Source organism: Nicotiana sylvestris, chromosome 4, assembly GCF_000393655.2.
Source record: "Nicotiana sylvestris chromosome 4, ASM39365v2, whole genome shotgun sequence".
Classification (NCBI taxonomy): domain Eukaryota; kingdom Viridiplantae; phylum Streptophyta; class Magnoliopsida; order Solanales; family Solanaceae; genus Nicotiana; species Nicotiana sylvestris.
Window position 1 is genome coordinate 75,261,510 of NC_091060.1, and position 61,729 is coordinate 75,323,238.

General features: G+C 39.7%; 2 protein-coding genes across 7 annotated transcripts in view; one reads left to right on the top strand and one right to left on the bottom strand.

Annotated features, from left to right (window-relative positions):
- The window catches only part of LOC104210837 (probable metal-nicotianamine transporter YSL7), a 3,326-nt gene extending 1,853 nt beyond the window's left edge, over window positions 1–1,473 (bottom strand). Inside the window, exons 1-2 of the mRNA XM_009759809.2 lie at window positions 911–1,473; window positions 1–362 (exon numbers count right to left, since the gene is read on the bottom strand). The exon at window positions 1–362 is cut by the window's left edge and continues 225 nt beyond it. Coding sequence (XP_009758111.1) covers window positions 1–362; window positions 911–1,241 — 693 coding nt within the window. The 5' untranslated portion in view covers window positions 1,242–1,473. The remainder of the gene's footprint in view (window positions 363–910) is intronic.
- Window positions 1,474–53,358: 51,885 nt separating this feature from the next.
- Window positions 53,359–58,775, top strand: LOC104233031 (pentatricopeptide repeat-containing protein At4g14850). Of its 6 annotated transcripts, XR_011406785.1 has the most exons (4): window positions 53,359–54,967; window positions 55,635–56,366; window positions 56,467–56,524; window positions 57,556–57,695. XR_011406785.1 is itself a non-coding variant. In XM_009786342.2 (2 exons), the coding sequence occupies exons 1-2, from the start codon at window positions 53,370–53,372 to the stop codon at window positions 56,098–56,100; spliced, it is 2,064 nt and encodes a 687-aa protein (XP_009784644.1). In that variant the 5' UTR covers window positions 53,359–53,369; the 3' UTR covers window positions 56,101–57,144. The 6 variants fall into 6 exon arrangements, 1 of the variants encoding a protein (XP_009784644.1); XR_011406782.1 differs by lacking the exon at window positions 57,556–57,695 and adding an exon at window positions 57,924–58,775 and having other exon boundaries at window positions 55,635–56,524; XR_011406784.1 differs by lacking the exon at window positions 57,556–57,695 and adding an exon at window positions 57,972–58,775 and having other exon boundaries at window positions 55,635–56,524.
- The last annotated feature ends 2,954 nt before the right edge of the window (window positions 58,776–61,729 follow it).

Sequence of the window (61,729 nt, forward strand, 5' to 3'; positions counted from 1 at the left end):
GCTACCAAATCCGCAACCATCTTCACGTGCAAATATCCACTGAACAGCCCCAAATATAAAGCTGAAGCTAAAGGATTTGAATAAGGAACCAACTTGTTTCTTGGCCAACTTAGCTCCTTTAGGAGTGTGGAAACAGTTGATAAGGTATGCAGTAGCAGTTCCACTTGGATATGTCAACTTGTACTTCATTATCATCATCTTCCTTAGCGCGACAATTGAGAAGAGACCAGCAAAGCTGACAACAAGAAGATAAGAAAGCATCCAACTAATAGCAAGCTTCTTAGTATTATTTGGGGTATTTCCTGCATCTGCCTGAGCTGCTATTAATGGACTCATTCCTAACATATAACTTGCTGTCCCACCTGAAATTCACCAAATAATATAACGCTATTGTCAAAATATTTAAAAACAAATACTCCCTAGTACATATGATCCAAAACAGAGTTCATTTGACTTCAATAAATATTGGAAATGATGGACCAACAGTGTTACATAGCATAGCTGCAGGGGTAACAGTTTTCTAACTCCATGCACAGAGGAATATTACATGTTTGAAATTTTTATAAACTTGGAAATGACGCTTCGTTAATTACAGATTTCCTTCTTTTTCCCTGATTATAATAGGAACATACTATTACTATCAGAAATGAAAGACAAAGACACGAATATATGAAGGTGACTCACATCATAGACTTAATTCTTATTTTCTTTAATTTTTCCCCTTTAGATTATGAATATATATACTGTTGCTATGTTTATTTAACTTTTCATGCAGATCTCATTCATGTCTCATCAAGACTGAAGCATATACTAATACAGGTCTTCAATGAATAAAACATTAGAATATAACTAATGAGAGAAAATAAAAAGCGAAAAAAAAATAAGAGAGAGAGAGGGAAATTAAACATACTGCTAAAAGCAATGCCAGAAGAAGCAACAACGCAGGTCTGAATGACGGTATTCTCTTGCCTAGTAAAAGGCTGCTTCAATTTCCCAAACTTCTCAATAACAGCAGTCCACGACCTAATCATGGCGAATCCCAAGAGCCCCGCCGCCACGTTAAGAGAAGGGATAACACCTGTCGTGAGATTCAGTTTGCAAACAATGAAGTTGAACACGACGCTCAGAATCAGGCCAGTCACCATTGCCCTCAACGTTATTTGCTTCTTCCATGGCGGTACCTCTTTGTCCTTAAACGCATATTCTGTTGAAAGAAGCTCGTTATCTGCAGCCTCCACCATTCTATTGTATATTCACACACACACACACAGAGACTACTCTGTTTTTCTTCCTTTCAAATACTCTAATTGAATTGAAAGGAAGAAATGAAAGATCCCAAAGAAAGAAACTGATCAAGGATCGTGGGTTTGTACGTGGGGGGCTGTTGATTATATTTATAAGTAGTGGTGTAGAGAGGAGAGGAAGAGAGAATCACGGAAGAATTTGAAGTCTTCCTAGGATTCAGCTAATCCCACTCAAAACTAAACTATAATTAGAAAACGGTTTTAAGGTTTTGTTTACTCCTTTCTACTAGTCTTTTTGTTTGCTCAAAATATTATGTAAACTTAACACTTTGTTTGGATCATTGTTACCCGTTTTATGGATTGTATCGTTTGAGACCCCATGGACACACATTAATATTATGTAAACTTACCGATTACTATTATTATTCATCGTTTTTTATTGTATTGTATTGTATTGTATTGTATTGTACCGTTTTATGAATATAATGTTATAGATTGTACCGTTTGCTGTTGTTAAATAATATTTTTGTTGTTTTATTTGATTGTATCATACTATACTGTATAAGTTCACTAAAACGTCCGCAATTGTTTTAAATAAAATTTATCAAGAATTACACATAAAAATAATTTAAGAAAATCTTTTTCTACTAATTTACCATTAATTACGTTGCTTGGAAATAAGAGCAAAAACCTGGAAAAAAAAGGTTAACTAATATTAGCAACAACAAAAAAAAAAAAATTAAAACGATGGAAAGAGACGAAGAATCGAACAGAGACTTGGATAAAAAGAACGGGGCAAACCGACTCTAGAAAAGATGGAAGAAGACAACGTAGATCAATGGGTTCGAGATTTGGAGTTAAAATAAAAAAAATGATAATAGAATTATGGAGTAATAAGTAAAGATATAATTGTAAAAGAAAATAGGAAACGATCGCACGACACCAATCGGTTGTTTCATAAAATGGGGCTTTTAGTTATTCCGGAATAATATATTTAACAATACGATACAATCAATTTTAAATAAACAATCAAAGCAAACATTATTTTAGGATAACAATACAACACGATACAATGAGTAACAACCATCCAAACAAGCCGTAACTTAACTTGAGGACAAATGGGAAAAAGAACATGTGTAACTTTATAAAGATCGTGTTAGGTGATAATTGTTAGGAAATATTGGTTTTATCTTATTAATTAATAATATTTTGAATTGTACAAAATCACTATATAGAACTATGTGTAACCTTGTCAATGCTCTCGAGTTTGCCTGATCGTTTGGAAATTTTTGTTCAAGGTAATTAGCTTCATTGAAGAAGTAATGTTAATTATCAGCTGTAAAAACAATAGCATAACATGCATTGTGATTTGTCATTATTTAGTTAGAAACTAATTTAGTAAAAAATATTAATTCAATAATTCAACTGATATTCATACTGTTAAGGTAATTTATTTTTGTCGTTCATTATTTTATTTTTTTTCACCATTTTGTCGTCTATTATCCGCAACTTTTTAATACCATAATCAAATCAAATTATGATTAGCAAAATGATTTTTTTTAACAAAAAAGATTTAGTTCAAATTTCCATACACAACCAACTATAATTATGATTAGGACAGTGATTCAATCTAAAAAATTAATACAAAACCAAACAAAGCCTTCCTAACCAGGAAAGGGTTTTAATTTGGATCTGGACAGATTTTGAAATTACATTCTGATCTTTTGCACAACTATTTTCCTAATTGAATTCGTGCATCTTATTTATTTCTATTCCATTTAGGACAAGGAAATAAATTAATGAGGGACTTTAAGATTTTTGGTGAATGTATTACCATGTATGAAACAAAAGACAACTATTATTACACTGTCACTGCATTTATAAACAGCATTAGCAACATTACATTTTTTCGATGTGAAAGCAATTAAGCAGCTGTATTTCACAAAATAAAGATGGAAAAATTAAAAGTGCTTAGCTTGCCTTTTCTTAAAATTAAAACACTTTCTTTAACCAGTCAGATTCGGTATGAATGTAACTTTGACCTACAAATTTAGAGTATGAATGTGCAACAGCCAACTAATTACTGCTCCCTCTGCTCCAAAATAAGTGATTTTTTGGATGTTTTCACACAGATTAAGAAATTCACCTTTTAGCATTAATTAGCAATGGAATTGATAATATTAACCTTTATTATCTCACATAAATACTCCTAACACATATTCCAACACTATTTACTCAAGGACAATATAGGAAAAAATAATTAATTCATTCTTGAAATTTGGAAAAATCACGTATTTTGGACCACAAGAAAAAGACCAAAAAATCATTTATTTTGGACCGAAGAGAGTAATTTACTGTTTGTATCTCTATTTATTGTGAGAGATGTATAATATTCCATATTGGTAATAAAAGTACGCATTGGCAGATGGATTTATAATGATCCTAATTCCTAAGTACACCTCAACTTATGATTTTAGTTTGATACTGAAATAGCTAGAAATATTATGTCTCCCTGGCGTTGTATAGCATCAAAATTTATTGGATTTAAGTCATATAAATTGGGATCTTTACATAAATAACCGGCTGAATATTTGAATAATTTTTTCTAGCTGGTATATCTAAATTATTGTTACGATCCCAATTTTCCTTCGTAAGATGTCTTAATGTCATCTTGTCTCTACGACTAGGTAAGCCTAATATTTGATAACAATTGAACAAATATAATTAACAAAATACTTAAAACCAGTCTGATAAACTCATATAACTTCTAAAAAGCAAAACAACAACCATACAATCCCCAGAACTATGGAACGGAGTTATAAGCTTTATTGAATAAACTAAAATATCTAATACATCACTGTTTGAAAGAAAATACGACAGTAAATGAGAGTAAGGGAAGGTGACTCCGAGGCATGCGAACGCTGAGCAGCCATACCTTGAAGTCTCTGATAAAGGCAGCTAGCAGGTAATCTCTAACGACTAACACGAGCAGACGTACCTGGATCTGCACAAAAATATGCAGAAGTGTAGTATGAGTACATCATAATGGTACCCAGTAAGTATCAAGCTTAACCAGCAGAGTAGTGATGAGGCCAGGTTATGACACATACTAGGATATAAATAAATAAAAAGTATGATAATGTAATACAGATATATAATGGAAAGTGAAGAAACAATTGATACGAAACAAGATAATAGCATGAACCAGTATTGAAAATCAACAATGGAAATAGCCTAAAAGAAGCAACTAAAAGGGCTACAATGATCAAGTACGGACAGCAACAGCTAGAACAATAAAGAATGAAACAACAAGAAATATTTTCACCAAAACACTTTGCAACATGAAATAAGCAGAAAGAATCACAACGAGGTACCGCCTCGTGTATAATGAAATCAAAACTGAGATACCGCCTCGTATAATCAAGAATCATAACCGAGGTACCGCCTTGTATTCACATTTCTCAATTTCAATTACAATCTTTTCTTATACCGCCGCGTGAGCCTTACATTTGAAATAGGTTTTAAAAACAGTTTTTTCGAAATAGCTACACGCACTTTAGCATGCCTTATGATGTTGCGTGGCTTCACGTAGTTTCCCTACAAGCAACACACACACACATAAGTCCCACCTTATACCGCCGCATGCATATTAACCCCAAGCCTTATATCGCCACATGTGCGTCAATATCATATCACAATAACAATTTGCATCACAAGTGCCCATATATCACAACTGGCCAACAACAATAACAATACCAATATTTTCACAACATTAGCCCATGGCTCTACAACAACAACAACAACAACAACAACAACAACAACAACAACAACAACAACAAATGTAAAATACTCAATAAGATAGAAATCTCAATAATAACTAACTTCACCTCAGCGTGTTAACGACTTTTACAACTTCAATACCAATTAACTCAACAATGAGAGAAATAATATATAACCACGATATTAGATAAAACTAACTCGCAATAAAAGAAATAACATTTAACAACGAGTTTCAAATAATAAAAATCAACAAAGAAAGGGATAGCATGAACAATTACTTCAAGTAAATGATAATCAATAAGGAAAGAGATAATACGATCAACAACTTCAAATAATGATAATTAACAATGAAAAGATAGCATGTAAAAAGAGGCAACAAGTTCAACTAAAGTATGAGCGCAAATGATCAATTAGGAGGTAGAACAAGTATTAACGAAATCATTTAAGGCATGTAAGGATAGACTAACACAATTATGAATATATTGACTAAGAGAATTAGAACATGATATGGCATTCAATTAAAGCATGGAAATAGTCTAAGTAGCCTAAAGTGGTAAAATACCACATACAACCGATGTACCCACTCATCACCTTGCGTATACAAATTTCACTTAGCACAATGGAATCAAACGAAACCAATCCCAAGGGGTAGTTCCCCCACACTAAGTTATGCAAGACACTTACCTCAATTAAGCAAATTCAACACTTGAAAATAGCTTTTCCATTTAAATACACCCCCACATCGCTCAAATCTAACCAAAATTGACTCAATATTATCAAACAACACTAGGGAATTCAATTACAACAGATAAAGCTAAGATCTTTACACTTTTCCCAAAAGGTCAATAAAATTCAATCTAGAGCCCGTCCGGTCAAAACTTGGGTCCAATGGTAGATTCCATCTACCCATGACTCCATGAGTTTATATATGTGATTAGTTTCAAAATTCGAGTCCAAATCGACTCTCAAAACTCAATTTCTTATCAAAAATTTGACAAAGTTTTACAAATTTTCACTTTGATTCACCTGGTTTTGATGTTAAAATCTAAGATATATGTGATTAGAAATATATTAGAATCCCTTACTTAAGGATTGTAGGTGAAAATCCTCTAAGCATCCGAAACTCACCTAAGCCCTCGGGGAACCAAAACAAACATCCACACAAGTTTAAAAATATCATATGAACTCGCTCGCGCGATCAAAACACAAAAATAACATCTAAAACTACGAATTGAACTCTAAAATGCATGAAATTCAAGGAAATTTTCAAGAACTTCTAGAATTACAATTAAGCGTCTAAATCCTATCAAATCAACTCCAAACGACACCAATTTTATAGACAAGTTCTAAATACCATAACAGACCTATTCCAAGTCCCAAAATTAAATTCCGAGCTCGATAGCTAAAAGTCAACCTACAGTCAAACTTTTCAACTTCAAATTGCCACATTTTGATAAATCAACCTACGGACTTCCAAAATTAACTCCGTACATACACCCAAGTCCAAAATCACGATACGAAGTTATCGGAGTCATAAAAATACAGTTCCGGAGTCGTTTTCACAAAAGTCATGGTTTGGTCAACATTTTCACATTTAAACTTCTAAGTCAAAATCAAGGGTCCAAATCAACCCGAAAGCTTCCCAGAACGAAACTAACCAGCCCTACAAGTTATAAAATGGTAAACATACAAGTGTGAAGCAATAAAAAGGAATAACATGGCGTAATCACACAAACGACTGATCGGGTCATTACATTCTCCCCCTCTTAAAACAAACGTTCACCCTCGAGCGTGCATAAGGACATACTTGAAGTGGTGAATAGATGAGGATAACGACTCCGCATGTCATGCTCGGTCTCCCAGATCGCCTCCTCGACCGGATGACCCCTCCATTGAACCTTCACTGAAGAAATATCCTTTGATCTCAACTTTCGGATCTTTCGGTTCAAAATACCCACAGGCTCCTCAATATAGGTCAAATCCTTGTCCAATTGGACTGTGCTGAAGTCTAGAACATGACATGGATCACCATAATACTTTCAGAGCATAGAGACATGGAACACTGGATGAACCGCAGATAAACCAGGTGGCAAGATAAGCTTGTAGGTCATCTCTCCAATCCTCTCAAGGATCTCAAATGGTCTGATATACCTAGGGATAAACTTTCCCTTCTTTATAAACCTTATCACACCCTTCATGGATGAAACCCGGAGCAAGACACGCTCTCCTAACATGAATGCAACATCGCAAACCTTCCGAACCACATAACTCTTCTGTCTAGATTAAGTTGTACGAATCCGATCCTGGATCATCTTGACCTTCTCCAAAGCATCTCGAACTAGATCCATGCCTAATAGCTTAGCTTCTCTTGGCTCGACTTGTCCATAATCACCCATACCGTATCAAATTTCTTCTAGTCTATGGGCGCCCGACAACGAAATCCATGGTGACACACTCCTATTTTCACTCAGGAATCTCAAGTCACTGAAGCAAACCACTCGGTCGTTGATGCTCATATTTCACCTGCTGAAAATTTAGGCACCGAGCTACATACTCCACTATGTCCTTCTTCATCTTTCTCTACCAATAGTACTGCCTCAAGTTTTGATACATTTTAGCGACACCCGAATGAATGGAGTACCTCGAACTATGGGCCTCTTGAAGAATCAACTCGCACAAACCATCCACATTGGGCACACATAATCGGCCATGCATCAGTAACACACCGTCATCCCGAATAGTAACCTCCTTGGCATCGCCGTGTTGAACCATGTCCTTGAGGGCAAGAAAATGGGGGCCATCATACTGACGCTCTCTGATACGGTCATATAGAGAAGACCGAGAAACCATGCTGGCAAGAACTCGACTGGGCTCCGAGATATCCAATCTAACAAACTGGTTGGCTAAGGCTTGAACATCCAATGTTAATGGCCTCTCTGTTGCTGGTAGAACAACTATGCCTTATAAAAGGACAATGCGGACGTTGCAAATATAACCTGAGTATTTATGCCCAGAGTCGAATCCACATAGAATTAACCTATCAATTACTTTCGTTGGACTTACTAAATTCTTTAGAATCAACTTCCCCAATGTTGTGAATAACAGTTGATGGTATATTTAATAACTAAGATTGAAAGTCAATAAACAGTTGTAAACTAAATATGCTTAAGTTATGAACAATAATGAGAAAGTTTTAAGGTAGTAATTTTCCCTATTGATGGAATCCCTTCTGTTTATATTTTATATAGATTTATACATCTCTATCAACCATGAACACTCTTTTTACAGTGAATCTCTCCCGAGTAATCACGATAATTTACTAGACGCACTCTCCCGAGATACGCTAGCTGGCTTTGTTTATTACAGTTCACTTTAGATTGCACCCAAGACTTCGTTATCCCTAATCCCGCCTTTAAACCCGCAGTTATAGATCTCTCTTATACTTTGGGAGTGATGTTGTTCAACAATTACCTAAATATGCACTCTCTCCCGATTACGCTGGGACCGCGATAGACTTCTTTCAGAGAAGGTCCTTGACCGCGGTCCGACTGCGGTTATGTTGGGACCGCGTTCTGGGCGTGTTCTTGCTACTTTTTTTATGCATTACACTTACAACACATTCGTGGGTTGCCTCCCACGCAGCGCCTGATTTAACGTCGCGGCACGACAATGATGAGAGCATTTAAGGCTTGCTCGACCTCTGTGGTTCAGTCAGCTGTAGCTCAGACACTTCCTTTCATTCGTTCATGCCCACATATAGTTTCAATCTCTGCCCATTGACTCTAAATGTACGAGAGTTTTTCTCTGTGGCAATCTCGATAGCACCTAAAGGGATAACTTCGACCACTCTAAATGGTCCAGACCATCGTGACCTGAGTTTACCCGGAAATAGCCTTAATCGTGAGTTATAAAGCAACACCATATCTCCAGGATTGAAATTTTGCTCCACAATGTTCTTGTCGTGCAACCTCTTCATTCTTTCCTTGTACAACCTTGTGCTCTCAAAAGCAAGATGTCTGAACTCATCGAGCTCATGCAATTCTGTGATTCTCGTTGTGCTTGCAGCCTCGATGTCTAGATTCAGCTGTTTCAGTGCCCACCACGCTCTATGCTCAAGTTCCACTGGCATATGGCAGGCCTTCCCGAACACCAACTTATATGGTGACATACCAATCGGTGTTTTAAAAGCAGTTCTATAGGCCCAGAGTGCATCATCTAACTTTTTCGCCCAATCAGTTCTTGTGGTGTTCATAGTCTTGGTTAGCACACTCTTTATCTCTCTATTGGACACTTCAACCTGCCCACTAGTTTGCGGGTGATAAGGGGTAGCCACCTTGTGGCGTACATCATACTTTGCAAGCAACTTCTCGAAAGCTCTATTACAGAAGTGAGTACCTCCGTCACTGATAATCGCTCTTGGTGTCCCAAATCTGGTGAATATGTTCTTCTTCAAAAACCCCACCACCACTCTTGTATCATTAGTGGGCAACGCTGCAGCTTCTACCCATTTGGACACGTAATCCACAACAACTAATATGTACTTATTGCCATAGGAGCTGACGAAGGGACCCATGAAGTCAATCCCCCGGACATCAAATACTTCCACCTCTTGAATTGGGTTCATGGGCATCTCATGGCGACGGGAAATGTTCTCGGGCCGCTGATATTCATTGCAGCCCTTCACCCATTGGTGCGCATCTTTAAGCACTGTTGGCCAAAAGAATCCGACCTCAAGCACTTTCGCAGCTGTCCTGACCCCTCCAAAATGTCCTTCATAAGCCGATGCGTGACAAGCCTGCAAAACAGAAGATTGTTCTATCTCGGGGACACACCTCCGGATCATATTGTCAACACAAATTCTAAACAGGTAAGGCTCATCCCAATAATACATGCGGTAGTCACGATAAAACTTTTTCTTTTGTACAGATGAAAGGTCATAGGAAATTATACCGTAGGCCAGATAATTTGCAAAGTCTGCATACATGGCGCTTCCTCAAGATTAGTAGCGAGCAGCTGCTCGTCTGGAAAGGTTTTCAAAATATCTTCAACCTCAACTGCATTTTCAGCTCCCTCAAGTCGTGATAGATGATCAGCGACTTGGTTCTCTGTGCCCTTACGGTCACGAATTTCAAGGTCGAATTCTTGCAACAGCAACATCCAACGAATCAGGCGCGGCTTAGACTCCTTCTTCTCAATCAAGTACCTGAGAGTTGCATGATCAGTGTATACAATTACCTTAGAACCAATCAGATATGATCTGAACTTGTCGAAAGCAAACACCATAGCCAACATCTCCTTTTCAGTCACAGTATAGTTCAGTTTGCTCCACTTAGTGTTCTACTAGCATAGTAGATTGGATGCATCAGCTTGTCCTTCCGCTGTCCCAGCACTGCCCCCACTGCGTAGTCACTGGCATCACACATGAGTTCGAATGGTTGCTCCCAGTTGGGGGCAACAATGATAGGTGATGTGACTAGTCTCTTTTTCAGCTCCTCGAATGCTACCCTGCAATCATCAAAAAATAAGAAAGGGTGATCTTTTTCTAACAACTTACAGAGAGGGTTGGTAATTTTTGAGAAGTCTTTTATGAATCTCCGGTAGAAACCGGCATGCCCAAGGAAGCTTCTGATTGCTTTGACTGAAGTTGGAGGAGGTAGCTTTGCTATTACATCCACTTTAGCACGATCCACCTCAATTCCTTTGCTTGACACCGGGTGCCCCAAGACTATGCCTTCTTGTACCATGAAGTGGCACTTCTCCCAGTTCAGAACCAAGTTAGTCTTGATACACCATTTCAGCACACGTGTCAGATTTATCAGGCACTCATCAAATGAATTCTCCACCACTGAGAAGTCATCCATGAACACCTCTATTATGTCCTCTACCATGTCAATGAATATGGCCATCATGCACCGTTGGAATGTGGCGGGTGCGTTGCATAGGCAAAAGGGCATCCTCCGAAAGGCATAAATGCCATAAGGGCAAGTGAAAGAGGTCTTCTCTCTGTCCTCCGGTGCAATGGAGATTTGGTTGTATCCTGAGTACCCGTCCAGAAAACAGAAGTGTGACCTCCCTACCAGTCTGTCTAACATCTGATCAATGAAAGGAAGTGGGAAGTGGTCTTTCCGGGTGGCTAGATTTAGCTTTCTATAATCCATGCAAATTCTCCAGCCCGTGACTGTTCTTGTAGAGATCAATTCATTGTTATCATTCTTAACTACCGTCATGCCACCCTTTTTAGGTACACATTGAACTGGGATAACCCAGCTGCTGTCAAAGATTGGGAAGATAATTCTCGCATCTAACCACTTTATTACTTCCTTCTTCACCACTTCCTTCATGTTAGGGTTCAGCCTTCTTTGGTGTTCCCTGGAAGGTTTGTGTCCCTCTTCCAGTAGAATTTTGTGTATACAGTAGGCGGGGTTAATCCCCTTTATGTCTGCCATGGTCCACCCAATGGCAGTCTTGCACTCCTTAAGTACCTGCAAGAGTTGTTGCGCCTGCACATCTAACAAACTAGATGAGATAATAACAGGTAATGTGGAGTTAGGTCCAAGGAATTCATACCTGAGATGGTTGGGCAATGGCTTTAACTCCAGCTTTGGTGTTTCTTCGATAGATGGCTTGGCTGGAGGAGTCTCTCGATTTTCCAAGTGCAAGGGCTCAAATTCTAGAGTTCTATCCCAGAACCCTCTACCCTCTAATGCCAACACCCATTCCGCCAGTTCCTCTCCATTCACCTCATCCAAATTCATTAAACATGCAGCAAGGGGTTCCTCAATGGTTAGTACCTCATCATCAGTCTCTACGATTACATCCACGACATCAATAAGAGAACAATTGGCGAATTCACTTGGTCGCCTCATAGATTTCTGCACATTGAATGTTATCTCCTCATCGTTCAATCTCATCTTGAGCTCCCTGGTTTCACAATTAATGAGAGCTCTCCTGTGGCCAAGAATGGTCTTCCCAAAATTATGGGAATCTCTTCATCCACTCTGCAGTCTAAGATCACAAAATCTGCAGGGAACACAAATTTCCCTACCTGAATTAGCACATCATCCAGTATACCAGAGGGTCGTTTCACTGTCCTGTCAGCCAGCTGCAACAATATAGAGGTGGGTCTAGCTCTTCCAATGCCCAGCCTCTTGTAAATCACCAGGGGCATAAGATTGATGCTGGCCCCTAGATCACACAGTGCTTTAGCAAAAGCAAAATTACCAATAGTGCATGGAATTGTAAAGCTCCCTGGGTCAGACAGCTTTTCTGCAATTGGTCTAGTCACCACTGCACTACATGTCTGAGTAAGAGTAACTGTGGCCAAGTCTTGGAAATCAAACTTTCGGGACATCAAGTCCTTCATCATTTTTGCATACCCAGGCATCTCCTTCAAAGCTTCAATCAATGGTATGTTTACCTGGATTTGTTTCAGCATTTCGAAGAACTTCTTGTATTGCTCCTCCTTTTGGTACTTTGCCAACCTCTGAGGGAAAGGTGCAGGAGGTCTCTTCTTCCCAATCAACTGGGATTGATCCTTATCAGCTGCTACATCAACTACTGGTTCCTGGACTGTCTCAGCTTCTTTCTCGGTCTCATTCTAAATGCTATTATCTTCCTGGGCAGGCTGGACTGGCACCTCTGTCAGTTTCGTTGACTCATCCAGCTCAATGGGCACTGGTATAAGTGTCTCAGCTTGTCTAGTTTCTTGATTCCTCTCTTGCTCTACATCCAGATCTCTGTCATTACGTAGACTTACCGCCATCAGCTGCTTTGGGCCTTAATCTTTTGGATTTATCTGGGTGTCTGTAGGTAGTGTCCCATGAGGACGACTGTTCAGAGACAGAAATTTGGCCCACCTGCACTTCAATATTCTTGATTGTTGCATCATATGCATCCACTCTCTCATTAATCTTTGCATTAGACCCAATAACCTACTGTATCATTGCCTCAAGTCTAGCTAACCCATCTTCCTGCCTTCCACCATGCTGCTGCTGAGGAGGGTGATACCCCTGCTGTTGATTCTGATTATTATATCCATATGGCCTTGGGTAAGGTGCCATATTGTTCGGGGGTCTCATACCTCCCATGTTTCCATTGTTGAACTGTGGATGGACTGGCCTGTATTGCTGATTTTGCTGGCCCCAATTCTGACTACCCTATCTCTGGCCTCCATAATTAGACACATAATTCATGTCTTCAGGGTAGTGGTGATGATCATGTTCTGTATTCCATTGGTTACCGATTGGCTGACTAATGCAAGATGCGCACAAGCCCCCATTGGTAGTATTTACGATGTGTACCTGCTGCTTCTGCCCTGACTCTTCCACCTTTTTGGTGAGTATACTCATTTGTGTCAATAAGGTGGCCATATTTTCAGCCATAGAGTTGGATGGATCTAAGGGCACTGAGTGAACCACTGGAGTGATAGGTGCATTCCTAGTTGTCCATCCCGAATTTTGTGTCATCTTGTCAAGCAGACTCTGGCCTTCTCTCCATGTTTTGCTCAAAAATGCTCCACCAGCTGAAGCATCAACAATGTTCTTCACGCTATCTGACAATCCTATGTAAAACCGTTGCCCCAACATCAGATCTGGAATACCATGGTGCGGGCATATAACCAGCATCCCTTTAAAGCGCTCCCATATTTTATGCAGTGTCTCCATTGGTCTCTGTTTAAAACTCAAAATTTCATCAATTTGTTGAGCAGTCTTATTGGGTGGGTGGAACTTGTTATGGAATTACCTGACTAACTCATCCCAAGTTGTTATAGAATTTATGGGAAGTGAGTTTAGCCAAGTCTGGGCAGCTCCTGTCACTGAGAATGGAAACAATAACAGCTTGATTGCTTCAGGAGTTACGTTGGGCTGCCTTTGGGTTTTGCAGATAGAGATGAAGTTCTTCAAGTGCTGCTGAGGATCTTCGACTTGCGACCCCGAAAATAGTCCCTTGTTCTGAAACAAGTGCAGCATGTTATTCATAATTTGGAATGACTCAGCCTGTATCTGCGGAACTACAATGGCTGTGGACAGATTTTCAGCTGTGGGTTGTGCCCAGTCATAGAGAGCAGCATCTGGCACTATTGGTACCGTTGGGTTTTCCTCGTGATCCCCCATGATTGTTTCGAATTGTGCAGTTGTTTGTTGTTGTTTGTTTTTCTGATTAGCCCGATTCAAGGCCTTGAAAACTTTCTCGGGATCTGATAATGCTTCAAATACTTCACCAGATCTCGATGAGATTCTAGGCATGCACTTCTTTCAATTGTAATTGATAAAACCGTTAATTCCCCGACAACAGCGTCAAAATTTGATCACGCCCAACTATGCCTTATAAAAGGACAATGCGGACGTTGCAAATATAACTTGAGTATTTATGCCCAGAGTCGAATCCGCAGAGAATTAACCTATCAATTACTTTCGTTGGACTTACTAAATTCTTTAGAATCAACTTCCCCAAACGTTGTGAATAACAGTTGATGGTATATTTAATAACTAAGATTGAAAGTCAATAAACAGTTGTAAACTAAATATGCTTAAGTTGTGAACAATAATGAGAAGGTTCTAAGGTAGTGATTTCCCCTATTGATGGAATCCCTTCTGTTTATGTTTCATATAGATTTACCAACACATCTCTATCAACCATGAACACTCTTTTTACCGTGAATCTCTCCCGAGTAATCACGGTAATTTACTAGACGCACTCTCCCGAGATACGCTAGCTGGCTTTGTTTATTACAGTTCACTTTTGATTGCAACCATGACTTCGTTATCCCTAATCCCGCCTTTAAACCCGCAGTTATAGATTCCTCTTATGCTTTGGGAGTGATGTTGTTTAACAATTACCTAAATATGCACTCTCTCCGGAGTTATGCATACTAAATAAGCACAGCTAATTGAGGATCCTGTCAATTAACTACAACAAATACGTAGTTGAACAAATAGAGATTAAACTGGCAAACTATATGAAACATAATCAAGAAGTTCATCATTCAATAGGTTCCATCAAAACCATAGATAAAGGATTTAGCAACTCATGACAATGGGTAAATAAACTATGAAAATATTCATGATCAAAAAATTTCCAGAAAAATAAAGAGAAGAAGAAAATATGATGTTTTGAGTGATCTCTCACACTTGTTTCTCTTGCCAAAGTACTCTCTAAAACATTACATGCCTCCCTTGGGCGAGTTCTATTGTTTAATATAGGGTTTTGGGCTAAAAATCCCGTGTTTTGCACTTCAGTCCCTCAATTTTTCGCTTCCTATCGCGGTCCTACCGCGGTTACGCCAGGACCGCGGCCAACTAGCCTCTCAGAATCCGCAACAACCTTTTGCCGCGGTCCGACCGCGGTTACGCCGGGACTGCTGCCTTCGCGTGGTGCACTTAGCGGATATTGTAAGATTGACCTTTTTTTCTCCGTAATTGATCCCAAAAGTACTCCATAGACTTCTTTTATTGTATATAGCCTGCAAAGCATGAAAAGCACTAATCAGAACATTTTGTTATCACTTTTTACCATAAAAACTATACAAGAAGGTGGTTCTTTAGGGCCTAATTATAATCCAATTCACCTATTATCACCTTACCAATTACAAAATTTCACATTTTTCATATAAAATCCTCACTGAAGAATTGCTCCCTGAACTAACAACAAAGATCACCAATGTACAGTTATCACTAAAAGTATAATATTTGTAAAACTAAAAAATTAACGGTTATCAACAAAAGCATGATATTTGTGAAACTATAAGCTTATCCATACCGAGCGTTTGTTCCAAGCCAATGAATATCAGACATATGTCTTTTAATAATTAACGATAGTTAAGTGATATGTATTTTTACTTGAATATGTTGATTCTTAAGATTACTAAATATTTATTCCTTAAGAAGGACAATGATATTAAGAAATGTGGAACAACGAATCAATGGAAGAAAAAACTCTCTATACTTAGAGTCATGACCAACCGTCGACTAAGAATACTTCAACAAATACTGCTAATGACAAACAATTTAGAAACTATACGAAAATCATTATATAATACCAAATTTGGATTAGTTATAGAGATATGCTCAAATGAACCAAGCGAAGATGCCAATATAGTCGAATTATGTTAGATTTGCACAATAATTCACAATAGAAAACAATGGCAAAAGAATAAAAAGGAGGAAAGATATTGAATTAAATCGTTATGTTATCTTTCTCCTAGTTTCGACGTCTTGATACTGGATCCCTTACTCCGCCCATAACGCAAGTCTCATTTGCTATAATTGAAGAAACCTTGTGCAAATTACTGCCATATCTCATAACCTCACAACTTTTTGTTTTTGATTAACAAAGGATAGTATATTAAAGATAGGGAATTAAAAAAGATAATATGTAAGTTAAATAATAAAGATGGAATTCAAGAAACACCAATTCTGTTTTCTTAATGAGAAAGAAAAGGAAAGGACGTCATTTTTTATTTTTAAAGAAGTGACTGTTGAATATTTTAAAATAGCAGATAAATAGAAAAAGAGAAATTTTCATAAAGCACTATATTTTGGTAGTAATTAGCCATTTATAGATATCATTTGCTATATTACGGATTATAGATACCTTTTGTGTGGTTATAAGATGTATTTGATGTATTTAAGTTATTGTATTCATGAATACAGTAGCAAAAATAGGCATGAATCAGGGAAGTCCAGCTAATTAGTTGTTGTATTCGAGTGTTTCGACTGTATTCATGGAGTGAAACATGGGATTACAGCTGGACAGATTATTGTATTCGACTGTATTCACGGCGTGAAAAAGGGGATTACACTATTTTTAAAATGGAAAGTGAATCCATTAACATAATAGACTCCTAATATAACTCAACAAATTCAATTATAACACACAAATTTTGTATTTTCAGTTATAAAAAAGATTCTCAACCGAAAAATACCCCAAATACATAGCAATCTTCAGAGAAATTATATAATACATCTTAATACATAAATTATATTAATTAAAAAAAATATATGAATACATTCATGGCATATAGCGAGACAGTGAATATAATGAAATACATATAATATAGCGGGATACATTGAAATACAATGAAAAAAAAGACAGTGAATACAATGAAATACATGGAATACAACGAGAAACATTGAATTACAATGAAAAAAACGACAATGAATACGATGAAATACATGAAAATACAGCGTGATACATTGAAATATATTAACAGAAAATCAAGTTGCTCATCCCCAAACTCCGTCGTCTTTGCTCAAGAACAAACCCTAATTTCCGGCGAATACGTCGTCGAGCAACGAAATAATCCACCTAGTATCTGGTCTACTATATCATCTTCCGAGGGTATTATCAGAGGGTGCTGCCTCTCTTTCATCGGAATTAGAAAATGCACAGCAGATGTTTGAGGACCTTGCAGCGTCACTCACAGACCGCATTCGCGAAAGAAACAATTCGCAAGTTTTACCAATTAGTCACGTTGCAGCTGATGAAGATAATTCTTTGAGAAGAGATGCTGCTATCATACGATCAGAACGTCAGACTCTGGAATCAATTGTGGAGACAAGCTCTGCTACGTCATCTGTTCCTTCCTCTGGGATGTATCTAAGTAGAGAGAGAAAGAAAATGTGTAACTGATTAGCATATTTAGTGACATAAGGCTAGGAGGTAACCAAAATTAAATATTTTGCTATAAACCTTAAAAGGTATCTATAGAATATAATTTTTTTAAATATTATTTATTTAACATAAATAAGGTGTTAACCTTTGCTATAAGAGGTAAAAATTCCATAGAAAAATAGAGAAAGCCCCAAATATTGGAGAAAAAAGCGAAAAGCAAATCCTGATAACTCTTCATATTCTTAATTAATGTCCTTACATTTATTAGACTTAAATAAGTGTTGTGATGACCCAAAAGGTCATCACTTGATTTACGAGTGAATTCTGCGTTCCGAGGCCTTAGAAGTCTCCTTTTTCCTCAGTTCAATTTGCGTGCGTGGTTCGGGCACATATCCTGAACGTTTTTATGGGGAAATGTGATGAAAATATTAATTTGGCCTTAAAAATTGAATTTAAGTTGACTTCGGTCAACATTTTGGGTAAACGGACTCGGACCTGTGATTTGACGGTCCCGGAGGGTCCGTAGGAAAATATGGGACTTGGGCGTATGCCCGGAATCGAATTCGAGGTCCCAAGCCCGAGAAATGAATTTTTAAAAGAAATTGTCCTACTGCAAATATAAGAGTTTTTGGAAATTTGATTATATTTGAAATTTATGGTATCGGGCTCGTATTTTGGTTCCAGAGCTCGGTATAGGTTCAATATGACATTTATGCGTCTGTGAAATTTGGTAAGAAACGAAAGTCATTTGATGTGATTCGGACCCGTAGTTGTGAAATTTGATACTTTGAAAGTTTTGAGATTTTTCTTAGATTTCTATGCTAAATTCGTTGTTTAAGATGTTATTTTGGCGATTTGAACGCACGAGCAAATCCGTATGATATTTTTAGACTTGCGTGCATGTTTGGTTTAAAGTCCCGAGGGCTCGGGTGAGTTTCGGATAGGCGTCGGGGTGATTCGAACTTAGAAAATCTGGTGTTTTTGTTGTCTGCTGTTTGCTGGTGTCCAGGTTTTTGTTCTATGTGATCACATAGGTAGGTCCACGATAGCATAGAGTTAATTCTAGGGGTCATCATTTGTTCTATGCGATTGCATAGGTAGGTTCGTGATAGCATAGAGTTAATTTTGGGGGTCTGCAATAGCATAGAGTTAATTCTGGGGGTCATCATTTGTTCTATGCGATTGCATAGGTAGATCTACGATAACATAGAGTTAATTCTGGGGGTCACCATTTGTTCTATGCGATTGCTTAGGTAGGTCCGCGATAGCATAGAGTTAATTCTGGGGGTCACCATTTGTTCTATGCGAACGCATCCAATCGTGTGCGTACGCATAGGTTCCCTGCCCAATTATTTTAAAACAGTAGCAAAACGGGATTTCTTCAAAACTTCATAGTGTTTTCACTTAAACTCGAACTTGGGCGATTTTTGAAGAGGGACTTCACCACAAAGCCATAGGTATGTGTTCTTAGACTTGTTTTCTTCAATTTTCATTAACACTCATTAGATTTCTAGGCATAAATCATAAATCTTTATGGTAGAAATTGGGGATTTGGGTAGAGTTAGGGCTTTTTGAATAATTGGAATTTAGACCTCTTTTTGGGGTCGGATTCCAAAACTAATTGCGTATTCGTGCTCGTGGGTGAATGGGTGATCGGGTTTTGGTCCAAACCTCGTGTTTTGACCAAGCGGGCCTGATAACTATAATTTCTACATGTTTTATACCATTCTTACCTAAGCTTTGTGCATTAACTGCCATAAATTAGTCCCAAAATGCTTACAAGTTGCGCTTGATTGCAGGTTTGAGCGACAAGATGACAAATACCAAAGATCGGCTCAAAAAGGAGTGAAATCTGCCAAGTGTCAAAAGACAACTGAAGTGGGGAACAAAATGACCTGTGCGGTCCGCACTGATGTGTCACGCGGCCGCACAGGAGAGTTCAGAGGCTGGGTTATTTCAAGGTTTCCCTGCGCGGTCCGTACTGCTTTGCCACGCGGCCGCGCAGGATAGTTCAGAGACCATGCAATTTCCAAGTCAAGATGCGCGGTCCGCGCTCCTTTCCACGCGGTTCGCGCCCAAGAGTGTCAGAGACTTAGTCATTCAAGGCAAAGGCTCACGCGGCCGCACACCTAATCAGTGCGGTCCGCATGGATGAAGTTCAGAGAGGGTAGATTTGGACCAAAACACCCTACGCGGCCGCGCGTCACATTTGTGTGGTCCGCGTCCCCAGTGTCAGAAGCAAGATATGAAGACCCAAACCCCTACGTGGTCGCACGTCATTTGTGCGCGGTCCACGCCAGACCCTCAGGGGTATTTTTGTCCAGTTTTTTCCTGTGTAGTATAAATAGGACATTTTACTTTTTAGAGGAGGAGTTTTTTTTTTTGGTTTTTATCAGATAGCAGCTGAACTCGAGACTTCATAGTTTTAGCCTATTTTGGGCAATTTCTTCTAGTATTAACGTGGATTTGAGTAGATTAACATTGTAGTTAATTATTATGTCAATTTCATCTACTATTTCTTCAATTTTTGTTTCTATTATGGCTAGCTAAACCCATTAGCTAGGGTTGTGGCTCAACCCTAGTGTGGGTAATTAATGGATGTGATTGTTTAGTGCATGAATGATGTTGGGTATTTGTTATTTGGATTAATCTTATGTTTCATTAAGATTTGGTGGTTGCAAACACTAAGTCTAGCTTAGTGAGTCTTGACTCTTCTTGAGAAAGAGAGTCTATGACCCCAAGATTAATTCCAACAAGGAATTGGGATGGACCCATGAGAATGGTAGTCCCAATTAACGGGTTAAACCTCGAGAGAGTAATTACCCAACTTGAACCATAAGTTGCTTGGGCAAATTGGCCTACCCAATTGGTCTCGAGAGAGTCAATTGGGCAAAATCACTCTCTCTACCGAGAGGTGTGAGAGTGGGTGCAAAAGTGCAACGGTTATAGCATAAGTCCCATATTCATCATTCTTGCATTAGGAATCTCTACCCGTTAGTTGACCACCTAGGTACATGCCACGACCCTAGTGCCTTTCTCTATATTGCATACAACTTAGAATCTATATCTTAGCCTAACTTAGCTTTAAACTTGTAGTTGATAATCAAAAGAAAACAAAAAATGTTGGAAGATCAATTAGGAGCTAAAACATAGTCCTAGACCATACAAACACTCAACTCCAAATTGAAGCTCCCTGTGGAAAATTGACCCCGATACCACTATTGGGTAAAAGTATTAGCGCCCACTCTTCCTTAGGTTGAGTCCGCTGCGATCACTTTTTGGCGCCGTTGCCGGGGACCTTTACGGTGTTTGACTATTTGTTAGCTAGTTTTGTGTTTTGCTTCTTTTTCCTTCTTTCTACTTACTCTATTTGTGTTAATTCACTCAGGTACCAATGGCTTTAAACGCACAATATGCTATTAGTGTGGGAGTGGAGGAGGTGGAAGACGTAGAACAAGAGGAGGTTTTACCCCAAGCACAAAGACGGGGTAGAAATGCTAATGCAAATGTTAATGCTAATGACAACATACCAGACCCTCCTCCACCTCCACCAAGAGTGGCACCAAGAGTTCTACCCAATCAAGGGTACGCAAGTGCAATAGTTCCTCCCCGAATCCGGGCGGGGAACTTCCAAATCACCAATGTCATGCACACCTTGCTCGAACAACGAGGGTACTTCACAAGCGCCTCGGACCAAAACGCATACAAGCATTTGAAAGGGTTTGTGGATACTTGTTTGGGGAGCAAGCAGACAAATGTTTCGGAAAATGCACTGAGGTTAAGGCTTTTTCCCTTCTCACTTCGGGGGAAGGCATTGGATTGGTTGGAGAGACTCCCAAATCATTCCATAATTACTTGGGATGAGTTAGCCGATAAATTTATTTCCAAGTTCTTTTCTCCTAGTCATATGGCGGCTCTTCGAGATGAGATTCTAGCCTTCAAGCAAGAGCCGACGGAGCCTCTACATAAGATATGGGAGAGGTTTCGGACGATGGTAAAAGAGTTCCCCCAATAACGATATAAATGATGTTATGATCCAACAGACGTTCTATCCGGGTATAAACACAACAAACCAGTGCATTGTCAGTCAGTTGGCCGGTGGTAATTTTATGAAGCTTCCATACAACGAAGCTTGTGATGTTCTTGATGAAATGGCCGATACTTCTTCGGCATGGCAAAGCCGGGCTAATGTTCCTCAAGGTGATCCTAATGTTATACACTTGCATAAGGAGTTGCATGATCACGGCCAAGCCATTGCCGAACTCACAACAACAATGAACCAATTGGCTAAAGCGCAACTTCAACAAGTTCAAAATCCGCGCCAAGTCAATGCCGTGGAGGGAGTGAATATGATGAAAAGAAGGCAAAGAGGGCAACAACAACCTCAAGAAAATTTTGACAACTATGATGATGGTGGTGGATATTTGAATGAAGGTTTTGATGACCAAAGTGAGGAAGTCCAATATGTCAACAACTACCAAGGGAATAGAGGTAGTCAAGGGAATCAACAATGGAGACCCCAAGGTAATTGAGGCAATCAACAAGGTGGCAATTGGAATTACAATAGCAATCAAGGAGTCAATTGGGGGAACAATAATTCGGGGAATCAAGGTAATTGGAACGGGAACAACAATTGGAACAACAACAATGGTGGTCAAGGTGGTTGGAACAACAATGGTGGTCAAGGTGGTTGGAACAACAATGGTGGACAAGGTAATAGGGGGCAAGGCTTTCAAAGGCCCCCAATGTATCAACAACCCAATAACTCGCCTCCGTTTCAATCTCAAGGGTCGAGTTCGTCGGGAAATGACATGGGTCGAATAGAGAACATGTTTGAGCAAATGATGAAGAAGAATCATGACTCCGATGCTCAATTGGCCTCCCATAACACTTCAATCCATATTTTGGAAGTACAACTCGGGCAAATTTCGCAATCTCTCAACACTCGCCCAAAGGGTGCTCTACCAAGTGATACGGTAGTAAACCCCAAGGGTGGGCATAATAATCATGTGATGGCGGTGACCACGAGAAGCGGAAGAGGCGGTGATGTGCAAGCCTCAAGAGGTAATCGAGTTGTGGTTGATGAAGAAGAGTTGCAAAATGATGAGATCCCGTTGGTAGTTGAGGATGTTGTTGAACAAAGTGCAAGTGATGATGTGAGAATTGAAATTGATGAGGGTGAGGAGGAGACTCAAGAGGCCGTAAACCCGTCTAGGGAACACGTTATTGATATGCCCGAACCGGTGGTGCCAAAAGCCAAGGCACCCTTGCCTAGACCTCCTCCGCCATATCCTCAAAGGTTGGCCAAGCAAAAAAGTGACAACCAGTTTAAAAAATTCATTGAGATGATGAAGAGTTTGACTATAAATGTGCCCTTGGTGGAAGCACTTGAACAAATGTCGGGATATGAAAAGTACATGAAGGACTTGGTTACTAAAAAGAGATCGATGGAGTGTGAGACAATCAAGATGACGCACCAAGTGAGTTCCATTGTACATTCCATGGCTCCAAAGCTAGAGGATCCCGGAGCATTCACAATACCATGTACCATTGGAAGTGCCGATTTTGCAAAAGCCCTATGTGACTTGGGGGCAAGTATCAATCTCATGTCATATTCGGTCTTCAAGACCTTGGGTATTGGACAACCTCGTCCAACTTCTATGAGGCTTCAAATGGCGGACCGGTCAATGAAGCGGCCTTTGGGGATTATTGATGATGTCCTTGTTCATGTTGATAAGTTCATATTGTCGGCCGATTTCGTGATCTTGGATTGCGAAGTGGATTTCAAGGTGCCTATGATTCTTGGAAGGCCCTTCCTAGCTACGAGGAAGGCCTTGGTTGATGTGGAAGCGGGAGAATTGACCTTCCGTGTTGGAGATGAAAAGGTGGTGTTCCACGTGTGCAAATCAATGAGGCAACCAAATAGCACCGAGGTATGCTCGTTTGTTGACATTGTCACGGCGGTGATAGTGGATGACACAAGCGCAATGGCAAATGTTGAGGACCCACTTGAGGCCGTGTTATTGAACATGGATGTTGATGATGATGCTGGAAGGGTGGAGTGTGTGAACTAGGGATGTGTACGAATCGGATCGGATCGAATTTAGCATATTTCGGATTCGAATTTCGGATTTCGGATTCTAGAAAATGCAATCCGAATCCGATCCGAATTATATCTGATCGGATCGGATTTTAAATTTTTGGATCGGATCGGATATCGGATCGTATTATTATGTCTCAAAGTTAAACTAATATGTATATTTTCTTTGTAAAAGAGGCAATACATTAAGAAAAATTCATTTTTATGCAATTATGAGAGTATTATGGTGTCAATATAGCTAAATCTAGCAATTGTAAAGATAATAACTTGGAGGTTGATGTAAATTAAAGTGTAGTATTTATACATGTCCTAATAATTTTGAATTTCGGATTGGATTAGATTAAAATATACCAATCTGAAATCCGATCCGAAATTCGAAATTTTAATAAACATAATCCGAAATCCGATCCAATCCAAAATCCAAAATTCAAAATTGAATGGATCGGTTCGGATTTCGGATATCCGATCCGAATGAACAGCCCTAGTGTGAATGCATTACATGGCATGGGCTCGTATTCTTATGAACCGAGGAAGTTATCTCTTGATCTTGAAAATCGCAAAACTCCACCCACCAAGCCATCTATGGAGGAGCCACCGGTGTTGGAGTTGAAACCATTTCCTCCTCACCTTAGGTATGAATTTCTTGGTCCTAATTTCACTTTGCCGGTTATTCTTTCTTCTTGCTTGACTAATGTGCAGGTTGACGCCACTTTGGCGGTTCTTCAAAAGCGCAAGCGGGCGATCGGATGGACCTTGGCGGATATTCGGGGTATTAGCCCCCGTTTTGCATGCACAAGATAATATTGGAGGAGGATGCTAGGTCGACTCTTGAACATCAAAGGAGACTCAATGAGGCCATGTAAGAGGTGGTCAAAAAGGAAGTCATCAAGTGGCTTGACGCCGGTGTGGTGTATCCAATTTCTGACAGTTCGTGGACTTCTTCGGTACAATGTGTGCCAAAGAAGGGAAGAATGACGGTGGTGACCAATGACAACAATGAACTTATTCCAACTCATACTGTGACGGGTTGGAGGGTATGCATGGACTACCGGAAGTTGAACAAGGTGACTAGAAAGGACCATTTCCCATTGTCGTTCTTGGACCAAATGCTTGATCGTCTTGCGGGCCGGGCTTTCTATTGTTTTCTGGATGGGTATTCAGGCTATAACCAAATTCTCATTGCCCCAGAATACCAAGAAAAGACAACCTTCACATGTCCTTATGGCACATTCGCCTTCTCTCGAATGCCATTTGGATTATGTAATGCACCGGCGACCTTCCAACGATGTATGATGGCAATCTTCACCGACATGGTGGAGGACATATTGGAGGTCTTCATGGATGATTTTAGTGTGGTTGGGGACTCATTTGTTGAATGCTTGCAAAACTTGGATCGTGTGTTGGCCCGATGCGAAGACACAAACTTGGTTCTCAATTGGGAGAAATGTCATTTTATGGTAGAAGAAGGAATTATGTTGGGTAACAAAATTTCAAAAAGAGGGATTGAGGCTGATAAGGCAAAAATTGAGGTTATCTCAAGGCTCCCTCCCCCTACTTCTGTCAAAGGGGTAAGGAGTTTTCTTGGACATGCAGGTTTCTACCGAAGATTCATCAAAGACTTCTCTAAGGTAGTTAACCCGTTGTGTAAATTGCTAGAGAAAGATGCCAAATATGTGTTCGATGAGAGATGTATGGAGGCTTTCGAGCTTCTAAAGCAAAATTTGACGACTACCCCCATCATTACCGCACCAAATTGGAGCTTGCCCTTTGAGCTCATATGCGACGCTAGTGATGTTGCGGTGGGGGTGGTCTTGGGCCAAAGAATCAACAAAATGTTCCATCTGGTGTACTACTCAAGTAAGACAATGAATGAAGCTCAAAGGAACTACACGGTCACCGAGAAGGAATTGCTTGCCATTGTTTTTGCCATGGAGAAGTTTCGCCCATACCTTATGGGGGCCAAAGTGATTATTCATACCGATCACGCTGCCCTTAGGTACTTGATGATGAAGAAAGATTCAAAAGCGAGGTTAATGAGATGGGTGCTTCTTCTTCAAGAATTTGATTTGGAGATTGTTGATAGAAAGGGTAGTAAAAATCAAGTGGCGGACCACTTGTCTCGATTGGAGGAGGAAGGGAGGCCTTTGGACGGCCTTGAGATAAATGATGTTTTTTCGGATGAACAACTCCTCTCGGTTTCAATGCTAGACATGCCATGGTTTGCCGACATTGCCAATTATCTTGTTACCGGTGTGGTTCCGTATGATCTCTCTTCAAACCAAAGGAAGAAGCTCAAGCGGGATTGTTTGGACTACTATTAGGATGAGCCTTATCTTTTCAAAATTTGCACTGATGGTGTAATTCGCCGGTGTGTGCCCGAAGAAGAGCAATTGAGTATTGTGAAAGCTTGTCACTCTTCGTCCTATGGTGGCCATCATGGCGGGGCAAGGACGACGTCTAAAGTGTTGAGTTGTGGTTTCTATTGGCCTTCTTTGTTCAAGTATACCGGTGACTTTGTGAAAATATGTGATGAATGCCAACGTGCCGGAGGGATTTCGAAGAAAGATGAGATGCCCCTTAACACGATTCTAGAGGTTGACATTTTTTATGTTTGGGGGATAGACTTTATGGGACCATTCGTAAGTTCTTGTGGCAACACCTACATCTTGGTAGCGGTTGATTATGTGTCGAAATGGGTTGAGGCCATAGCTTTGCCGAATAATGAAGCTCGAAATGTGGTGGCGTTCTTGAAAAAGAGTATCTTCATGAGGTTTGGCACTCCACGTGCTATCATCAGTGATGGGGGTTCTCATTTTTGCAACCGGGCTTTTGACTCTTTGCTAGCCAAGTATGGGGTAAATCACAAGGTAACCACTCCTTATCATCCTCAAGCGAGTGGCCAAGTTGAGGTGTCCAACCGTGAGATCAAGAGTATTTTGTCCAAGACTGTTAATGAAAATAGGACCGACTGGTCGAAGAAATTGGATGATGCTCTTTGGGTTTATCGTACAGCTTTCAAGACTCCGATTGGTATGTCGCCGTATCGGTTGGTGTTTGGGAAGGCTTGTCATCTTCCGATAGAATTGGAACATAAGGCTGTGTGGGCCCTGAAAAAGTTGAACTTAGAATGGGATGTCGCTGCAATCTCCAGGTTGAGAAATTGAATGAACTTGATGAGTTTAGGTTTCATGCTTACTCCAGCTCGTCCTTGTATAAGGACAATATGAAGTACCTTCATGACAAGTATGCCCGAGGGAAGGAATTTAAAGTTGGTGACATGGTTCTTCTTTTCAACTCCCGGTTAAGGTTATTTCCGGGCAAGCTGAAGTCTAAGTGGAACGGCCAATTTGAAGTGGTTGGTGTAACTCCTTTTGGTGCCATTGATCTCAAAAATAAGAATGGTGAAGTTTTCTGGGTCAATGGCCATCGTGTCAAGCACTATTTGGGCAAGATTGATGACAACCATGTGGTGGCACTCATTCATTTGAAATGACTGTGATGGTAACATGCGTCGTGCCGCGACGTTAAATCAGGCGCTTCTTGGGAGGAAACCCATGTCTTTTTCTTTTTCTTTGTTTTTCTGTTGTAAAGTAGGATTTTTGAGCTGATAGTTTGTGAAGTGTTGTAGGGATAATGTTGAACCAGTGCAGGGCAAAAGTGCAAAATGGTCAGTCTCTGAATATTGCCTATGCGGCCGCGCAGCAAAACAGTGCGGTCCGCGTAGGTTTGAGCAGCTGATGGGTTAAGGCCTAGAAGACCCAGCGCGGCCGCGTGACATTTCTGTGCGGTCCACGCTGGAGGACCCAGAATTACATGCTCTCTAACAAAGTTCCCACGCGGTCTCACACCAAAGCAGTGCGGTCCGCGCTGGGATGGCTGAAAGTACCAAGTCTCTGAAGACTTCCACGCGGTCGTGCATCAAAACAGTGCGGTTCGCGTGGATTGAACAGCTAATGTGTAGGATGCAAAATCCAGCGCGGTCCGCGTCCCTTTTTGTGCGACCGCGCTGGTAGGTAGGTACTGGGTCCCATGGCTTTTCTATAAATAGAGGCCTTGGGCCTCATTTTAACCTTTTCGCCAAATTTACACCTAAGCTATTGTTTTCACTGTTCATCAAGACTAATTGTGCACATCCCTGGTAACAACTCTCATTCATTTCAATGATAGTCTAATTTTTGTTTTGTTTAATTGCTTTCTCTACTAGTGTAACTTCTTACTTTCGTCTTTTCCTTCTTAGTTTAACTGTTAGCTTAGATTTTTGTGTGTTTTAGTTTAATCATGGGTATAGAATCTTGTTAAATAACTGAGTAGGGACACTTAGGACCCAAAAAGGTGAACAAAAATTGGATTTAATTGAACAAACACCCGGCTCAGCTAAATTAGCCCTACGCGGTCGCGCAACATTTGTGCGAGGTCCGCGTGCCATTTGTGTGTGGTCCGCGTGATCCCAGCACGGCCGCGGTCCAAAACAGTGCGGACCGCGTGTGAAGAGTTCAGAGAGGTCAACATTTGGATATTTCACCTGCGCGGACCGCGTACCATTTCTGTGCGGTCCACGCTGAACCAACGCGGCCGTGGTCCAAATCAGTGTGGACCGCGTCGGTTTATTCAGAAAGGTATGTGTGGGTGTCAGTATACTGCACGGACCACGTGCCTTTTGGTGCGGTCCGCGCCCCTCTGTCTGTGTCACTGTATCTGCACTCTTTGCATTCAACTGAACTGTCTACTTCACCTTATGTGCTTCTATTAACAATGTTAGACATGTATTCCTTGTAGACAATGGTTCAAAAACGAGCGGGAAAAGAAAAACAACCCGGGAGAGGTGGTTCCTCCCGAGGGGGGAAAAGCAAGAGGATTGTGAAACTCACTCCTAAAACTAGGGAATTGATAAAGAAAACCTGGAAGATAATTCGGGAACCTGATAGAGCTGCATCTCATTCCACGGGGAGTGAGTATGCACCTTCACGGAGCATTACCTCGGAGTCTGCCCCCACCCACATGTCCACTTCATTTCAGCTCCGTGATTCCCCTTCCCCGGATCATGGTAATGTAGCCTCCTCCAAGAAGCCGGTTAATGTCATCTCGGACTCGTCTGATGAGTCTGTAGCAAGAGAAGAAGAGCAATACTCCACATCTCCCACAGCTTCATTATCAGGGTAGAGTGGAGGGTATGCTGAGGGAGGTGAGCCACAGGTCGGAGGGATAGAGTGTACTAGAAAACCGGAGGCATGGGCAGACAGGTTTGTTAGTGAGGTTGCTTTCCACAAATTCCGGGAGTGGTGGCCCAAAAGGAAACTGATTCCGGAGAGGCAGTTCATAGATGCTGATCTTGTCCCTCTCAACCCCCATATGAAAGCACAATTCCGCACTAGAGAGGGTTGGGGCTTCTTCAAAGAACGCGTTGAGATGGCGAATGATCATATGGTGAAGGAGTTCTATAGTAATGTTCACCATATAGTTCGGGACTCAAAAGCAACTAAAGTGAGGGACAAGACAGTTGTGTTTGATGGCAAATCATTGAATGAATTCCTGGGGTTCGAAGAAGAGGATGAATCGCAATATTTAGAAAAACTAGCAATGAAAGAGGAGGTTCGTCCTTGGTTGGCCGAGCACTTGGTAGCCCCGGGTACAGTCCCAGTCTGGTTGAAAGCACAAGAAAAGATCTTTAGGAACACCCTGAACTTTGAAGCCAAAGGGTGGTTGACTTTCGTGTGTAGTCGACTTGACTCGTCTACACATGATCACTCCATTCCCCTTCCTCGTGCTATCTTAGTAGCATCTATCATGGAGGGTTTCCCTCTGAATGTGGGTAATATTATGTTGAGAGTGATTTCTACAGTTGGTCAGGAGACCCAAACAAACTACCCCTTCCCAAACACACTCTCTTTGTACTTCAAAGAATTGAAAGTGAAGAAAAATAAATATGATGTCAAGGTACCTCCGGTGGCCGGTACTCATGGTATAGTCAGTTGGGTCCAGACAACCCGAAGAGGGGCAAGAAGAATGTGGCATCCACTTCCACCGCACCTGGCCAGTCTGAGGAGCCAGTGGTCATTGAGCAGCCTAGTGAGCCTTCCACCATTCCTGCTACTGACGAGGCATTGCCTCCAGGTCCGTCGTCAGCAGCTGGTCCTTCTATTGTAGCTGACCCGGTAGTCCCTTCATCAAAGACTCACCGGTTCACCGCAAACCAGCTCACCCATTCCCTTGCCAGTTTGAACAACTGGATGTCAGCTGCAACATCCAAGTTGCCTACATTGACCACTGCTGTACAGGCATAGGGAGCACCAGTTACTGTTGATATTCCTTCCTCCATTGAGGATTCACTGAAGAAGATCCTGGCTAACCAGGAAAAGATGATGGCGACGCAGGATGCCTTGACTAAGGCGGTTGGGGCACATGGCAAAGCGTTGGAGAAATTGGCTCGGGAGCACAAGAAGCTGAGAAAGCAGAAGGCTTCCAAGGAGTTAGTGACATAGTTGAGAGTGGATGTGGACAAGCTCATGGCGGATCAGTTGCCAATTGACCTACTATTTGGGGATCCGGCTGTAGAGCCAGCAGTAGCACAGGTACAGGAGAAGGAGCAGAGGCCGAGGAAAAAGAGGAAACTCCCTAGCACTAAGGGAGTTGTGATTGAGGTAGCACTGGTTCAGGAGAGTCCCTCCACTGCCCCACCAGTTGATGAGCCAGTTCTTGAGCAGGCACCTGTCCCAGCAGCACAGCAGCAGCAGGCCGGGGACCAGTTTGAGGTCCCCACCAGTATAGAGGACTTAGGAGCCACTGACCAGCACAGGGTGACGGATGAGGCTTGAGGGGCATTTCTATATCCTTTCTTTCATGTTGGTGCTTATTTTGATAGTTAGCATTGGGGACAATGCTAGCTTTTATTCGTGGGGGTGTGGCCCTACTATTTTGATTGACTGTTGGATTACTGTATATATTATTTTACTTTCAGCACATTCGTAGTTGTAGAATGGCTTGTATATAACTGTTCATTCTAGATGCTCTTAAACTCTATGTATATATTCATTTCCCCTAGTTGTATATTCTACTCCCCTTTTGTACATATTCATTCAGTTTTCATTTTGGCTTTCTATTTTTCGTTAAAAAAATTTCATTTTAGTTGTAAAGTTAGGCTCGTAGCCTTTTTGTTTTGTTTTGGCATTTGCAATAAGCCCTTGGTTTTCTTAATGCCACGGTTCTTTCCAAGGGTAGAGTGTTGTGCGAACCGGGTGGCTCTTCCCAATGATAGATGGCGTGACAACCTTCTTAAGGGTTTGAGTCCGTTTTTGATTTTCAAGTTTTTGTAGTTAAGGGTACCTCAGGCAAAGCTTCACTTGGGCCTAGCACATTTGCCTTTGATCCTATGGTCAAAGACATTATGTTGTGTTTAGGATGGTGAAAGTTGTGGCCTTGAGACTCTTGTGTTGACCAAACAATCATCATGTGGTCATTTTGGGCCATTGTGCGCTTGAATCATATCTAAGGTCGTTGTGGGCCCTCGACTCCGTCTTTGGCAATCCTTGAGTGTGTGTAGTGAGAATTCGAATCGTGAGCCCAAGTACCGAGCCGATGGCCTAGAACTTGCCCTGAATGTTTGTTGAGGCGAAATCATAGGTGGAACTTGACTTGAGACGTGATTATAGGCTCTCCTTAATTCAAAATGCAAAATTTGAACAATTTCCATGACCTACCAATGAAATAATCCCTAGTTTACCCCTTTTGAGCCTTAAACCTTTTTCTTTCATGAACCAAGCTACAAGCCGATACCCATTCTTAATGAGACCCTCTCTTGGCACCCAAATCTTCCCTTGAGTAAATGGAAAATATCTAAGTTTGAGGGGGAGAGACAAGAAAGGCATCATGTGGTAAAAAGGCGCAAAAGCAAAAGAAAAGGAAGGCAATGAAAAAGAGAAAAAGACAAAAAGAAAGACAAAAATGAAAAAGAACCAAAAAGGGAATCCAAGGACAACAAAAAAGTGAAAAAGGTGTGGAAAAGTGGTAAAAGGGAGAAAGGGTTTGAATTGCAAAAGAAAGAGTGATAATGTGTCTCTCTAACCCCTTAAAAGAAGTATATTACTCAATTGAGTCAAGAAAGTGTGCCAAAATAAATCAAAAGAAGTGTTTAAGGGAAGATTGAACCCATTTGAACAAAAACATGTCCTACCTTTACCCAAAGCCTTCACAATGACTCCTCAAAAGTCCTATATGATCTTGAGTTGAGGGAAGCCTACATTAGTGGATACTTACATAAGGGGCAAGCATATGGTACTTAGAGTCGGACTTAGGGCCTTTTCTTTGTGAGAGATGAGAGAGAAGTCCATTCACCTCGATTTGTGTGCAAATACTCTAAAAAGGTGAGGTTCACTTAGGGAAAGTCGAGGATGTGTGAGTTTGGGTTCCACAATGACCAAAGAAATTGAGAAAGGTTCCTTGATGAAATGTGTCAACTCTTGATGCTCTTGTGTCACACTTGATCCACAAGTTTTCAAAGTTTAAATGTGTTAATGATGCATTCGCATTGAGGGCAATTGTTAGTCCCAATTGATGCTTGTTGAGGTTACTTTAGGATAAACAGGAATTACTTGGGTGTTTTCCATTGAGGGGTAGGTCTCATTTTATTTACTTGAGGACAAGCAAAGGTTTAAGTTTGGGGGAGTTGATAACTGTGATTTCTCCATGTTTTATACCCATTCTTACCTAAGCTTTGTGCATTAACTGCTATAAATTAGTCCCAAAATGCTTACAAGTTGTGCTTAATTGCAGGTTTGAGCGACAAGATGACAAATACCAAAGATCGGCTCAAAAAGGAGTGAAATCTGCCAAGTGTCAAAAGACAACTGAAGTGGGAAACAAAATGACTTGTGCGGTCCGCACTGATGTGTCACGCGGCCGCACAGGAAAGTTCAGAGGCTGGGTTATTTCAAGGTCAACCTGCGCGGTCCGCACTGCTTTGCCACGCGGCCGCGCAGGATAGTTCAGAGACCATGCAATTTCCAAGTCAAGATGCACGGTCCGCGCTCCTTTCCACGCGGTCCGCGCCCAAGAGTGTTAGAGACTTAGTCATTCAAGGCAAAAGCACACGCGGCCGCACACCTAATCAGTGCGGTCCGCGCGGATGAAGTTCAGAGAGGGTGGATTTGGACCAAAACACCCTACGCGGCCGCCCGTCACATTTGTGCGGTCCACGTCCCCAGTGTCAGAAGCAAGATATGAAGACCCAAACCCCTACGCGGTCGCGCGTCATTTGTGCGCAGTCCGCACCAGACCCTCAGGGGTATTTTTGTCCAGTTTTTCCTGTGTAGTATAAATAGGACATTTTACTTTTTAGAGGAGGAGTTTTTTTTTGGTTTTTATCAGATAGCAGCTGAACTCGAGACTTCATAGTTTTAGCCTATTTTGGGCAATTTCTTCTAGTATTAATGTGGATTTGAGTAGATTAACATTGTAGTTAATTATTATGTCAATTTCATCTACTATTTCTTCAATTTATGTTTCTATTATGGCTAGCTAAACCCATTAGCTAGGGTTGTGGCTCAACCCTAGTGTGGGTAATTAATGGATGTGATTGTTTAGTGCATGAATGATGTTGGGTATTTGTTATTTGGATTAATCTTATGTTTTCATTAAGATTTGGTGGTTGCAAACACTAAGTCTAGCGTAGTGAGTCTTGACTCTTCTTGAGAAAGAGAGTCTATGACCCCAAGATTAATTCCAACAAGGAATTGGGATGGACCCATGAGAATGGTAGTCCCAATTAACGGGTTAAACCTCGAGAGAGTAATTACCCAACTTGAACCATAAGTTGCTTGGGCAAATTGGCCTACCCAATTGGTCTCGAGAGAGTCAATTGGGCAAAATCACTCTCTCTACCGAGAGGTGTGAGAGTGGGTGCAAAAGTGCAATGGTTATAGCATAAGTCCCATATTCATCATTCTTGCATTAGGAATCTCTACCCGTTAGTTGACCACCTAGGTACATGCCACGACCCTAGTGCCTTTCTCTATATTTCATACAACTTAGAATCAATATCTTAGCCTAACTTAGCTTTAAACTTGTAGTTGATAAATTGTAGTTGATAATCAAAAGAAAACAAAAAATGTTGGAAGATCAATTAGGAGCTAAAACATAGTCCTAGACCATACAAGCACTCAACTCCAAATTGAAGCTCCCTGTGGAAAATTGACCCCAATACTACTATTGGGTAAAAGTATTAGCGCCCACTCTTCCTTAGGTTGAGTCTGTTGCGATCAGGGCTCGGGGTCAATTTTTGACTTTTTGGGGAAAATGATAGAAAACCTATTATTAAGCGTTGGATATGAATTCTTTAGTATATATTAATGTTGTTAAATTAATTTGGACTAGATACAAGTAATTTGGAGGCGAATTCTAAAGGAAAAGCGGTGTTTGAGGCTTGAGTTGGCCGTGGAAGTTTGAGGTAAGTGTTTGGTCTTACCTTAGCTTGAGGGATTAAGAGTTGTGTCTTATTAGCTTTGTGTTAATTGTGGAGTACGATGTATAGACATGGTGACGAGTATCTATACGCTGGTATCAAGCATGTTTGTGAGTCTTGTATTGTAATTTTATGACTCCGTTGTGGTTCATTCGTGCTTCATATGAGAATTATATTATTGTCCCTTGCCGGGATGTTGTTGTGATATTATTGTTCCCTTGCCGGGATGTTGTTGTGATATTATTGTTCCTTTGTCGAGATGTTGTTATTATGTTATTATTCCCTTGCCGGGATCTTTTATGATTAGTGTTGATAAATGAAATGGGAGGGGGTTGCACGCATATAATGGTAATACATGAAATAGGAGCAGGTTTCACGCCTACAACAGTAATATATGAAATAGGAACGGGTTGCACGTCTGCAACGGTAATATATAAAATGGGAGCGGGTTGCACACCTGCAACTGTATTATATGAAATGGGAGCGGGTTGCACTCCTGCAACGGTACTATATGAAATGGGATTAGATTGCGCGCCTGCAACAGTAATATATGAAATGGGAGCGGGTTGCATGCCTGCAATGGTACTATATGAAATGGGAGCGGGTTGCACGCCTGCAACGGTAATATATGAAATAAGAGCGGGTTGCACGCCTGCAACAGTACTATATGAAATGGGAGCGGATTGCACGCCTGCAATAGTAATATATGAAATGGGAGCGGGTTGCACGTCTGTAATGGTACTATATGAAATGGGAGCGGGTTGCATGCCTGCAACGTTAATGTATGAAATGGGAGCGTGTTGCACGCCTGAAACGGTAATATATGAAATGGGAGCGGGTTGCACGACTGCAACGGTACTATATGAAATGGGAGTGGGTTGCACGCCTGCAATGGTAATGTATGAGATGGGAGTGGATTGCACGCCTGCAATGGTAATATATGAAATGGGAGCGGGTTGTACGCCTGCAACGGTACTATATAAAATGGGATCGGGTGGCACGCCTGCAACGGTATTACATGTGTACTTGTTTCTTATTTCCTTATCTTTTGCTGGTAATTGATTTATGGCGTTCCTTACATTTCTCCTACTATTATTCTGTTGTTATTTGTTACTCCCCGCAGCATGTTTCCCCCGCCCAACTTTAACTGTAATTATCTACTTTTATTTCCATTGTATATGATTTAACTACACAGTTTTATTTGGTAGCCTGGTCCTAGTCTCGTCACTACTTCGCTGAAGTTAGGCTAGGCACTTACCAGCACATGGGGTCGGTTGTGCTGATACTACACTCTGTATTGTCTGCAGATACTGATACCGAAGCGTTTGGACCGCAGTGAGGGTGCTGTCTTTAGTCCACTCAGGCGACCCGAGGTAGTCCTGCAGACGTCCGCAGGCCTTGGCATCTCTGATCATGCCCAACTATGCCTCATAAAAAGGACAAAGCGGTCGTTGCAAATATAATCCGGTTTACAAGTCCGGAGTCGAATCCCACAGAGAACTAAAGCTTAGCTACAGTTGTTCACTATCACCAAGAATACAAGCTTGAACAATTCCTAACTTATAGATATTTAGATTCTTGTGTTTAACTAACTAACTAACAAATTAAAATAATAAATTAACACTAAAGATACTACAGGTTGGAGAAAAGATTAAGGAGGTCTAGAGTTATGATTTCCCCAATTATAGGAATCCTTCCCGCTATGTCTTCTAAAATTTCGCCTAAGTATTCTCTACCGATCATGAGCGCTCTACATGTTGTAATTCTCTCCCGAGTAATTACGACAATTTACTAGACATACTCTCCCGAGTTACGCTAGCTGGCTTTAATTATAGCTCACTTAGATCGCACCCAAGATTTCGTTATCCCTAATCCCACCTTTAAACCCTTGGTTATTGATTCCTCACATACGTCGGGAGTGATGTTATTCAACAACGCACTCTCTATCGAGTAATACATACTAAATAGGCACATCTAATTGAGGGCCCTTCAATCAACCACAAGAATAATATAGTTGAACAAATAGAGAAAATACTACGGCTCAATTTTATAAAAACATAACAAGAATTTATCCTACAAAAGGTTCCATCAAAACCCTAGATAACAAATTAGCTATTCATAATAGTATGTAAAACTAAAATACTAAAAGTCATAATCAACAATGAAAAATAGGAAGAGGAAGGAAAAACTCGTAGAAGAATTCCTCGCCTTTCTCCTATTGTGTCTCTGCCTCCTTAGGTCGAATCTCTAACAAAAATTGGTCTCCTCCCCTCAAAATACTATTTTTCCATGTATATATACCAAATAGGGTCGGTCCCAAATAATTATACCATCTCCTACACGAAAACGGACAAGTTTCCAGGCCTGGACGTCCACAGCCATGGTCCGGGCGCGGTACTTTCCTAGTGTACTGCCACAGTCCGCGGTCGCGGCTTCGACCGCGTTTTCCACCCTATTTCATTTGGAATTTGGAAAACTGTAAGACATTTAAGTTGTATCCCTTTGAGTTAGATTTCCAATCATATATTGTGGAGCCCAAATGGAGTTCTGAGTGAAAAGTTATGTACATTTTACTAGACAGCGCAATATGCCTACTCGATTCTTTGTTTTGTTGCTCTATCCTCGGTTGATCCCCGAATACGATCCCGGCTTAATTCTTTGGGCTTTTACTCGGACTTCAAAGCTCCAAATCACTTAAATTCATTCCATAACTTCTACATAGCTCGGAATCACTCCTACAAAGCATAAAACACACAATTAGTGCAAGACACTAGCGATTAAAGCTCAAACTCAATTAAAGTGCAGTAAATTTGAGTGTAATAAATGACTAAAATACGTAATTATAGCCTATCATCAATACCCCACACTTAAACTATTTCTCATCCTCGAGCAATTAAACTACACTTTTTTATAGATACGACCTTTTTAAATAATTCTCCTAACTCATCACACCAAGATTATTTAAAATAAACTAAGCACAAAAGCGTAACATCTTCACCTCAAGATTTGACTCACAAGTACCATGCATTATTCACAACTCACTCACTTAATCTAACATAGAGGTCACTGACATTACCTTTCCTTCATGAATCAAGTGCCCTCACACAACAAAAGAGAGTAGTTCCACACAAAAAAATTTAGGAACACTTAGGAACTCAAGATAGAAAGAATTCACTCACTCTCAGAAATAACATTCATATGCCACAAAAGATGCACCATAAGCTTGCTCGTAGTATACTACTCCATTAATCGAGCTCATTCAATCTAGGATCAATTAGGACTTTATTTGGTTGTAATGTAGGCTACGGGACGGGTAGGATACATTTAGATATAAGAGTAACTACACCTCCCTAAGCAATTTAATACATATACTTTAACATTCAAACCCTATACTTATGTCAAACCAAACTCCATCTTCACATCAATGTATATTACCACATACTTCTTTAAGCACAATAACATCAAGAGTCACCATTTATTAAAGGAATACTTTTTTTTCACAGCAATACAACTATTTTTTTCAATTCAAGTGGCTCTTGCTTGATCAAAACAGTGCACCTTTCTCCTGATTTCATTAGTTCCACTCAAAAGCCAAACCAACCACCCTACACTTTAACTTTTACATAAATCATCACAATTCAAGTGCTCATGAGAGGTTAGAAGGTTCAAATAGATGGTTAATTCAAACAAATGGGTAAGACTTGTAATGTGGTTGCCAAAGAAACATGATTACAGGCTCAAATGTGTTAACTATGATACATAACAATTAGGTGGGTAAAACATACATATCTGGCTCAACAAAGAAACGCCTATATCACTTCCTAGACTAAACAAAACTACTATTTTGCTTTGTAAATACACAGGGCAAGTTCTATGCATCAAATGCAATGCACAGAATATAACAAATCCTTACACACACATGACACATAACTCACTCAGGATTAGTTCCATCAAGACACTCTAGTCAAAACAGTTAAGTAAAGTTAAGATCATAAAATTTAAGGTACTTATACAAGAGTAAAAAACTGAGCCTAAGCGTCACAAACAAAGTACTCACTATTCTCAAGGTATAACAAAGTCAAGAGATATTTCTTCAATTCAAAACACAATACAATGGCTCCTACTCCCAAAAAAAATTAACTACACTCGGTTCAAACAAAACCCTTGGAAAAGAACCGTGGTTTAAAGAAAAATCAAGGGGTAATTGCTACACTACCTAACAAAAGAAAATCTTTTTGTTTTTTTCTTTAGACTTAAATCCCTCAAGAAAATTATCTAATGGATCCATCATTGGGAGAAGTCCAATCTTTTAAAAAAATAATTTAATTAAACTAACAGAACTAAAGTAGCATGAAAAGTCACCCAGACAATCTCTTCACTCCACACTTAAAATTGTGCATTGTCCCCAATGCACAACATAACCATAAAAGGGTAAGAGAAACTCCCTGGTAGGCCAAAGGCCGAAGCACTAGCAGTTCATGGGGTACTCAGACTTCTCCGAGGCTTCGTCCTTTGTGCGGGTACCTCACACTTAGTTCCAACCATCTGCTTAGATGTTGCATACTTCCAATAGCATTGCTTTTCATGCTCCTAGAAAATTAAAAATCGGCACTACAAAAATAATACAATAAAAAAATTATCAAAAAAATAAAATAAAGCAGTAAAGCTGGGTTGTCTCCCAACAAGCGCTTGATTTAACGTCGCGGCACGACGCGAATCACTTTTTGCCTCCACTTCGAACTTATAAATTGGATCCCAAGTTTTGATTCTGCTCTATGATCATGCTCCTAGGGTGGTGGAATGAATCTGACTGGCCCACTAAAATAATGTAGTGTTCTACACTTCTTGGCCTTTAGATGAAGTGTGTAATTCTGACTTTCTGGCAAGAAGAACTCCAGAATGTAAGCACCTTGTTCCTCATTCCTTGACTCCTCAAGTAGCTCGGATGACTCTATTTCTATATCATCATCCAAACACAATATTGAAAAATGCTTGAAGTGTGGACCAATGCGCTCAACTACATGAACATGGGACTGTCTACATTCTCAACACTAATGACAATAGAGTCAACTAAATATGTAACCTCAATATCCTTGGTTGACTCTAGTATCTCTTCTACGACATCGGCATCCTCAAAATCTAGTTCGATTGATTGTTGGTGTTCTACTATGGCCTTCTTCTCTAGCTCATCCTCGTATTTTTTAAATCCTCCAGTATAATGGCAATTTTTACAGCCAATTCATGCTCATATTGGCTACTATCCACAATATCAACTTGTTGCGCTTTACAAAGTTCAATTAATTTATTTGTTTGAGCCTCCAAGTTGTGAAGTTGTCGCTTGCCTTTGTATCAGTCGTGGTATCTTATTATATAGTTCCATGCAATACTTTAACATATCTTTGATCTCTTTCCAGTTATCATCCCTGGGTTCTTTGTTACTATTAACTTCACAAGAAAAAGAAGAACCATCAAAGTAAGGGGTTGGGGGAAGATAAGAACTATAAGCACAATCATGAAAGTGACCATCTTGACCACCACACATATCACACACATTCCACATACAAGATTGAGTTGGTGCACAAAACTCGCTCTCGGGAATATTTTGATAATTTTGCCCTGGGTAGTTTCCTTCACAATATGCATAAAGAGGATTAAAAGCAGAATTACCAACATCAAAATTCTCATAATTCCATGATGCCATGTCACTCATATCAAAAATAAAAAAGAAAAAAATTAAAAATAAATAAATAATCAAATACATGAAAACAAAAATCACATTTCAAACCTGCAACCTAGAAATATGTACACCTACAGCTACACCGTTAGTTCCCCGGCAACGGTGCCAAAATTTGATCACGCCCAACTATGCCTTATAAAAAGAACAAAGCGGTCGTTGCAAATATAATCCGCTTTACAAGTCCAGAGTCGAATCCCATAGAGAACTAAGGCTTAGCTACAGTTGTTCACTATCACCAATAATACAAACTTGAACAATTTCTAACTCATAGATATTAAGATTCTTGTGTTTAACTAACTAACTAACAAATTAAAATAATAAATTAACACTAAAGATACTACAGGTTGGAGAAAAGATTAAGGAGGTCTAGAGTTATGATTTTTCCAATTGTTGGAATCATTCCCGCTATGTCTTCTATAATTTCTCCTAAGTATTCTCTACCGATCATGAGCGCTCTGCATGTTGTAATTCTCTCCCGAGTAATTACGACAATTTACTAGACATACTCTCCCGTGTTACGCTAGCTGGCTTTAATTATAGCTCACTTAGATCGCACTCAAGGTTTCGTTATCCCTAATCCCACCTTTAAACCCTTGGTTATTGATTCCTCACATACGTCGGGAGTGATATTGTTCAACAACTACCTAAATATGCACTCTCTCCCGAGTAATACATACTAAATAGGCACAGCTAATTGTGGGACCTTCAATCAACTACAAGAATAATATAGTTGAACTAATAGAGAAAATACTATGGCTCAATTTTATAAAAATATAACAAGAATTTATCCTACAAAAGGTTCCATCAAAATCCTAGATAACAAATTAGCTATTCACAATAGTATGTAAAACTACAATACTAAAAGTCATAATCAACAATGCAAAATAGGAAGAGGAAGGAAAAACTCGTAGAAGAATTCCTCGCCTTGCTCCTATTGTGTCCCTGCCTCCTTAGGTCGAATCTCTGTCAAAAATTGGTCTCCTCCCCTCAAAATACCATTTTTCCATGTATATATACCAAGTAGGGTCGGGCCCAAACAATTATACCTTCTCCTACGCGAAAAAGGACAAGTTTCCAGGCCTGGACATCCGTGGATGCGATCCGGGCGCGGTACTTTCCTAGTATACTGCCTCAGTCCGCGTCAGGTCCGCAGTTGCATTTTTGACCGCGCTTTTCACCCTGTTCCGTTTAGAATTTGGTAAAACATAAAACATGTAAGTTGTAGTCCTTTGAGTTATGTTTCCAACCATATATTGTGTCACCCAAATGGAGTTATGAGCGAAATATTATGTATATTTTACTAGACAGTGCACAATACGTCTACTCGATTCTTCGTTTTATTGCTCTATCATCTGTTGATCCTCGAATACAATCTGGACTTAATTACATGGACTTTTACTCAGACTTCAAAGCTCCAAATCACGTGAATTCATTCCATAACTTCTACATAGCTCGGAATCACTCCTACATGGCAGAAAACACACAATTAGTGCAATACACTAGCGATTAAAGCTCAAACTCAATTAAAGTGCAGTAAATTTGAGCGTAATAAGCGACTAAAATACGTAATTATAGCCTATCATCAGTCTCCTTCTATCATTTCTCTTTCTGTTTTTACTTATTCAGAGACAGGCTTATTTATTTCCATTCAGACCTTATTTGTAGTATTCTTAGATAGTCCGTGACTTGTGACACCAAATTCTAGGTAGTACTGTACTTCAAATTATGTAGCAATGTTTGGTTGAATATTAAGTTTTCGTCTTATGTATTTTCGATTATTTAAATTATTTCGTTGTTTAATCACTTATTATTTAAAATTGTTGAACATGTTTAATAAAAAGGGTAATGATTTTATAATATTCGGCTTACTAGCTTCCACGAGTAGGCGCCATCACAACTCCTGACGGTGGGAAATCCGGGTCGTGATAAGTTGGTATTAGAGATATAGGTTACTTAGGTCTCACAATCCACGTACAAGCTTAGTAGAGTCTGAGGGATCGGTACAGAGACGTCTGTATTTATCCCTAGAGGCTACAGAGTTAGGAAAAACTTCACATCTATTCTTCTCTATCGTGCGATTTTGTTCTCTCACCGCTAAATTAAACCCTCTACTATTGTTCTTCCGCGAATGGCGAGGTCATGTACCGCTTCTTCAGCCGAGCGGAAGCTCATACCAGCGATGGATCAACTACATCTTTAGATGCCTTGTGGAGATTGGACAGGTACACCAAGCTCTTCACTACTACTTTTAGCGGTGCATCTTCTGAGGATCCCCAGGATTATTTAGACAGCTGTCATGAGGTTCTCAGGAACATGGGCATAATGGAGACCAATGTGGTAGACTTTGCTACTTTCCGCTTATATGGATCTGCCAAGACTTGGTAGAGAGATTATTGTTTGGTTAGACCAGTTGGGTCACCAATTTTGACTTGGGATCAGTTCCCTCAGCTATTTCTGGAGAAGTTTCTTCCTATCACTGAGAGAGAGAGTGTGAGGAGGTTCATTGAGGGACTCATTTAGCCTATTCGATTGCAGATGGCTAGGGAGACAGGGAGTGAGATTTCTTTTCAGGAGGCGGCCAATGTGGCCAGGAGAGTCGAGATGGTTCTATCACAGGGGGTGGTCAAGGGTCTGATAAGAGGCCTCGTCATTTGGGTAAATTCAGTGGTGCCTCATCTGGAGGCAGGGATTCTTTTGGTAGAGGCCATCCTCCTAGGCCTTTTCAGTCAGCACTTCAGGCTTCTCATAGTGCCCCAGATGGTCGTGGTTCTCACATGCAGTATTTCGATCAGTAGTCATATAGTGCATCACCAGCTCCTATTAGTGCACCTCTGCTTCAGTGTTTTCAAGGTCGTCAACCCCAGCAGACGAGAGCTTGTTTTACTTGTGGTTACACGAGGCACATTGCTAGATATTTCCCTCGAGCATCGAGTAGTTCTCAGCACCAGGGTTCCCGTACCATGGTTCAGGCACCGAGTGTTCCACCGCCCGCCCGCCCTGCCAGCTAGAGGTGGAGGTAGAGATGCTAGAGGTGGAGGTAGAGGTATTAGAGGTGGAGCTCAGGCCACTAGAGGTGGAGGCCAGCTGGTAGCAGGCCATCCTAGAGATGTAGTTCAAAGTGGTGGGGCCCAGCCCCGATGTTATGCTCTTCCAGCCAGACCTGAGGCTATGGTTTTCGATGCAGTTATCACATGTACTGTTTTGGTTTATAGTAGAGAGGCTTCTGTTTTATTTGATCCAGGATCTACGTACTCCTATGTGTCATCTTATTTTGCATCGTATCCGGTCATGCCTAGTGATTCCTTGAGTGCTCCTGTATATGTGTCTACACTAGTGGGTGATTCTATTGTGGTAGATCATGTCCATCATTCATGTATAGTTGTGATTGGGGGTCTGAGGACTCGTGTAGATTTGTTACTTTTGGACATGGTTGATTTTGATGTCATATTGGGGATGGATTGGTTATCACCTTACCATGCGATCTTGGATTGTCATGCCAAGATTGTGACCTTAGCCTTGCTGGGGTTGCCTCGTTTAGAGTGGAGAGGGACTTCTGATCATTCTACCCATAGTGTTATCTCATATATGAAGGCTCGACGCATGGTCAAGAAGGGGTGTTTGGCCTATTTGGCATATGTTCGTGATTCTAGTGCCGAGGTTCCTTCTATTGATTATGTGCCTGTTGTTCGTGAGTTTCCTAAGGTATTTCCTTTAGACCTATCGGGTATGCTACCCGATAGGGATATTGACTTCTGTATTGATTTGGCTCCGGGCACTCAGCCCATTTCTATCCCGATGTATCGTATGGCCCCGCCTGAGTTGAAAAAGTTGAAGGAGTAATTGCAAGACTTGCTCGAGAAAGGCTTCATTAAACCTAGTGTCTCGCTTTGGGGGTGGGCTGGTGTTGTTTGTTAAGAAAAAGGACAGATCGATGTGAATATGTATAGATTAGCGGTAGTTGAACAAGGTTACAATCAAGATTAAGTATCCATTACCGAGGATTGATGATTTGTTTGATCAGTTCCAGGGTGCCAAGGTATTTTCGAAGATTGACTTGAGATCTGGCTACCATCAGTTGAGGATTAGGGCATTCGATGTCCCTAAGATAACTTTCCGTACTCGGTACGGGCATTATGAGTTCTTGGTGATGTTATTTGGGTTGACCAATGCCCAGCATCTTTTATGGATTTGATGAACCGAGTGTTCAGGCCTTACTTGGATTCATTCGTGATAGTCTTCATTGATGATATTTTGATTTATTCTCGCAGTCGGTAGGAGCATGAGCAGCATTTAAGAGTTGTTCTTCATACTTTGAGAGATAGTCAGTTGTATGCTAAGTTTTCGAAGTGCGAGTTTTGGTTGGGTTAGTTGCTTTCTTGGGTCATGTTGTTTCAGCAGAGGGTATTCAGGTAGATCCAAAGAAGATAGAGGAAGTCAAGGACTGGCCTAGACATACATCAGCTACAGAGATCCGGAGTTTCTTAGGTTTGGTAGGCTATTATTGTCGGTTTGTGGAGGGGTTTTCATCTATTGCAGCCCCAATGACTAGGTTGACCCAGAAGGATGCCCAAATTAGGTTGTCAAACGAGTGCGATGCGAGCTTTCAGAAGCTCAATACAGCTTTGACGACGGCACCTGTGTTGGTTTTGCCCACAGGTTCAGGGCCATATACAGCTTATTTTGATGTATCTCTTATTGGACTTGGTACGGTTTTGATGCAGGATGGCAAGGTCATTGCTTATGTTTCACGTCAGTTGAAGATTCATGAGAAGAACTATCCGGTCCATGATTTAGAGTTAGCAGCCATTGTTCACGCATTGAAGATTTGGAGGCATTATCTGTATGGCATGGCATGTGAGGTGTTCACGGATCACAAGAGTTTGCAATACTTGTTCAAGCAGAAGGAGTTGAATTTGAGGCAGAAGAGGTGGTTGGAGCTATTGAAAGACTATGATATTACCATCTTATATCATCCGGGGAAGTCCAATGTGGTGGTCGATGCTTTGAGTAGGAAGTTAGCCAGTATGGGCAGTCTTGCATATATTCCGGTTGGTGAGAGGTCGTTTGCTTTGGATGTTCAGGCTTTGGCCAATCAGTTCGTGAGATTGGATGTTTCTGAGCCCAGCCGTGTATTAGCTTGCAAAGTCGCTCGTTCTTCTTTATTGGAGCATATCCGAGATCGGCAGTATAATGATCCTCATTTATGTGTCCTCAGAGACATGGTGCAGCACGGTGGTGCCAAGCAGGTTACATTAGGAGATGATGGAGTTTTGAGGCTTCAGGGTCGAGTTTGTGTGCCTAATATGGATGGATTCCGAGAGTTGATTTTAGAAGAGGCCTATAGTTCCCGGTACTCTATTCATCCGGGCGCCGCTAAAATGTATCAGGATTTGCGGCAGCACTATTGGTGGAGGAGGATGAAGAAGGATATTGTTGCGTATGTGGCACGGTGTTTGAATTGTCAGCAGGTAAAGTACGAGCATCAGAGACCTGGTGGTTTGTTTTAGAGGATTGAGATTCCCGAGTGGAAGTGAGAGCGTATCACTATTGACTTTATTGTTGGACTCCCACGGACGCAGAGGAAGTTTGATGCAATGTGGGTTATTGTTGATAGGTTGACTAAGTCAGCGCATTTCATTCTTGTGGCAGTCTCCTATTCTTCCTAGAGGTTAGCTGAGATCTATATCCGAGAGATTATTCGTCTTCATAGTGTGCCCGTGTCTATCATTTCTGATCGAGGTACGTAGTTTACCTCGCATTTCTGGAGAGCAGTTCAACGAGAGTTGGGCACACGGGTCGAGTTGAGCACAACATTTCATTCTCAGACGGACGGGCAGTCCGAGCATACTATTCAGATTATAATGGATATGCTCCGAGCTTGTGTCATTGACTTTGGAGGCTCGTGGGATCAATTTTTGCCTTTAGCGGAGTTTTCCTACAACAATAGTTACCAGTCGAGTATCCAGATGGCTCCTTATGAGGCTTTGTATGGTAGGCAGTGTCGGTCGCCAGTTGGATGGTTTGAGCCGGGAGAGGCTCGGTTGTTGGGTACGGATCTAGTTCAGGATGCCATGAACAAGGTCAGGATCATTCAGGATAGGCTTCGTACAGCTCAGTCCAGGCAAAAGAGTTATGCCGACCGTAAGGTTCGTGATGTGGCATTCATGGGAGTGTCGCCTATGAAGGGCGTGATGAGATTTGGAAAGAAGAGCAAGCTTAGCCCTAGGTTCATTGGCACGTTTGAGATTCTTGATCGAGTGGGAGAGGTGGCTTACAGACTTGCGTTACCGCCGAGTTTATTAGCCGTGCATCCAGTGTTTCATGTGTCTATGCTTCGGAAGTATCACGATGATCCATCCCACGTGTTAGACTTCAGCACTATCCAGTTGGACAAGGACTTGTCATATGAGAAGGAGCCGGTAGCTATTCTAGACCGGCAGGTTCGTCAGTTGAGATCGAAGAGTTTCCCTTATATTTGTGTTCAGTGGAGAGGTCAGCCTGCTAAGCCATCAACCTGGGAGTCCGAGTCCGATATGCGGAGCCGTTATCCCCATCTTTTCCCCGACTCAGGTACTTCCTTCTTATGTCCGTTCGAGGACGAACGATTGTTTTAGAGGTGGAGGATGTGATGACCCAAAAGGTCATCACTTGATTTACGAGTAAATTCTCTGTTCTGAGGCCTTAGAAGCCGCCTTTTTCCTCACCTCAATTTGCGTGCACGGTCCTGGCGCATATCAGGAACGCTTTTATGTGGAAATGTGATGAAAATGTTAATTTGGCCTTAAAAATTTAATTTAAGTTGACTTCGGTCAACATTTTGGGTAAACGGACTCGGACCTGTGATTTGACGGTCCCAGAGGGTCCGTAGGAAAATATGGGACTTGGGCATATGCCCAGAATCGAATTACGAAGTACCAAGCCCGAGAAATAAATTTTTGAAAGAAATTATTTTACTGAAAATATAAGGGTATTTGGAAATTTGATTATATTTGAAATTTATGGTATCGGGCTCGTATTTTGGTTCCGGAGCTCGGTACAGGTTCAATATGACATTTAAGATGCGTATGTGAAATTTGGTAAGAAACGGAAGTCGTTTGATGTGATTCGGATCCGTAGTTGTAAAATTTGATACTTTGAAAGTTTTGAGATTTTTCTTAGATTTCTATGCTAAATTCGTTGTTTAAGATGTTATTTTGGAAATTTGAACACACGAGCAAGTCCGTATGATATTTTTAGAGTTGCGTGCATGTTTGGTTTAGAGCTCCGAGGGCTCGGGTGAGTTTCGGATAGGCGTCGGGGTGATTTGAACTTAGAAAATCTAGTGTTTTTGCTGTTTGCTTGTGTCCAGGTTTTTGTTCTATGCGATCGTATAGGTAGGTCCGCGATAGCATAGAGTTAATTCTGGAGGTCATCATTTGTTCTATGTGATTGCATAGGTAGATCCGCGATAGCATAGAGTTAATTCTGGGGGTCATCATTTGTTCTATGCGATTGCATAGGTAGGTCCGCGATAACATAGAATTAATTCTAGGGGTCATCATTTATTCTATGTGAACGCATCCAACCGTGTGCGAACGCATAGGTTCCCTGCCCAGTTATTTTAAAACAGTAGAAAAACAGGATTTTTTCAAAACTTCATAACTTTTTCACTTAAACTCGAACTTGGGCGATTTTTGAAGAGGGATTTCACCACAAAGCCATAGGTATGTGTTTTTAGATTTGTTTTCTTTAATTTACATTAACACCCATTAGATTTTTAGGCCTAAATCATGATTCTTTATGGTAGAAATTGGGGATTTTGGTAGAGTTAGGCCTTTTTGAATAATTGGAATTTAGACCTTTTTTTGGGGTCGGATTCCGAAACTAATTGCGTATTCGGGCTCGTGAGTGAATGGGTGATCGGGTTTTGGTCCGAACCTCGTGTTTTGACCAAGCGGGCCCGGGGTCAATTTTTGACTTTTTAGGGAAAATGATAGAAAATATATAATTAAGCGTTGGGTATGAATTCTTTAGTATATATTGATGTTGTTAAATTATTTTGGACTAGATACAAGTAATTTGGAGGCGAATTTTAAAGGAAAAGCGGTGTTTGAGGCTTGAGTTGGCCGTGAAAGTTTAAGATAAGTGTTTGGTCTTACCTTAGTTTGAGGGATTAAGAGTTATATCTTATTTGCTATGTGTTAATTGTGGAGTACGACGTATAGGCATGATGACGAGTATCTACATGCCGGTGTCAAGCATGCCCGTGAGTCTTGTATTGTAATTTTTATGACTCTGTTGTGGTTTATTCATGCTTCATATGAGAATTATATTATTGTTCCCTTGCCGGGATGTTGTTGTGATATTATTGTTCCCTTGCTGGTAGGGGTGTACATAGGTCGGGTTGGTTCGGATTTTACAATTACCAAACCAAACCAATTATGTCGGTTTATTAAATTTAAAGACTAAACCAACCAATAAAACTCGGGTTTTTCACTTTCGAGTTTTCTCGGGTTTTCTCGGATTTTCGGGTTATTCGGATTTTTTCTGATTTTTTTTTCCGGTAAAATCTTCGTAGAACAAAACATATAAATTGTGCTCAAAATATTTCTTTAGTCCTAGTAAGATACAACTATATAAAGTATTTTCCAAGAAAATAATACAAAATATGAGATATGTCATGGCATTATCCTAAAATATTCAATAATAAAGACAATAAAATTATGTAATATAAATATTGCTAATTAAAAAGTCATAATAAAAATAAACATAATCTAAAAGTACTAAGTCATGCTAAAATAAGTAAACTAATAAGGGAGTATTAATTATATGACTAAACGCTAAAGAAAAAATAAAAATAGGTTAAGCATTTTTATTTAAATTATTGCAAAACAAAAGTAGATATTTAATACATTCACGTTCGTAGTATTGAATTGAATATATTTTGTTAGCATTAGTATTGATTTGATTTTGGTTTGGACTTTTGTTAGTACTATTTAATTTACTAATGTTAATGGCTATAAAACTTATTGGAACATTCAAAAGTTCTAAGTCCAACCTTAAAATAATACCTCAAAAGATAAAATTATGAAATCTTTTAAGAAATATTTATAAATAACATCACAATAAGTATATTTATACATAAAATATATCTAAATTTTTTATATATGTAATGTCAGGTTGGTTTGGTTTCGGTTTGACTTTCTTTAGTTAAAACCAAACCAAACCAATTATGGTCGGGTTTTTTTTCCATCACCAAACTAAATCAAACCAAACAATAATCGGGTGTTTTTTCTCGATTTGACTCGGATTATCGGGTTGGTGCGGTTTGTCGGTTTCCTTTGTATACCCCTACTTGCTGGAATGTTGTTGTAATATTATTGTTCCCTTGCCAGGATGTTGTTATTATGCTATTGTTCTCTTGCCGGGATTTTTTTTATGATTGATGTTGATAAATGAAATGGAAGCGGGTTGCACGCCTGCAACGATAATACATGAAATGGGAGCGGGTTGCACGCCTGCAATGGTAATACATGAAATGGGAGCGGGTTGCACGCCTGCAATGGTACTATATGAAATGAGAGTGGGTTGCACACCTGCAATGGTAATATATGAAATGGGAGCGGGTTGCACGCCTGCAACGGTACTATATGAAATGGGATCGGGTTGCACGCCTGCAACGATATTACATGTGTACTTGTTTCTTATTTCCTTATCTTTTGCTGGTAATTGATTTATGGCGTTCCTTACATTTCTCCTACTATTATTCTGTTGTTATTTGTTACTCCCCGCAGCATGTTTCCCCCGCCCAACTTTAACCGTAACTATCTACTTTTATTTCTGTTGTATATGATTTAACTGCACAGTTTTATTTGGTAGTCTGGTCCTAGTCTCGTCACTACTTCGCCAAAGTTAGGCTAGACAATTACCAGCATATGGGGTCGGTTGTGCTGATACTACACTCTGCACTATGTGCAGATACTGATACCGGAGCGTTTGGACCGCAATGAGGGTGCTGTCTTCAGTCCACTCAGGCGACCCGAGATAGTCTGCAGACGTCCGCGGGCCTTGGCGTCTCCTTCTATCATTTCTCTTTCTGTTTTTACTTATTCAGAGACAGACTTATGTATTTCCATTCAGACCTTATTTGTAGTATTCTTAGATAGTCCGTGACTTGTGACACCAAATTCTGGGTAGTACTAGACTTCAAATTATGTATCAGAGTTTGATTGAATTATTAAGTTTTCGTCTTCCTCATTTCTGGTTATTTAAATTATTCCGTTGTTTAATCACTTATTATTTAAAATTATTGAATATGTTTAACAAAAAAGGTAATGATTTTATAATATTTGGCTTGCCTAGCTTTCACGAGTAGGCGTCATGACGACTCCCGAGGGTGGAAAATCCGAGTCGTGACAAGTGTATTTGTTCCGGATGTTACTTTTACAATTTCAATGCTTTTAATTTTAAGTGATAGCATCAAAAGTAATTCTAAATTGCTATATACTGGAAAGTGGGATAAAGCATTACCCTCTAAAATATCATCATATAACACTATCAGAAGAATATTGAAGTTGAAGATTATCATCCGAAAGCAAGTATGTATAATTTGCTCCTTCACTTTTCATAGATAATATACTCGCTTGCCTTATACGCACCTTCACGATATTTATATTTATATTTTATTTTTTCCAATATTTACCTTTGAAAATTTTATCCTCATGTTTCTTGGTATTGTTATGTACTTTTTGGTGTGTTTGGTTATCATATGGATCCACTCAGACTTAATTATTTTAACTTCATCTTTTGGGAAGAAATAGTGATTATTAACTTATTGACAAATTGGAAATCATAAGACTATTATCTTGTAGGAAAGTCAATTAAAGATGTCTGACAATAATGTGAATGGACTTGAAAAACATATGCACAAGCTAAAGCTTTATAGAAAAATTAGCAAAGTGCCCCGTTGAAGAAAATCTCTAAAAAAAGAAATGTGTGTTCAGTCCACTATCAGTTTATTTAGGTAGACGAATTACTTTAACTTTTTATAGATATATTAATTTATTTTGCAAGGTAGATACTTAATGCAATAATACTTTTGACAAATGACCTAGATTATTGTGTTGGTGTATATGCAGTCTTGTCAGTAAGTCTCATGATTGCAAAATATTGTTTTCAATCACATTATATTTGGAGAAATTCAAAAATAGTCAGATTTATAAGCGGTCATTCAAAAATAGTCACAGTTTCACGAGTAATCGAAATTTAGCCACTTTTCATGTAAAGATAAATTTGAACGAAAGCACTGTCCAAAATCCGAAAAAATACTCCAATATAATATAATGGAATTTCAGTACAATATACTGAAACTCCAGTATAATATACTATAGTTCCAATATAATATATCGGTCCAGCACAATATACTGGAACTTTTCGCGTGTTGGAGTTCCAGCATAATATGCTGGAGGTTCATACACGGGTGCACCGGTCTCCAGTATATTATGATGGAACTTTCCGCGTTGAAGCAAAATAATGACTATTTTTTAATGACTTTGCAAACACTGGCTAATTTTGAATGAACAGTCCGAAAACTAACTAGCCCGTACTATTTTTACCATTATATTAGATGATAAAATAATTATACATTATTTCAAAAAAAATATAACTTTTGTTATTTCTTTGCAGCTACTACCAGCAGTAAAATTTTAAATTTATTGTTATATGTTATCATACATGTGATGTTCCTCGGGGTGTGTCTTATCGTATTATGGCGTGCCCTATCACCCTAAATCTAGATGGAAGCCTCACTATTTTTGTATGCTTTCATCAGCTGTTATTATTAAAATTGTGATTAGGATTTTCAGATTTACTATCTTCTTATGAGTCAGCTAAATATGATTGGCATTCATTATTTCAGTATCTTACCCTTTTTATTTACATATTTTCTATATTATATCCCAGACATATTTTTAATATATGTATATAATTTTGTTAAACTTTTATGTACTAATATAGGATACGTAACGAAAAACTAGTACTCCCTCTTTTTCAATTTAAATGACACATTTTTCTTATTAGTCATTCTATAAAGAATTATATATATATTTTAATTGTAATTAATTCAACTTTAAATTCTTTATTTTACCCTCAATTAGAAGTTTTTATAATCACTCAAACATCATGATCCCACAAAGCTTTTGACCCTTAAAGCTTTTAACACCACAAGTTTCAAAGGAAAAAATAATTCTTAGAACCCCATGCGGAGCAAACAACCGTAAAAATTGCACTGGGCGCCCTATTTGGTCGCCCCCATTTAACCTATACCTATTTTTTTTAAAAAGTTTTAACTTGTACCCACTTTTTAAACAACTTCAGCCTCCTTTCTCCGACTTCTTCTTCTTCTTCTTCTTCTTCTTCTTCTTCTTCTTCTTCTTCTTCTTCTTCTTCTTCTTCTTCTTCTTCTTCTTCTTCTTCTTCTTCTTCTTCTTCTTCTTTCTTCTGCTGTTGTTGGTGCTGCTATGAAACTTCAGTTCATGGGATGATTGCCATAAATATGTTTATCAGATTATTTAAAAATAAATTATAAATAATTACGTAAGTTAGTAGATAATAATTTGTGAATATTTCCACGTACGTAACTTAGTAGACAATGATAAGTCTGTTCTTTTCACGTTTATTGTTTTCAAAATTTATGATTTAGATACTGTTGGCAATCTGATTATTTATCTAGTATGTTAGAAAGCTTTTTCAAAAACTTCAACTTATATAATGCTGAAGTTTTTACAAATGAACTAAATTACTTTAGCATTTTCTGCTGAAGTTTTTGAAAAAGCTTTATGACAAAACTAATGAATCCAGGACAAAAAAAATTCAGCTTTTAGTGATGAAATTTTTACAAATGAACTAAATAACTTCAGCATCTTCTGGTGAAGTTTTTGAAAAAGCTTATCCAGGACAAAAAAAAACTTCAGCTTATTTAGTGCTGAACTTTTTATAAATGAACTAAATAAGTTTGCATCTTATGCTGAAATTTTTGAAAAAGCTTAATGGCAAAACTAATGAGTCCAGGACAAAAAAAAAACTTCAGCTTATTTAGTGCAATTACAAACAAAAACTTCAGCAAATAGAGAACAAAACTTCAGCTACTATGCTTAAGTTCAGCAAGTACAAACAAAAACTTCAGGACACTTGGTTCAACACACTTGCTACTTTAGGCCCGTCTACTAGAATGATGAAGTTTTGTGTGATTGACTTTGCTACTTCAGCCCCGTATGTTGAAGTTACGCGAAAAAGTGGGTACGCTTGTAAATTTTATTATAAAGCGGGCACAAGTTAAAACGTGATCCCAAAAACGGGTAGAGACATAAATGCGCACCCAGCCTCGTTTAAATTGAAATGGAAGTAGTATATATATAAATAGACTAGCGTTATTACCCGTCATTGGCGTGGCCACGGAGCGACTCCATGCCCTTCCTGAGCGCCAACGCTCTTGGATCGCTGATTGAATCAGCCGTATCAACTCAATCCCTTCTTCTTGGGCGAGCAGCTCATGCCCATATAATCAGAACTCTTGAACCCCCTTTTCAACCTTTCCTCTCCAACCATCTCATCAACCTCTACTCCAAACTCGACGCACTCGACTCAGCTCAACTCCTCCTCTCGCTCACCCCGACTCGTTACCGTTCTGTTGTCACCTGGACCGCTCTCATTGCCGGCTCCGTCCAAACTGGTCATTTTACCTCCGCGCTGTTACATTTCTCTAACATGCGCCGTGAGTGTGTTCAACCCAATGACTTCACTTTCCCTTGCCTTTTTAAAGCTTCTGCGTTTTTGCATTCCCCCGTTACTGGTCAACAGCTTCATGCACTGGCATTGAAAACTAGCTTGATTGAGGATGTTTTTGTTGGGTGTAGCGCATTTGACATGTACGGTAAAACGGGTCTACGGGAATATGCGCGGAAGATGTTTGATGAAATGCCGCATAGGAATATAGCCACGTGGAATGCACGTATTTCTAATTCCGTGCTTGACGGGAAGTCTTACGATGCTGCTTTGAAGTTTATTGAGCTCTTGCGAGTGGGCGAAGAGCCACCAAACTCGATTACTTTTTGTGTGTTTTTGAATGCTTGCTCGGATGGTTTGTATTTGAAGCTTGGGCGGCAGTTGCATGGTTATGTGATTCGGCTTGGGTTTCGATCTGATGTCTCTGTTCTGAATGGATTGATTGATTTTTATGGCAAATGTCACGAGGTGAAGTATTCGGAGCTGGTTTTCGATGAGATAAATGAGCGAAATGGTGTATCATGGTGCACCATGTTGGCGGTGTATGAACAGAACGATATATGGGAGAAGGCTTTTATGGTGTTCCTTAAGGCAAGGAAGGAAGATATTAAGCCAACTGAATTTATGATTTCAAGTGCGCTTAGTGCTTGTGCAGGAATGGCAGTGCTTGAGCTTGGGAGGTCTATTCATGGTCTTGCAGTAAAGGCTTGTATCGAGAGTAACATATTTGTTGGCAGTGCACTTGTTGACATGTATGGGAAGTGTGGTAACATAGAAGATTGTGAGAGCGTGTTTTATGAAATGCCTGAGAGGAATTTGATAACTTGGAATGCAGTAATGGGTGGTTATGCTCATCAAGGGTATGCGGACATGGCATTGAGTTTGTTTGAGGAGATGACAAGTGAAAGCCATGACGTGGTGCCTAATTATGTGACATTAGTTTGTGTATTGACAGCTTGTAGTAGGGCTGGAACTGTTAAAATAGGCATGGATATCTTTGAATCTATGAGGAAAAAGTATGGGATTCAACCAGGGCCAGAGCATTATGCATGTGTAGTGGATATGCTTGCAAGGGCTGGTTTGGTGGAGCGTGCATACGAGTTTATCAAGAAAATGCCTGTTCCACCAACAGTTTCAGTCTGGGGGGCTCTTTTAGGGGCTTGTAGAGTTTATGGAAAACCTGAACTAGGGAAGGTTGCAGCTGACAATTTGTTTCAACTTGATCCAAAGGACTCTGGAAACCATGTTATTCTTTCAAATATGTTTGCAGCTGCTGGAAGGTGACATTTAGTTCTTTGTTTCCCTAAGATAGTTCTTGAACATCTTATTGCCTGCAAAAAGTTCACCAAATCGCAGTCTGTGTCCTTTCTTTTTTACTAACTTAATGTGTATAGAAACTGACATTCGAAGCTCCTCCACAGTGTGTTGTTAGTTTATTCTGTTTTCGACCATCTATGTTCTTGTTTTTTTTTTTTGGGATAAGGGACCATCTATGTTCTTGTTATCTTGTCATACAACTGTGAAGCTATCCTAGGAGAACAGAGGGCCTGTTAATCTATATTTAACTTTGTTTTTGAAACATTGCATGAAATTTTACTGTTAAGTCCAAACCTGTTAACCCTTTGAAGGACCAATAAAGTTCTTTATCTGTGTTACTACGACAGCTGGATTCAGGAAATATCTCTTCCTCTATTCTCATTTATGACACTCTTTCTGTTTTGGGAACCCAAAGTATTTACACATTTTCATCAATACTATTATACTATTAACTTTGGCTTGGAAGGAGAGGGTGTGGGGGGGGGGGGGTTGTCATGCTTGACTATTGCTTGTCCCTTTTTATAAATTGGTACTTCTATCTGCAGAATTCAAGTTGAATGTTTGTCCATGGTCATTGGTATATAAGCTTGGTGTTCTCCAATACCTATTTATCATAAGAGGTAACTGCAGGTGGGAGGAGGCTAATCTCGTCAGGAAGGAGATGAAGGATGTGGGCATCAACAAAGGGGCCGGATTCAGTTGGATATCTGTAAGGAATTCTGTCCATATTTTCCAAGCAAAGGATACAATTCATGAGAGATACCCAGAGATTCAAGCAATGCTGGCCAAGTTAAAGAGAGATATGAAAGCAGCAGGTTATACTGCTGACACGAACTTTGCTCTGTATGACTTAGAGGAAGAAGAAAAGGAATCAGAAGTTTGGTACCATAGTGAGAAGATTGCACTTGCATTTGGTCTCATTGTTATCCCTCCTGGAGTCCCTATAAGGATAACAAAAAATCTGAGGGTTTGTGTGGATTGCCATAGTGCAATAAAGTTCATATCGGGCATTACTGGTAGAGAAATTATAGTAAGAGATAACAACCGCTTTCATTGTTTCAAGGACTACCAGTGCTCGTGCAGAGATTATTGGTGAATCTAGTTTAGGTATACCAGAGAATTCTGGTGGCTTCCTTGCCATTCTGCCACTGATCCAGGCACTAATTTACACTCATGATGTTGAAGTTGAGGGTCTGAACTGGAAGATTTCACCTCCATAAGTTTTCTTCACTTCCAAGGCGAAGCTGGAATTGCATACAAGGTCCACCATCCCCTGCTAGAGGCACGTTAAGGGCTTCACAAATCTGAAACTCAAAACTACGTGTAAACTGGCATTGCAGAAAAAAGCAGCTATGCTAACAGGTTTTTTAGCGCCTCAAGCATGAACAATATGAATTCTTCCAGTTCTATGGCATGTCATGTTATTATATCTTCACGCCGATGACAAAATAATTGAATGCAGGAAGAAGCTCCTGGTGCTGCCAGAGTACAAGTTTACGACTATTTCAACATGAAAACTTGTATGGTACTCCTTGCTTGCAGTTGTGTTGTAGATCCATATTCCTAGTACATATGCACAAACACACAGAAAGACAAAGACACAAAATAATAAAAAAACGATTGATATATTCACAAACAACAACTATGCCTCAATCCAAAAAAGTTGGTGTCAGCTATATGAATCCTGACTGGCGCTCCATTTAAGTGAGGGCATTTGGTCTGGTGGTATGATATATTTACTGACAAATCTAGATAAGTTAGTATGATATTTTAGTTGTAAAGCTCTTATGAAAAGATCATGAATTGTTCCATTGTTATTACTGATGAGCTGTTGTTCTCAACAAATATTTTGACCACAAAGATACCCTAGGAAGCTTTTTGGGTTAGTAAAATATGTACATAATTCAAGTTGTTGGTTCAGATACATGATAACTAATATTTAGTTTTCGCCATCATGACTTGGACACACCTCCCGTGATACCACTTTATCCATATTTTTGAAACCCCCAGTATCCAGAACTGAATATAAAAATTTTGAAGAAAGATGTAGGCAGAAGGAAGTCTTTTGTTGCTTATGGATTGAAAGAAATTGAATGTCCCACAGTAATAAGAATGATGTGGAAATCATGAAAAGATCTTTCTTATTTCACTTATCATTTTGATGTAAACAGAAAATATGGTGTTGTATAGACTACTGATAAAAATATGATAAATGTCAATGTTTGCCTCATGTTGAGTCATATAGACAACTCGTAAATACTTTCGACAGAGACTTGGTGTTAGTAATGAAAACTTGTCCAACGAAAAAGGTAGAGAGAAGGGAGAGAAGCTTATATTTGAATCTTTTGTTCATCTATCTTTGATTTCATTGGAGACCAAGTCGAGTCAAAGTTACAGAGAGTTCCAATAGGAGATTACTTGCATAGTTTCTCATTTAACAAATAATCAGGGATGTTTTTGGTATTTTGAACCTTGGTTCTGTGTTTTGAACTTGAAGCACTCACTTGCTAGTTAATTGCTGTTTATTAAATGTTTTTCTTCACTTCTCTAGTATGCAATCAAGGTGCCATGGAGAACTGTACGAAGAGAACACCGCTGGACAGGAAAATCTAGCAATTCTATTATTTAACAGTGACTCTAAGTTTGTTGAACAATTTTTTCCAGTGCCTCATTCTTTTCCCCCATCTCATATTAGTGTGACACTAAGGTAATTAGTGATTGAGCAAATTTTTGCTCTAAATTTAAGGTTGTATGCTGTTGCAACCTTGGAAATTTATAAGAAGTAAATTGCCTGCTTTCAAAGTTATTGGGCAGGACTTCGTAATTCTAGTTATACATTTCAGTTTAAATTGCACACACCTTCCAAAGAAAAGATTCTTCTATCTGGATTTTTAAGTTTTTATTTTTTAATTTTTTTAGGTGATGATTTGTTCTATTTTTTAGCTGAGTTCAAGAAACATTTCTCAGAAAAACACACTGGATGGCAGAGTTCAGTGAGTGGACATGCTAAGCTCAATTTGCTAGTTTGGAGGGTACACGGATTTCCTTGTTTGCTCTTGATTCGTGATGAAAGTTTAAACCATTTTGCATCAACACTTGTAGCTGCAAGAGATCAAGAAATGAGTTGAGTGATAATCAAAATGCTGTTACATTTGGCATATATAGGGAGAGAATAACACCTTTGCCCTACCTCTTGTGCTAGATTTATGCAATCCATTAGAGATAAACAAAGCATGCCCTCCTGTTTCAATTAAATCTGCAAAATTTCCAATTATCTCTTGCAACTCTCTTGCAAACTTTTTGCAAGATGAATATAGATGCCAGGTACTCAGAGTTCCATTGTGATTGAGGGTCATATCAGAAGCGAAGATGGTCCTAAGTGAAGATGTAAGAGACAAGCTAGGGCAATGCTCAATTTTGTGGGCATAACAGCCGTCTTCATAGGAGTTAGATTGTTGTATAACGAACTCTAGCAGGGGCATTGTTATGAGATTGCCGTGCACTAATCGATGGAGAATTGCAATGTGATATAAAACATGGAGGCAAAGAAAAGGCAGCAGACTATCTAGCAAAGGAGGGACAAGATGCAAATGGGGATGATGAGCTGATGGTTATCAACGATCCACCACAGTGCATGATGCAGTTACTTAGGGAAGATGCTATGGGAGGAACTACCACTAGGTAGTTGGCATTTTGGCGTGCAATGTAATTAAAAAGGGATGATTTTTTGTGGCATAACTTAACGAATTATTCCGTGCCACTTTTGAATGAGTTTAGTGAAGGTACTTAGAAGTTAGCGGTATCTTGGTAGCGTACACTAGGATGATTAAGGATATGTACGATGGTGCTAATACTCAGGTGAGGACTGTGGGAGGAAACTCGAAACATTTTTCAGTTATGATGGGGTGCACCAGGGATCAACTCTTAGCCCGTTCTTATTTGCCATGGCAATGGACGGGCTGACGCGGCACGTCCAAGGGAGGTGCCATGATGCATGTTATTTGCAGATGATATTGTGTTGATAGACGAGACACGAAGCGGGGTTAACGCGAGGTTAGAGGTTTAGAGACAGACTTTGGAGTCTAAATTTTTCAAGTTGAGCAGGACCAAAACAGAGTACTTGGCGTGCAAATTTAGTGACGAGACCTTGAAGCAGACGTGGATGTGAAACTCTATACTCAAGTCATTCCCAAGAGAATTAGTTTCAAGTATCTCAGATCGATTATACATGGTAACGGGGAGATCAACGAGGATGTCACACATCGTATTGGAGCGGGATGGATGAAGTGGAAGCTTGCATCCGGTGTTCTATGTGATAAGAATGTGCAGCCAAAACTTAAGGTAAATTTTACAGAGTGGTGGTTCGACCAATCATGCTGTATCGGGCGGAGTGTTGGCCAGTCAAGGGCTCCTATGTGCAGAAGATGAAAGTAGCAGAAATGGGGATGTTATGATAGATGTGTGAGTGTACTAGGAGGGATACGATTAGGAATGAAGCTATTCGGAACATAGTGGGAGTGGCATCTGTGGAGGACAAGATGCGGGAGTCGAGGTTGAGATGGTTCGGGCATGTTAACAGGAGAAGTATTGATGCTCCTGTTAGGAGGTGTGAGAGGTTGACCATGACGGGTTTGAGAAGGGGTCGAGGAAGACCTAAGAAGTACCGGGGAGAGGTGAATAAGTAGGACATGACGTGGCTTCAGCTCATTGAGGACATAACCCTTGATAGGAGAGTGTGAAGGTCGAGGATTATGGTAGAAGGCTAGGAGGTAGTTTGAGAGTTTCCCCCCTTTCTTACCGGTAGTATTAGTAGCACGCATGTACTTTCTTATTTCTCGGATTTATATTACATCATGTTGTTTAGTTTGTTTCAGTTATCGTATTCTCCTGTTGTTACTATTTTGATACTGCTTATTCCCCCCCCCCCCTCTTTCTTTCTTTTTCTTCTCCTTCTGCTTCTTTTCTTCTCCCTCTTCTTCTTCTTCTTCTTCTTCTTCTTCTTCTTCTTCTTTTTCTCCTCCCTACTTTCTGAGCCGAGGGTCTATTGTAAACCTCTCTACCTTCACTAGGTAAGGCCTGCGTAGACACTATCCTCTCCGGATCCTTTATGTGAAAATATACTGGGTATATTATTGTTGTTGTTTTGAATGAGTTTGGTTTAGAAATTGTGTTATTTTAACTCAATAGTCCATACGCACTTGATCTGCTTTACCATTGGTGAGAAAAATATCTTTAGGTAAACTGTGAAAGAATTAAGAAATTTCAAAAGAAAAAGCATTTACTTTCATCATATACAATTTGATTAACGAAAATTGAAAACAAGATTTCTTGTTACGCTCCATAAATATTCTTATGATTTTTGTGAATTTTGAGTTGTTTTTCCATGCTCCTCGGAATATCTTTATATCTGATATGGAACTCGATAAAAAAAATTGCAGATTCCACACGAAATTGTAAAGTTAGCCTAGGGTTGTCTAAGGGGGAGGATTACTCGGAACCGGTCTGGTTCATATCGATACCGCTGCCTCTCCGTCCAAGTTCAGTTGGAGGGTAGGGTAAGGGATTGGGGCTAAGAGGAAGGGGTGTGGGAGGGGACTGGTCAAAGTACTGTTAGAACCGATTTGGTTGGTATCCTTAAGGTACCGAACTGGTATCGGTTCGGTACCAAACTGGTACCCTTAACTTTTTCTTTAATCTAGCCATTTTTTGTCGTTAGTCGACGATTACTTTTTGACCCCTAATTTTGTTAAATTATATTTTGACCCTATTTTAAAACTATGAATACCTCATTTTATTCTTTTATTTATCATATAAAACTCTTCTATTTCTCTAATTCTCTTTCTCTCTATATCTCTAATTGCAATTTACGTTCTAGCACTTTAGTATTAGTAAAAAATTTCAAGCATCAACGTATACGGTTTCTTGGCACTACACTACTAGTTGGAGTAATTTTCTTTCAACAACATCAATCATACTTCAGCTTCTGGTACATTCGTTCTAACTTTTATTAATTTTCACATTTATTTTTTGTTATACTTGTGTTGCTATTTATTTTTTATTTTTTATTTTTTTATTTATTATTAGAAATGGCTCCTAAAGTGATAAAAAATATATGTACTAAATTGATTATGGATAATGCTAGATCTAGTAATTCTAACCTTATTGATGACTTCAATCACGTAGATGAAACACTTGTCTATCACGATATTGGTGTTAGCTATCAATCTCTAGATCATGAAGCACTAGCACAATATGGTGATTATGAAAATTTGAGTGAGGATGAAGGAGAAGAGAATGATAACTTAGATCAAACACCAACTAATTTTACTGTTGCATCTCCAACTCAGGATCGATCTTAGTTTAGAGCTCTGTTACCTCCCACTAGACAACCAATTGAACGTTAAAAAAAAAATCAACTTTTTGGCAATAGTTTGCGCAGGATAAGGTTAATAGAAAAGTTGTTTTTAAAATTTGTCAACAACGGTTATCTTCTAAAATTAAATCTAATCATGATAGAACAAGAGGTTTAAAGAAGCATATGGAAATTCATCGCAAAGTTGTTTGGCTTGCAAGGGAGGGGGTTCCCATTATGAAACAAATCCTACACAATTCGGGCATGGTTCTTATACTTTACAACCACAAATTAATCCTGTGGCGGGAGGTCTTCTCTGTTATGACACAAAAATGGATAGGAAAATATACAAAATATGGTTGTTGTAGAGGGT

Bases quoted from the DNA above. Each gene is read 5' to 3' on its own strand.
- LOC104233031 (XM_009786342.2), top strand. From the start codon at position 53,370: ATGCCCTTCCTGAGCGCCAACGCTCTTGGATCGCTGATTGAATCAGCC. The intron at 54,968-55,634 runs GTGACATTTAGT...AGGTAACTGCAG, and splicing joins ATGTTTGCAGCTGCTGGAAG to GTGGGAGGAGGCTAATCTCG.